General features: G+C 33.9%; 2 protein-coding genes and 1 non-coding gene across 5 annotated transcripts; 1 reads left to right on the top strand and 2 right to left on the bottom strand.

The window, feature by feature from the left end:
* Positions 1-6,794: 6,794 nt before the first annotated feature.
* On the bottom strand, positions 6,795-6,881 carry TRNAS-UGA. The gene has a single exon. It is a non-coding gene; the product is annotated as a tRNA-Ser (tRNA).
* Positions 6,882-21,876: 14,995 nt separating this feature from the next.
* Positions 21,877-25,744, top strand: LOC120070262 (bifunctional aspartate aminotransferase and glutamate/aspartate-prephenate aminotransferase). 3 transcript variants are annotated; one of them, XM_039022157.1, is made up of 11 exons: positions 21,877-22,036; positions 22,144-22,262; positions 22,487-22,706; positions 22,823-22,916; positions 23,024-23,127; positions 23,387-23,635; positions 23,707-23,820; positions 23,936-24,019; positions 24,781-24,951; positions 25,065-25,178; positions 25,418-25,744. In XM_039022157.1, exons 3-11 carry the CDS (start codon positions 22,509-22,511, stop codon positions 25,556-25,558), a joined length of 1,269 nt encoding a protein of 422 aa, XP_038878085.1. In that variant the 5' UTR covers positions 21,877-22,036; positions 22,144-22,262; positions 22,487-22,508; the 3' UTR covers positions 25,559-25,744. The 3 variants fall into 3 exon arrangements, with proteins under 3 accessions (XP_038878085.1, XP_038878086.1, XP_038878084.1); XM_039022158.1 differs by having other exon boundaries at positions 21,880-22,036; positions 22,176-22,262; XM_039022156.1 differs by having other exon boundaries at positions 21,880-22,262.
* Positions 25,745-26,824: 1,080 nt separating this feature from the next.
* LOC120071174 (low affinity sulfate transporter 3-like) lies at positions 26,825-37,372 on the bottom strand. The gene is made up of 11 exons (XM_039023283.1): positions 36,833-37,372; positions 36,709-36,757; positions 36,413-36,620; positions 35,389-35,569; positions 35,222-35,290; positions 32,967-33,197; positions 32,446-32,859; positions 28,840-29,033; positions 28,514-28,587; positions 28,337-28,413; positions 26,825-27,277 (listed from the first exon to the last, which is right to left on the bottom strand). The coding sequence occupies exons 1-11, from the start codon at positions 37,160-37,162 to the stop codon at positions 27,137-27,139; spliced, it is 1,968 nt and encodes a 655-aa protein (XP_038879211.1). The 5' UTR covers positions 37,163-37,372; the 3' UTR covers positions 26,825-27,136.
* Between the last annotated feature and the right edge of the window lie 34,717 nt (positions 37,373-72,089).

Genomic DNA, 72,089 nt, shown 5'->3' on the forward strand with positions numbered 1-72,089 from the left:
GGTTAGACATTTAAAATCCATAACAAAGAATAGCTGCATGCTCACGTAGGTTAACCACTTATTTTAATTAGTTAAAATATGTCTTTAAACTTGTAAAACTAGGGTTACAAACTCGACCGGTATATAATCATGTCGAAGGTTGGGGGTATTTAAGTTGACAGGCTACGGAACACCTCCTACCTGGGGATTATGGTCGAATAATTGAGTGTTGGTAACCAGTTTTATGAGTATCCGTGAGCAATGTAAGGTAATAAAAGAGTTTATCACCTAGACATCGTAGGTTTAAGTCCATTTATAAGAGTTATACATGGATAAACCATATAGACTTAGGGTTATTTTTATTTAGCCGGAAAAGAACCTAAGTAGAAGGTTACCCAAGCATTAGAACACTTCAGTGTTAGTGAATAACTTCTATATGATAGAGTTATTAGAAAACTTCAGTAGGAAATTAATAATATATGCGGTATGTTATTCTTAGCTCTCGCATCGCTAAGAGTTCACAGTCTGGATTTAAGCGGTACTTCCTGTTACCCTGGGAGTGACCTCCCTACGGAGAGTATTTTTTAGCTTAAATTTAGACTCGGGTGAATAAGGGGAAGTTGTTCAAACAGAAATCAAGTGTATGATTTCAACTATCACGTCTCCACATAGTTCACATCGTGAGATTCATATGACGCTTTGTGTCACCTTGGGAGTGACCTCCCTACGGAGAGCGGATGTATGCGTCAGTACCGAGGTGAACGGAGGAAGTAATTCATAGTAAGTGGGTGAAGGAAATGTGTTAACATATCCTACGGTCTCCTCCATTAGTCTGAATCGTGAGATTCTTATGTTGCGCCTGCTGGTTAGCTTTAAGCGGCCCTTTGCTAGTCGTTTAACGATGGCTATCCCCACGGAGGGTTGTAACATAGGATTCAGAACATCCTAGGCTTCAGTAACATGAATAGGATTTTATAGTTCCGTCTTGGGTATTGTTTTCCATTTCGGAGCAACACTCATCCGTTCTATAAGATCCGAAAATGGCGGGTTTACACTTACATAATTATTAAGTGTTAATAATGTCTGACCAAAAGCGGTACCTAAATGACTATCGAAATATGAGTTATTCTGGAGGTAGTATTTAGTCAAGAATGTCTTGATGTAGTATCGTTGCAAAAGAATAATCTTGGGTAAATTATTAAAATTGCAAAAACTTGATTAGATATAAAATTTCAGAATGACAAGTTCATTAATACAAGTGTTGGCGTCAGATAAATTTATTGGGATAATTATGTGAATTAGAAATCAAATTTGAACACGATACTTGTGATAGACAATTTGTGGTTTGTCTTAATTGAGGACTGTCCTCCCATTCCTAGCTTTATAAACAAACCGAAATGTTTAGGATGTATATGATAGATGGGTCAAGGCTAATGATATAGCCTGTGCTTATATCCTTGTCAGCTTATCAGATGTGTTAACAAAAGAAGCATGAGGATATGAGTACTGCCAAAGAGATTATGGAATCTCTGTGAGAGATGCCATTAAGCATGTTTACAATAGTCGTATCAAAGTAGGGACCAATGTTTGTGAACATGTCCTAGACATGATGGTCCACTTTAATATGATAGAAATAAACGGTGCTGTCATGAACGAGAGAAGTCAAGTTGGTTTTATTCTAGAATCTCTTCTGAAGATTTTTCTGCAATTTTGAATGCATTAATGAATACAATTTGACTACTCTGCTGAATGAGCTACAGGCTTACCAGATAATGTTGAAAATGAAGGAAATCGACACTTGAGATTTCCATGAGCAGCGAAACAAGACTATTACAAATTACAATCATAAATTAACATAACATTTACAGTCGACTTCTATACACACGGTTATGCAAATTACAGAGAAATTACAGTATGAAACAAAAAATGTACAGAGGGACAAACTGTACTAACAACGGTGGAAGTGTCTCCATTCTCCGATGCGCACTCTGATCGAACCACAGCAACCACGAGCGCTCGATCTACACGACCGCCCAACAACGCACGACACTTCGCGCGTCATTGAAACGATCTCTCGATCACGATCTCCTCGGAAACACGAATTCCTTCCGCAACACCACGAACAGACTCCTGCCAAGCACCACGAACGGTAGGAAACACCTGAGGCTACACGATCCGATCAACACTCGATCTTCTTTCATTGAGAACTGCATCCCCATGCGCCGAAGCTTCATTACGAACGACTCGACGAACTTGAACTTTTCGAATTACAGACTCGATTGCAAAGTTAATTTTGCCCAAAAAACGCAAGGCCTTTACAAATTAACACTTTTTAATACTGAAAGCTTTAACAAAAGGCAATTTAAACCCGAAACGTTCATCAAATTCATCCATAAATGCAGAAAACGGTTAACTAACAATGCAGAAACCACCGCGACTGTAAAAGCGTTCAATTCAGATCTGTAATTTGGAATATCCGAGAACATGGATCTGATAACAATTAAAAGAAAATCGACACTCAAGATTCATGAGCAGCGGAACAAGACTATTCTAAATTACAATTCTGAATAACATAACATTTACTTCGACTTTCATACAAACGGGTATGCAAATTACAGAGAAATTTACAGCATGAACAACAATGTACAGGAGGGAAAAACTATACTAACAACAAGGCAGAAGCGCTCCACGCTTAAATGCGCACTCTGATCGAACCACAGCAACCATGAGTGCTCATTTAACGACCGCAACACCGCATGAACACAGCACGACAACTTCGCACTCGTCCTCAACGATCTCCTCAGTCATGATCTCCTCGCAATAAACTCCTCCAAACACCATGCACGACTACACAGAGCACTACAAACGACCTTCAGAAAACCACCTACAAAGCACCTCGAGTTAGTCTGCTCGAAACACCAAAAAGGCGGGTACTCGTGGTGAGTCAGATGTCTGTCGGACTTGGTGTGGAGGCAGACGAATGGAAAAACAGATCGTATACACGACTGGGACAAGTAGGAGAAATCAGAGACCTATCGTATAGGTCGATGCCCAATCGTTTAGATGCGATCGTCTAGCAAAAAGTGCGAATCATGTTGCGGTCAACACAGTTTACCTTGGGCCAGCGATCGTTTAGCAAAGCTACGCGATCGTTAGTAAACACTGTATGATCGTTTAGCAAAGCTACGCAATCGTTAGTAATCTGTATTTTACTTGACGACGTCGTTGAATTTCTTTTTCGCTGGAGAGAAAACTCAAAATCTTTTCAAAACTTTTGTGAAAAAAACTCTTTTCTCAAAATAGGAAACCGATTTCTTTATACTCACGGTTACCATGATCAATAACCACCCACCTTCATTTGGTTATTTTAGAAGAAAAAAATATTAATTATCTAATAATATTATTATAATATAAATGAAAAACTAATTTATCATCTATATTATAACCTATAGTTTTAATATTCATCTCTATGAAACATATAAACCATAGTTTTTTCTATTCCATGGTACTTAATGTAAATCTCATTTACATCAATCCTCCACTAGATGTATCTCATACATCATATCGATTATAACATATATAATCAAAATACTCTTGTCAATTTGAACATTTCAAATCAACACCAAGAACTTGATCCTTCAACATGAGCAAGTTACCAAGGGGACCTTATGGACCTGTAGATCCAAAGCTCCAACGGTACGTGAATAACTGACTAAACTCTTTAGTCAGGATCCACCATCTGTTAACTGCCAGGCACTCCACTAAAGACTGACAGCTGAACTCTTCTCACTACAGATATATTATGTGTCCGTCTTAACCAATCAACAGTGCGACAACCCTTCACAGATCGCTCGTAAGTATAGCTGGGCCAATAATCGTTATGCCCCTATAGTTACATCTATCTTCTTAAGTACCACTGATCCTCTAATGAACATAAATCATAGTCCTACTATGACTGAGTCTTCTCTTCCAAAGAGAAGTTGTGGCCACTATGTTCAAGCCCCGGAATCAACCTTTAAGGGAGCAATCTCTCTACTTATCCCTGCTTCGGGTAAGAAGTAAATTCCATATTATAGATTGAGTTTCTAGCTCTCAGATCAGACAAGTCCCCAAAAAGGTGGCCATGTTGAGTTGGCAATCTGACCACTCTCACTCATACTAATCAAAGGACCACCCTCAAAGGCAGAAGTTCACAAAACACTCAGGATTGAGGTGTGTCACCTATGGTCGTTTAGGTGGGATGCAAGTCTCTAGTATCAATGGCGTTATATATATAGTTTAGCCATCTCGTGGTTCAGGTCTTATACAAACTCTTTGTATAGAACACCCCCCACAAGAATGGTCAGGATCAACCATCTGTAGTAGTTTACAATACTTGCAAACCTCTACAAAGTGGGCCGTATCCGTAGTGTCACCAAGATCAGGTATCCCACCTTAATCCTTATACTATAGACCAATTTAGGTTATCATTTAAGGCATGATCTACTTGTATATCACATATACATACTTGAGTTCACATAAGATAACCAAGGAGCTTTGTTTATTGGATATGAGTAAATGCCAGAATTAAATAACACTTATTTTATTCATTGAACAATGTGTATCTTTACAAAACAACGAGATTTCGGGAGAATTAGGACACTAATCCCAACAATCACCTATTTGTCCTAATGACTCGGGAGACTAACGTACAATACAATATAAAAATGTACAATATACAATAAACTAGGGCATACACCAGTATCATCTCCCACTTGCTCTAGACAAGATGGCGCATGTCCCACAGACCCAAACATTCCCGGTGACCCCCAAACACATTAACCGTGAGGGCCTTTGTAAGGAATCAGCAACGTTTTATTCCGTAAGAATCAGATCGTTAGCTCCATACACAAGTATGTAGACCCTCATTCTCTGAAGATACTTTAGGATCGATTGGACCGACATCCAATGATCAAATCCTGGATTGGACTGATACCGATTGACAATCCTTACTGCATAGCAAATGTCGGGTCTGGTACACACATTGCATACATCAAGCTTCCTACAGCAGAAGCATAGGGAAACTGTCTCATCTCCTCAATTTCTTAAGGTGTCTTAGGACATTGATCCTTAGACAGAATGATTGCATGCCTAAAAGGTAACAAACCCCTCTTGGAATCCTGCATCCTGTACCTGATCAACATTTGATCAATGTGCGGTCCCGAATGATCTGGATCTCGAGAACATACTGTGCCTCACCCAAATCTTTCATTTGGAACTGGGCAACTAGCCAACTCTTATAGCAGTCAGATATCCTACATCATTCCCAATGAGTAGGATATCATCCACATACAGTACCGGGAAAGCTACTGAGCTTTTGATGATCTTCTTGTAAAAACAAGCCTCATCAACGTTCTGGTCAAAGCCAAACGACTTAACGACAGTGTCAAATATGATGTTCCATGATCGAGATGCTTGTTTCAGCCCATAAATGGACCTATTAAGCTTGCAAACTCTTTGCTCTTGATTTGGAACTACGAACCCCTCTAGTTGAGTCATATAAATGGTCTGCTCAAGATTACCATTCAGAAAGGCAGTCTTGACGTCCATTTGCCATATTTCATAATCATAAAATGTGGCTATGGACAGGAGAATCCTGATAGACTTAAGCATGACAACATGTGGGAAAGTTTCCTCATAGTCAACTCCCTCAACCTGGGTATAACCCTTTGCCACAAGTCTAGCCTTAAAGGTTTGCACCTTTCCATCTACACCTCTCTTTCGCTTATAGATCCACTTACACCCAATAGGTCTTACCCCATCAGGTGGATCAACAAGCTCCCAGACGTTGTTGAAGTACACAGACTCCATTTCTTGGTTCATGGCCTTAACCCATTCATCTTTGTCAACATCCTCCATTGCTTTCTTAAAAGACAACGGATCCTCGACCCCATCATTCGTAATGACGTTTTGGGCTTTAGTTAAACCCATGTAGCGATTTGGTGGGTTCAAAACCCTCCCACTACATTGAGGTAGTCTCAACTCTTTAGCTGGTTGACTAGACGTCCTGACCTCAACAACTCTTGTTGATCTTTCGGCCTGTTCAACAACTTTTGTTGAACCCTCAGCAGTCTCAGTCTCACTTGAGATCTGATGACATGCAGAAATGCATGTCATCTTAGGCCTTTTACTTAGAATTATGAGGGCTGTTAAGCGGAATATGTGGCAATTATGCTAGGAATTCACGAGAAATTGAGTTTGCAGCGTTCAACATTGAGAATCTCAGCTAACTCGTTATTTTGCGTTATTATGCGTTCAATTGTTTATTTTGTAGCTAACGCAGGAAGTGGATACAAATGCGTAAACTAGACCACCGGATAGACAACTACATGTGGAGAAACTCTCCATCGCAAAGGTGAGCGTGCTTGATCAACGTATGAATGTTGCGGTAATCAGTCGTATGCGTACATCGCATAGGAGTTGTGATCACCAAGCAATTGCGGTCATTGTGTAAAAGATGCGATATTAAGCGAATGCGGTCACTACACGATTGCGGCTACACGATAACGCATAATAATGGGATCAACGCAAGGTGGGTGAAATGAACGCATCAACGCAAATCAAAAGATGATGTTGACATTTCACCTACCATACCATTGGCAGCAGGGATTCAGAAAGGACTAAACGCGCCGAATGTCAGAATCAGAGCAGTCCATTAATGTTGTTGGCAATCCAAGCTCTATATAAAGAAGCTAACCATTCCATCTATCATATCAGTCGAGTCGATTCGATTCGTTCTTATCTCTCGATAACGCAAGAGAGAACTTATGACTTCGCGGATGGAGAGGGATTCGAACCCCCGGTATTCCTATCAATACTTCGGTTTTCAAGACCGACTCTTTCAACCGCTCAGACATCCATCCCCTTCGCGCTTCGCCCACCCTATCTATTCGCGCGCTGGCAGGTAGGGTTTTCGTCTGAGGTTCGCCTAAGGCGAATCCTTGTGATCCAGACAATTGCGTGAGAAGAAGCTTGAGAGTTCTTCACCTCCTTCATCTATTCCGAGTGACGATCGGAACCTTCGACCGAAGTTAAATCTCGGGAGAGTCAGCTTTAGCGCCCATCCATGGCCCACCGGCAGCCTTGACGCACATCCGCTAGAAGCAAGTCTTTGCTTCCAGCCGGTCATTTCATTTTCCTTTCTTTTCTTATATTGTATTGTATACATTTTGTGTTCAATACATTTCTGTGTTTCCTTCGACTCCATCTCCATCTTATTTGCTTAGCATCTTTACTTTCATTGCAAAGCTTAATGAGATTGCTTGGGTATCGCATACTTAGTCATGTGGATTAGGTATACAAAGCATGTAGTAACCCACCAAGAGGTATGCGTTGCATGAGTGTGTGAGTAATCTTATTTGCTTAGTGTGAAGCTGCAGCAACGCTTGTCTATAGGCTAATGCAATGTTTGTCTATGAGTAAAATCAGAAACAACCAACTGCCCAGCACGATCATTCATCATTTAGGCATACTTGGGAGAGTAGTCTAAAGACACAAATCTAAGACTCGAGAGAGTAGATTGGAACGCATAGGCAAGAACGGAGAACTTAGAGATAAGCTCCGTTTGTTAACTTGCATCGCATGCACCCTAGGAATAGAAATGATATTATGTGGTCGCATATTTGTGTGAATGTCATTTTGTCATCGCATAAATAGGGATAGCGGCTTATGTGTAGGCCCTGTAGACTTATCGCATATATCGCATTTGTTCTAGCATTAGAAGCCGTAACATTCGCACCGAGAGGTGGTTTACTATTGTACGTGTGTTGCATGATTGCATGGCTTGCGTTGACTAAGGTTGCCCTTGTAGTCACTCTTAAGTATTGCAATAAAAACATCTCCGCATTTTATCTATTTTTCCCATTCATTTATTTTATGTCAAAAATTGTCGTGTCTTTACCTCTCATGCATATTCTCATTGCGTTGTCTGTTAGCTAGAAGTAGGAGTAGTGTTAGTGTAGAAACCCCTCCATCATTCTTTTATTTAAACGGCTGCATGCACATTACTGTATTCATTTTGCTACAAGTCCCTGAGTTCGACCTCGGATCACCCGAGAAACTTGCGTTCGCGTTATACTTGGCGTGCGCGCAAGAAAACTTGTGACAAGATGCATGGTCATCGCATACATTTGTTGGCACATATTCATTCCAATGCATGACCATCGACGCATGACTATCAACGCATACCTTAAGAACATGCAACACATATTGCGTCCAAGGGATTTTAGTTGTCGAGTAAATTGATATCATCAAGATCTCACGTAAAACAAGCTTACTTCGTGGCTTATGATCCCTCATGTGATCTTCTTCCAAGAAGATAGCATTAGTGGAAACAAACACATTGTTCTTACTTGGATCATAGAAGTATCCTCCTCTCGTTTTCTTAGAGTAGCCCACAAAGAGGCAAACCTTCGAACGCGGTTCCAACTTCTTTGGGTTAGTCACTAGCACATGTGCTGGACAACCTCAAATCCTAAAATGGCATAAACTACTTTTACGGCCTCTCTATAACTCAATAGGTGTTTCAGAAACACTTTTCGAGGGAACGTTGTTCAGGATATAACATGCAGTCTGCACTGCATAACCCCAAAACGAGTCTAGAAGATGAGCATAACTCATCATAGACCGAACGATGTCCAACAAGGTCTTGTTTCTCCTTTCTGATACACCATTCTGCTAAGGTGTACTAAGGGCCTAGAGTTGGGATGCAATCCCCATGTTCTATGATATAGTTCTGGAATTGGAGGTCCATATACTCTCCAGCACGATCAGATCGTAGTGTTTTTATCTTCTTGCCTAATAAGTTTTCAACTTCAGCCTTATATTCCTTGAACTTGTCAAGGGCTTCAGACTTACGTTGCATTAGGAAGAGATACCCAAACCTTGAATAATCATATATGAAAGAGATGAAATATTCATACCCACCTCGAGCTTTAACATTCATCGAACCACAAAGGTCTGAATGTACAAGCTCTAAGGCTTCCTTGGCTCTGTAACCTTTTCCAGTAAAAGGTCGTTTGGTCATCTTGCCTTTGAGGCATGATTCACATACTGGCAAGGAGTTTTCTTTTAAACTCTTTAGAAGTCCACTTTTCACCAACTCCTCAATCCTATTGAGGTTGATGTGACCTAACCTTAGAGGCCAAAGATGGGCGTTTTCCTTTGGAGAAACCTTTGGTCTTTTAGCTGTTGTTGTCGTACTGAACATTTCAGTGTTAAACAACGCTTTTATGACTAACAGCCTTAGTATATATAAGTTATTTTCATCGAACCAGAACCAATCTCCATTCCATTCTTGAAAATAAACACTTTATTCTCAGAAAAAGAGACGGTATAGCCTTATTCAATGAGACAAGAAACCGAGATTAAGTTCCTCTTAATATGAGGAACTACAAAAACATTATCTAGTAACAGATAACGTTTCCTGTCAACAAATAACTTTAGTCTGCCTACAGCAACAGCTGAAACAACCTCACCATTACCGACTCGAAGAGTCATCTCTCCTTGTGGCAACGTTTGCTAGGAACTGAATCCTTGGTAAGATAAACTGACATGATTGGTAGCACCTGAATTAAGAATCCAGGCAGAATCATCATTCTCTACTAGACATGTCTCCAAGACCAATAAATCATATTTACTGTCTTGTCTCCTCTTTTAGAGAGTAGTGGGATGGAGGTCGTTTGCCACAAAATTCGTTTCACACGATTCTTTCCACTGTAATAAATCGGTCATTTTTAAAAGCTTTAAACGGAAATACTAACGAGTTGCTGAAAAGAAAAACACATTGACCTACGTTAGGTTTTAAGCAAATACCCGTTGAAAAACAAAACAACATCCAATAAGGTTTTAGCAAAACTAACATGAACCCCGTGTGACGTCTAGTTTCGCAATGACGCTTCAAAAGTTTAGGACAAAAGCCACCCAAGGGAGGTCAGTTATCCCTCCTCTGAATTGAGAAGTTCTCAACCAGTCATTAATACCAGAACAACTTGTGTTTCTATAATGACTAGCCATCATTGATTTGGCCAAAAGATCATTAACTTATTTAACAATTTCCCGTAAGTATGACCCGCCATTTTAAGCCCTAGAGGTTCGTCCTAAAATGTCAATCCTAAGGGAAAAAATCTGATTGGGGAAAAACCTAAAGCGACCTTATCCATTTCTGGAGTTCATTTTGATATTGACCAACTGCACAAAACCCTTCCTAAGGGGGCCGCTACTAGGGTGACACAAGGGCGTACAGAATGATCTCACGGTGTGAACCAATGACAAAGACCATAGGACGTGTTGACACACACCCTTCACCCACTTACTATAAATCCCTCTCTCCGTCCACTTTGATATTGACTCATGCAAACACCATCCTAAGGGGGATGCATCCTGGGCATTTCGAGGCCAGACATGAATCTTACGGTGGGAACATACAGGGAGAAACGTGAGTGGAATCATAGACATATCTGATACGCCTTCTCCTCCTACTGAGTATTTTTATAACCTAGGGTTTAGCTTACTTAGAAAAAATACAGCTAAGGATTTTAACTAAGTGACTTTTAGGTTTTCCCAAGAGTAACTTTTACCTTGGATAGTTGAACAACTTTTGATCATCATCCATTAAACTCTTTAACAGAGTCTTTGACCAAAACGTCACATGCTTGTTTGAAAATCTATCTAATTCACCTTTTCAGGCAGGTTCCCAAGTAGGGGTGTTTACGTTTCCCGTCAACTTAAGAGCCCCAGCCTAGCCAGAACCCACCTTAGACAAAAGGTCCCTTATAGATAGGTTTACAACAAATTTAATCTTTTATGCTAACTAATTTAATCTTATTAAACCGATTTTAAAAGATTAATCTAGGTTACTAAACTCTTTAGAACCACTGAACTTAGGTCTATCTCAATTCAATTGTAAAACCCTTTTAAAAACATGAGTTCACCCTAAGTCCACATGCAACTCTGAATTATCGATTTTAGGTCTAATTTCCTTTATAACACTTATAAACAGGATTAACCACAATGCGAAGCTAACACATGCAAGACATTCATAATGATTATAAACAGCCTAAGTGTCATGTTCAATGCATTGTCCATTCATTGCTACTTCTTTTATATAACACTTATACAAAACAACAATAAAACAAGCAAAACATGCTTCCATTCACCCTTAGACTATAACATTTATAATAAAAGGATGATGCATGAGAATGCTCACTGCATGCAAAATATAACTCTTATATTTCATGATGCATGTGCATGTTTTCATATAATTTCTTCATGCAAGATTATAACATTTATAGTACAGGTGGGTTTTTGACTATATGACAAACACTTTGGCATATAAGCACCATACATCACATGTATAAGCAATAAAAGTTGATGAACCGGGTAAAATTTCCTTAAAAACACAAAAGGAAAGCTAACTATTACAAAGACAAGGAGTCTTCAGTTCAAACAGGCGAACTGGGTCTTGAACCGCTCGGCAAAGCATCGCTTCTCAAACCATCATGTACTGAGCACCCCGCGATCGTCTACATGATAAAACAAACACTTCGTTATCGCTTACCAACGCTCCCAGAGTTAAACGATAGTTTAGCATGTACTATACGATCGTCTAGAAAAGTCCAAACGATAGTTTAGTTATTACTGCACGATCGTGTACCTTTACTAAGCAATGAAGCTTGAAGTACACGATCGTTTAACGCGCTCCACAGGACGCCTGCCTTCCGTGATCGTTTAAGCGACTACGATGCTGCGAAGCACCATTGCCTAAGCAATCGCATAGCCAGCGTCTTCGTATCGCATACGCACGATCGTATAGGTAGTAACTAAGCGATGAAGCTTGCTAACTACGCGATCGTCTAGCGCGCGCCTTCTACTAAACGACGAGCATACACATGCTCTCACTACGATTGCCACCTCCAGCGCCTACGCGATCGTGCAACCAACACTACACGATATGGTAAACGATTTACCCTATCGCTTAGCATTAGCTAAACGACCGATTAGAAAATACTATACGATCGTCTAGAACAAAAATTCTAAACGATCGCTTAGTGAAATCCCAATGATCGTTTACCTGAAGCTACACGATCCGATCAACACTCGATCTTCTTTTTCATTGAGAACTGCATCCTCATGCGCCGAAGCTTCATTACGAACGACTCGACGAACTCGAACTTTTCGAATTACATACTCGATTGCAAAGTTAATTTTGCCCAAAAAATGCAAGGGCCTTTACAATTAACAGTTTTTAATACCGAAAGCTTTAACAAAAGGCAATTTAAACCCGAAACGTTCATCAAATTCATCCACAAATGCAAAAAACGGTTAACTACAAATGCAGAAATCCACCGCAACTGTAAAAAACGTTCAATTCAGATCTGTAATTTGGAATATCAGAGAACATGGCTCTGATAACAATTAAAGAAAATCGACACTCAATTCATGAGCAGCGGAACAAGACTATTCTAAATTACAATCCTGAATTAACATAACATTTACTGTCGACTTTTATACAAACGGGTATGCAAATTACAGAGAAATTACAGCATGAAACAACAAATGTACAGAGGGACAAACTATACTAACAACGGCAGAAGCGTCTCCACGTCTAATGCGCACTCTGATCGAACCACAGCAACCATGTGTGCTCGATCTAAACGACCGCAACACCGCATGAACACAGCACGAACACTTCGCACTCGTCCTCAACGATCTCCTCCGCAACACTAACTCCTCCACAACACCATGAACAGACTTCTACAAAGCACCACAAACGACCTTCAGAAAACCACCTACAAAGCACCTCAAGTTGAGTCTGACACCACTAAAAAGGTGACCTTGGTGTTCTCGGTGTGAGAATCCAGAGGGTGGGCTCTGTTCGGACTTGGTGTGAGGCAGACAAATGGAGGAAAGACAGATCGTATACACGACTGGGCAAGTGGGAGAAATCAGAGACCTATCGTATAGGTCGATGCCCAATCGTTTAGATAAAACTATGCGATCGTCTAGTAAAAGCTATGCGATCGTTTAGCTCTATCGTTTAGCTCGGTCGATTCTACACGATCGTTTATCTTGGGCCAGCGATCGTTTAGCAAAGCTACGCGATCGTTTAGTAAACACTGCACGATCGTTTAGCTAGTACCTGCATAATCGTTTACTTAGCCCAATCGTCGTTTAGTAAATCTGTATTTACTTGACAACTTCCGTGAATTTCTTTTTCGCCGGAAAGAAAACTCAAAATCTTTTCAAACTCTTATGAAAACCCATTTTTTCAAAATAGGAAACCGATTTCCTTTATACTCACGGTTACCATGATCAATAACCACCCACTTCATTTGGTTATTTAAAAGAAAAAAATATTAATTATCTAATAATTAATATTATTATAAATATAAATGATAACCAACTTATCATACTATATTTATAACCTATAGTTTTAATATTTCATCTCATGAAACATATAAACTATAGTTCTTTTCTATTCCATGGCACTTAACGTAAATCTCATTTACATCAATCCTCCACTAGATGTATCTCATACATCATACCGATTATATCATATATAATCAAAATACCTCTTGTCAATTTGAACATTTCAAATCAACACCAAGAACTTGATCCTTCAACATGTATCTAAGCTACCAAGGAGACCTTATGGACCTGTAGATTCGAAGCTCTAATGGTACGTGAATAACTGACTAAACTCTTTAGTCATGGGATCCACCATCCGTTAACTGCCAGGAACTCCACTAAAGACCGATAGCTGAACTCTCCTCACTACAGATATATTATGTGTTTATCTTAACCAATTAGCAATACGAAAACCCTTCACAGATCGCTCATAAGTACAGTTGAGCCAATAACCGTTGTGCCCCTGTAGTTACATCTGTCTTCTTAAGTACCACTGATGCCTCTAATGAACATAAATTATAGTCCTATTATGACTGAGTCTTCTCTTCCAAAGAGAAGTTGTGACCACTATGTTCAAGCCCCGAAATCAGCACTTAAGGGAGCAATCTCTCTACTTATCCTTGCTTCGGGAAAGGAGTGAATTCCATATTATGGATTGAGTTGCCAGCTCCCAGATCAGACAAGTCCCCAAAAAGGTAGGCGTGTTGAGTTGGCAATCTGGCCACTCTCACCCATAGTAATCAAAGGCCCGCCCTCAAAGGCAGGAGTTCACAAAACACTCAGGATTAAGGTCGTGTCACCTATGGTCATTTAGGTGAGATGCAAGTCTCTAGTATCAACGGTGTTATATACAGAGTCTAGTCATCTCGTGGTCCAGGTCTTATACAAACTTTTTGTATAGGACACCTCCCACACAAATGGTCAGGATCAACCATCTGTAGTAGTTTACAACACTTGCAAACCTCTACAAAGTGGGCCATATCTATAGTGTCACCAGGATCAGGTATCCCACCTTAATCCTTATACTACAGACCGATTTAGGTTATCACTTAAGGCATGATCCACTTGTATATCACATATACATGCTTAAGTTCACATAAGATAACCAAGAAGCTTTATTTATTGGATATGAGTAAATACCAGAATTAAATAACACTTATTTTATTCATTGAACAATGTGTATCTTTACAAAACAACGAGACTCCGGGAGAATTAGGTCACTAATCCCCACAGAGAACAAAGGGTCTGATGCTAGAAGTAAATGTTACTACTGCTGAGAAGTGAAGAATGTCCTCCAAGCCTGAAGTTGCTTCATCTTCAAAGAGTAAGAGTATTCTTGTGAAGAAAGGCAAAGGGAAAAGGAAGGAAAAACCCTACGGGATTGAAAGGCAAGGATAATGCTGCAAAGGGAAATGTTTCCCCTGCAACGATGAAGGGTACTGAAGAAGACACTGCCTTCAATATCTTGTCGAGAAGAGAGCAGAGAAAAGGTAACCAGGCTAACTTGACCGTGGGACCATTTGCTCAGCTCATCCAGTGGGAGAAGTTGCTACTTGTTTTTAATTGTTAAAACTTGTAAAGAACAAATTGTATATATTTTTGTGATAAATGAAATGTTCATTTTCAAAAATTATGTTTGTTCTAGTAACCTCTGTTGAGAATCAAATTGTTAAAAGCCATTTATAGATATTCAGATATCTAAATAACTAGATCAAAGTATAGAAAGTTTAAAGATTTCTAGATCTGACTGTTAACAAAACGTTGTTGAGACAGGTCAGATGCATCTTGCTCAAAGAGTTGAGAATACCTCAATGTAGTGGGAGGAGAATGTGTTTCCTGGCCATTATTAAGATTAAGATGCAATCCCCTTATAGTTTTTTCTAAAGCCTATTGTATACCTAACAATGTTTACAATAATTCTCTTGGTTAAAGTGTTGGAGAATTACCTAGTAGGACTAAGAATACCAGATAACCTAGGGCAAGTGGGAGAAATATCGGGTATAGAGATACCAAATGGTAAAAGATGGGTATGGGATGCCCTAGTTTATTGTATTTCTCTATAAAACTCAAAAACTCAGTCTTATATATCGGATGTATAAGTTACCACTGGATTTTTAGTCCAAGTGGGAGTTTGTTAGGTTTTATGTCCTAAAACTCGTGGTATGTAAACAATGGAACTTATTCTGAAAATTCAATAAAGGTGTTATTGAATAGATCTATTGCTTGAATAGAAATCCAATAAACCTAAAAGTCCCTTGACTATTGGATGAGTACTTGAACTTTATATGGAGACATAAAGGTGGATCAGGTTCGAGTAAATAGTCAAAATGATCTATAGTACATGGATAAAGTTGGGTACCTTATTCTGGTAACACTATTGGATATGGCCTGCTCTGTAGTTGTTACAAGGAGTTGTAAAGTGCTACAAACGAAGTGATCCTAATTCGTTCATGTTGGACATGAGAAATGGGGGTGTCCTTGTGCAAAAGAGTTTGTACAAGATCGGACCACAAAATGAGTCACTCTTACTTTATAACGCTGTTTACTGTTTAGGACTAACTATTTCAAAACGATGAACTAGGTAACTTGACCTTAATTCTGAGCTAACTATGAACTCCTGTTTATCTGGAATTGTTCTTAGATTTGCATAGGTGAGGGTTGGCTCAACAGCGCCGGCCCAATATGACTGCCATTTCAGAGGTAAGACTGGACAGATAGCTAGGGACATAGGGTGCAAGAGGGAATTCCCTCCTACCCGCTTTAGGGATAGTAGAGAGGTCGTTCCCTTAAGTGTTGGTTCTAGGGCTTGAATAAGGGATCCCGCCCTCTCATTTGGAATGAGGGGGACTCGGTTTTGTGATTGAATCACAAAAAAATTGTTCATTAGGGGATCAGTGGGGACTTAAGGAACAAGAGGTAATTTTGGAGATAAAATAGAGATTTGACCCAGCCGTTATTATGAACAACCTGTGAAGGGTTAACTTACTAATCATGGTTATATCGAGTGGACATAATATATCTATAGTAAGGGGAGTTCAACTATAGGCTTTTGTGGAGTGACCCATTAGTTAACGAATGAGGGTTATATCGGTCTAATGAGTTTAGCCGATAAATCTCGGATTGTTGGAGCCCATGATCTATAGGTCCATGGGACCCACTAGCTCGGAAATGGATAGCTCTAGAGTAGCGTGATAAGTTAATTTGAAACGTTCAAATTAGAATCAAACGGAATTGGAGAAAGTATATTTAAATATGATTTAAATATATGAAGATGAATTTGTGTAAAAATTAAGTTAATATTAGATATTAAATTAATTAGAATTATTTAAATTGTTTAAATAATTATTTATTAATTTTATTATAAAATTAATTTTTGAAATTAATTTGTAAAATTAATAAATTTTGATTTTAGAAATAAAATATTATTTTAAAATCAATTTTGGATTTTTGGAAAATGAAAAATCACACAAAACTTGAAAATGGGTTTTCAAGTTCTTCTTCAAAGTAGCTTACAAAGAACCCACCACTCCTCCTTTGCTTTACTCCAAGCATGAGTTGCATCCCATGCAACATATCTCTTTGCATGATAGTCTGTAATATATTGAAGAGATTTGAGTGAAGAAAGGCATGAGAACCGACTGAATTTTTGCTGAAAAATTCGGATGAAGAAGATGTTCTTCAATGAGTTCTGTTCGGTGAGTTTTCTCCATATTCCCTTTGATTCCAACTTATTTTGAGTCCCACAACTCAATCTAGAGCACCAAGAGAATAGTAGGAAAGATCTTGTGGTGGTCTACATAAGGATTCAGAGGATTTTGCAGCTGGAAATGGAGATTTCGTTGGTTCGGCCAAGGTATGTTCATGGAACCCATTATACTCTGCTTTTAGCATGTTTCTTTTCAACCAAATTAATGAATTAGAATGCTTATGGATCCTGATTTCTTCCCTGCGTGATAGTGTTGATCCAACAATTCAAAACCTATTGATTTGCAAATGAGTTGGGAGATAGAGGGCATTCCTCTGTTAAAACAAATTTTAAATCATCATCTGGTAGTGTTGCGTTTATATTTAATGTTGAATGATTAAGACTATTATATTTATTGGAAGCGAGTGATTTTGAAGAATTCAACATGCTGAAAACGTAAACAAATTCTAATTAGTAAATTGCTTTTAAATCCAATTTTAATTTTAGCAAAAGCAATAATGTACCCAAATTTCATTATTTATTTGCAACGATGCTTTAGTGAGTCAAAATAAATGCTACTGAGGGACAGTCAAATACACCTTCACTGAAGCAAGACAATCTTGACTAAATACTATCTTTAGAATAACTCTTATTCCTATAGTCATTTATTTACCGTTTTCGGTCAGGAACTTACTAACACTTAGTAATTCTCGTAAGTTTAACCCTTCATTTACAAACCTTAGAGGTTGGCCCCAACGATGCTACCGAATTGGAGAGTCAAGGTTAGGAATCAACCTAAGAAATCCTATCCACTTTTGGAGTTTGAGTTGTTTCGAATCCCGTGTTACAACCCTCTGAGGGGATAACTGCTGTAAAACGACTAGTATATGTCACATAAAAATGACAATCAGACGCAACATAGGAATCTCACGATCCAAACTAATGGAAGAGACCGCAAGATACGTTGACACATATCCTTCACTCAATTACTATGAACTACTTCCCCTATTCACCTTGCTATTGACCCATGCAAACACTTTCTGAATGAAAGTCACTTCTAAGGTGACACGAAACCAAGCACGGATCTCACGGTGTTAACTCTTAGGGACGCAAAAACTAAGAATAACATACCATATATGTTATTAATCTCCCATTGAAGTGTTCTATTTGTTTTGGGTAAATATTTATTTAGGTATATTTCGGCTAATAAACAACCTAAGTAGAGGTGATCTTCCAAATATAACTTTTATATTTGGCTTTAACCTATAATATCTAGGTGATAAACCAGTTTTAAAATCTCACATCGCTCAAGCATGCTCAAAAAATTGGGTGCTCATAAAATTAGGTTATCAACGTTCAATTATTCAGTTATAATCCTTAGATAGGAGGTGTTCCATAAACCATCAACTTAAATACCTCCAACCTTATATAGGATTATAGACCAGTTGAGTTTGTAACCACAATTTTACAAGAAAATGACCTATTTTAACTATTAAAACAAGTTGTCATGTGTTAACCCTAGATGAGTATGCATCTTATCTTTGTTATGGATTTTAAATGTCTAATTCGGTTTTTATAACAATTATAAAACAATAGACATACTGATCATCCATAACATTCATCACGCATTTCAAGATTTAATATAACACTTTATATTAAATACTTGAAACCCTAAACATGCATACTATATGTTATAATTCTTTATAACATACTTTTAATGCATGCTTCATACTTTTTATGGTGGGATTTTAAATCTACATGGCATGCTATGTGCACATACAAGATTTTTGTAATTATAACATACATTCATAATGCATAAATAATTAAACACATACTGATATGGACCAATTTTGGTATCATAAGCAAACAAATAGTCAAAATTATTACAATAATAATCAAAACCAACTTCCAAAAGGTTTTGGACTTCACGAACCAACCAGAACCGGATCTCCAATGAATTAAAACGAGTTGAACTGAACAAAAAAGGACTGAACCGGACTCTAAGACCCGAACTAGTCGAACCGGTTGACTTGAACCGTCGGTCGAGTCACACACGTTCTCTTTGGGTTGGGATGAGTAGCATTACAACGCTTCATCCCAGCGTTGCGATGCCACGGGCTTTTAAAGAACAACGTTGCAATGCTCTGTAGGTAGAGTTACAACGCTTTGTTGCATTAGCTTCATTTCCAATTTTCTTCAGTTGACCTCTCTTGCTTCTTTCTTCAATTACAGCCTAATTATAACTCTATTGACTCTAACAAATTTACAGACTCTTGATCACACATTAAGGCCCATAAACAAAGAGCCAATTACAACAATTAATATTTAATTGAAGAGAATTTAAATGCCGAAACTGAAATTATTCATATCAGCAACTATTTTCATACAACCTATGAAAATCACCCACCAAGCTAAAATTACCATGAATTGAGTGCTTAAATTATGCCCTGATACCAATTGTTGGTGTTAACAAGCAATTAGCAGAAGAAATCGGGATTATTAAATACTCTAATTCATCAATTTTAGCAACTAAGATAACATGCTCATCAATTAAAAAGAGGGTTTCAAGAAGTTACCTTTGAAGAACTTCTTCAATCTATGAAATTAGCTTGAATTTTCACTCTAAATGGTTGTAGCCATCACTTGATCTTCTCTACTATTCTTTTGGACCTTAGATTGGGTAGTGGAACCCAAAATGAGTAGAATTCTCATAGAATTTTGAGAGGATGTGATTTTGTGTACATGCAAAATGAAGAACTCTTCTTCAATGCCCAATCACTCAGAAAAATAGTGTTCTCCTCATTTCTTAGCTCTATTGAACTGGTTTTGCTCAATTTCAACATGTAACTCCTTTGCATCTGAAATTGACACCTCAATTTGTACAAATTGAAGCAAGAAGGAGGTGGAAAACCATGTGGAGAAAGGGGAAAAACTCACTTTCTTCCAATTTTAAATTAAATATAAAACTAATTTTTAATTTGACATCAAATTTCAAATTTCAAAATTAATTTAATTTAAATAATTACTTTTAACAAAATTAATTCTAATGATTAATTTTGAATAAAATTAATTTTAAATGATTAATTAAACTTTTAAATTAATTTAATATCATATATTAAATTAATTAAACACCAATTCCTCAATCATGAATCTCTATTCATGTAATCAATATTTAAATCAAATTTAAATATTATCCAATTATCTAATTTTGTTTAATTTGAGAATTAAATGTGTAATTATATTGTATATAATTACTAATTCTCTTAATTCGAATTTGAATGTTTTAAATTTACTCATCACCCTATTCTAAGGTTTAATCTATTTGTGAGCTAGTATGAGGATCTAATGAACATACAGATTATGGGCTCCAACGATCCGAGATTAATTGGCTAAACTCTTTAAATCGAATTAATCAACATTCGTTAACTATCGAGTCACTCCACTAAAGCCCAGTAGTTGTACTCCCCTCACTATAGACATATTTTTATCCATTCGATTTAACCGTAATCAGTAAGTCGACCATTTACAGGTTGTTCGTAATAACGACTAGGTTAAAAACTGTTTTATCCTCGAGATTACATCTTGTTCCTTAAGTCTCACTGATCCTCTAATGAACAATTGGTTTGTGATTCAATCACTAAACCGAGTCCCTCTCGGGCCAATAAGAGGGTGGGGCCCCTTGTTCAAGACCTAGAATCAGTACTTAAAGAACAACCTCTCTACTATCCCTAAAAGCGTGTAGGAGTGAATCTCGTCTTGCACCTTATGTTCTTAGCTATCTACCTGGTCTTATCCCTGAAATGGGAGGCTTATTGAGTCGGTACTGTTGAGCCACCCCTCACTTATGCAAATCTAAGGATAATACTGAATAAATAGGAGTTCATAGTTAGCTCAGGATTAAGGTCGAGTTACCTAAGTCATTGCATTGAAATAGTCAGTCTTGAACAGTAAATAGCGTTATAAAGTAAGAGTGACTTGTTTCTTGGTTTGGTCTTACACAAACTCATTGCATAGGACGCCCACACTCGCATGTTTCCACATGAACAATTTAGGATCAAATTGTTTGTACTAAATACAAAGTAGGCCGCATCCAATAGTGTTACCAGAATAAAGTACCCAACCTTATTCGTATACTATAGACCGTTTTGGCTATTTACTTGAGCTTGATTCATTATGTCTCCACATAAAGTCCAAGTATTCATGTAATAACCTGAATCTTAGTTTATTGGATTTAGGCTTTTACAAGTGCAATTTACATATTCAATAACATATTTATTGGATAAACTTCAATAACATCTTTATTTCAAATAGAATATGTTTAAATTTACAAACTGCGAGTTTTAGAATATGCAACCCAACATGTTCATGCACCACGACTTATCCCACGTACTTCGCATTGACATGACGACGTCGTCTTTCCCCTTCAAGTTGTTGATCATTCACATTCTTCTTCTCTTGATTATTACCATCGTCGATCTTTTTCCTGTTGTCTTTTGATTTTTGATTCTTCACCATTTTCGACGTTTCAATTCTATTCTGATTCCATCGTCTCCAAACAACGGTGTTCACCGTCGTTTGCAATCTCATGCTCAATCTCTCCATCTCGTTCACCACCAATAGCAAATCGCTTGATCTCGTTCAATTTTATTTTCATTCTAAAGACCCAATCTGATTAGATTGGGGATTTGACGAATTCGTGAACCGAACCAAACTAAACTGGACCGAATGGAAGAATAAACCTACCTACCATGGACAAAAGAGGTTGGATCCGACGGCTGAGGTCAACTACGGCAACTTCTGAACGTTACCTAACTCGGCCTCTGGATCGAAATTTCCGACAGTCGTCGTTTCCACCAACTCCCCACTCTTTCCTCCCCTTTTTCTACCAACCTATTTTCCTTCTTCATTCCTCATTGCGGTTTCTGGGTAAACACTTTTTTTTCTTTCCAGTTTTTCTTTTACCTGTAGTGTTTTCTTGTTGTCCCTTACAGAATCAGGGCACCTTCCTCTTTGCCATGGCAAATTCCTTGCAGACTTTACCTAATGCTTCTCGTCTTGGATTCAGACATCAATTTTCTGGAGCTGATTCTGCGTTAGAATCTGCTTTTGGATCCGTTTCTTTCCCTTCTCAACTTCTTGCTCCGTCCCTCAAGTATGCTCCATCTCCTTTTACTTTTGTGCTTTCTGATTTTGAGCTTCGGTTGATGATTTCTCTTTTGCTTTTTGGACTATTTTGATGGATCTTTAAGTGAATTTTGTAAGTGGAATTCCTATGTTCCTTTTTGTTGGGTCGTTTCTATCTTCGATTATAATTGCTGGGAATGAGTTGTTATTCCCCCTTTTCTCTGTTCCTTAAACTTTCCATTTTTATGATAGGTCTGTAAAGTATACTAAGAAAATGAAGCCAGTAATGGCTGGGAATATTCCCGACCATATGAGTGTGGACATATCTTTGAGCCCAAGAGTGAATTCTGTAAAACCTTCCAAGACGGTGGCCATAACTGATCAGGCTACGGCTCTTGTGCAAGCCGGTGTGCCAGTGATCCGGTTGGCTGCTGGTGAACCTGATTTTGATACACCTGCCCCAATTACTGAGGTATTATCTTATCTCAAAACTCTCTTTGTTCAATGTCCAAGTTTTCTTTTGATGCTAGTATATGTATATTTTCATATTTCTACATGTGATAGTTGCTCTTTTTGATTGAATGTTAGGCTGGAATTAATGCGATTCGGGATGGCTATACTCGCTACACGCCCAATGCAGGAACATTGGAAGTCCGCCAAGCAATTTGTCATAAGCTGAAAGGTTAGTTTTGGTTTGGGGATCGAAGTTTTAGAAATATGGTTGAGTTGTATACTAGCTCCGTTGAGTGTTTAGAAATGTGGTTGAGTTGTATGCTTTTTCGTCTCTAGAGGAGAATGGGATTTCGTATACACCAGATCAAATATTGGTCAGCAATGGAGCCAAACAGAGTATTCTTCAGGCAGTTGTTGCTGTTTGTTCTCCAGGGGATGAGGTAAAGGTTTCCTTGGTCTTATGATGAATGTAATAGATTCATACTACTCTGACAGTCAGTTGCAAAGAGATATGATTAGGAGGCACAATAGTTCAATTTTGATTCAAGTAGCTTATTCTTGGGGAAATATTAAGGTGATTAGCCATGTAGTACCAATATTATTGTAAAGGAACCTAATCCATTTATAACATAGTTCGTGAATATGATGCTCTTACTTTTGTGGTGTATGTGATGCCTTTACCAATATTTTCCCCTTCAGGTTATAATTCCGGCTCCATTTTGGGTAAGCTACCCAGAAATGGCAAGGCTGGCTGATGCAACTCCTGTGATTCTTCCAACACGTATAGAGGATAACTTTCTGTTGGATCCAAAGCTTCTTGAATCAAAGATCACAGAGAAGTCAAGATTGCTGATTCTTTGTTCTCCATCCAATCCTACGGGATCTGTTTATCCAAAGGAACTACTTGAAAAGATTGCTGAAATTGTTGCAAAACATCCTAGACTTCTGGTGAGGTTTCTTTAACTGTGCTGAAAGTAATGTATTGAACTGTTTGATCCTAAATTATCGATTCTTTGCAGGTGTTGTCTGATGAAATATATGAACACATAATTTATGCTCCAGCAACCCACACAAGCTTTGCTTCTTTGCCAGGCATGTGGGAAAGAACTCTGACTGTTAATGGGTTCTCTAAGGTAATTGAAAATTAGATTTATGATCTTTACTACTACCAGCCATGTGAAAGTTCGTATTTGATCTTCATATTTTAGCAAATACGATTCTTTAACATGTGAAGGTTTAATGTTTTAGGCCTTTGCAATGACTGGTTGGCGACTTGGATATCTTGCTGGTCCCAAACACTTTGTTTCTGCTTGTGGAAAAATTCAGAGTCAGGTATGTATGAACTTTAATATTTCTCACCTCTCTTAGCAGTTTGAGCTTGGTTATGCAATCTTCAATCGTTTTCAACTCACCTTTGCATTGTGTTGATTCATTTTGTCTTCTTTTCTCCCGACTTTGTTTCTTACATACAGCCAAGACAATGGTGAAAATATTTTCTCTAGGGAACTTAATTGTCTATATCTAGTATGAGTAGTGTTTTATATATTTTATCTATCTTATTGTTGAATACTTATTAAAAAGTAAAGGTAGAATAAGGGAAATCTAGGAAGTCCATTTTAAAACCAATGTAGAATGGCTTTTGGAACTATCTTGGATCTCCATCTCTAGAACTTGGGTAAACATAGTTTCTATGTGGTTATCCAGAATTTCAAAATTCCAGGCTTTTGGAACTATCTTGGATCTCCATCTCTATAGGGATACTTTGAATTTCTGTTTCATGTATGAGAATTTTGATGTAAGGTTGATGGTTGAAGCCTATAGGCAACAAAAAGTGTAAAGGGACTGAATGCCTAATGGAAATCCAGAGTTTTAACTTTAACTTGAGACATGGAATTATTCCCCTGACCCACAAAAACCAATACGTTGCGCATCACATGGGGAGTTCTTTTTATTTATGCAATAGTTTCACTCTCTTTCTTGAAAATGTGCTGCAACTGCAGATGGATCAACTTCTTTGATTAAGTTTTCAAATTGTTAATTGCCAGAACATGTTTTTCCTTCTCCAGCTTACTCTGTATATTTGTTGATGATAGTCCACTTCAGGAGCCAGTAGCATATCCCAAAAAGCAGCCGTTGCAGCTCTAGGAATGGGCTATGCTGGTGGGGAAGCAGTTGCAACGATGGTGAAAGCCTTCGGGGAACGTCGTGATTATTTGGTAAAAAGCTTTGGTGAACTTGCAGGTGTCAAGATTTCAGAACCTCAGGTCCCAACTTCAACCTTCCTCACCTTTCGCATGTTTCTTGCTTGACCCTTGGTCTTTATCTTTCATAATTTTGCTGTCAGTGTAATATCTGAAGATTCTGTAACTTGTTGTAGGGAGCTTTCTACCTCTTCCTTGATTTCAGCTCTTACTACGGAGCTGAAGTTGAAGGGTTTGGTGTAATCAACAATTCAGAGTCACTTTGCAGATATCTTCTTGAGAAGGGCCAGGTAATTAAGTTCATTAGGAAGCATCTCATTTTTAACTATTGTTTCTCTCATTGTTCTAAAATTCAAGCTTATCTTAGTTGAAGACTGAATCAATCCAAATTTGCTGCTTTTTTATGAAACTTGTAAAACAGCCTTTTTCCTTGTATCATTTGTTTCTAAAGACGCATATTGAGTAGAATTTCAAAACCAATTCATTATCATCACAAGAGGTGAGGTCAATATGGTTTTCGATTTTTCAGGTTGCTCTAGTTCCGGGAGATGCATTCGGTGATGATAGTTGCATTCGGATTTCGTATGCTGAATCCCTCAGTGTATTGCAAGCTGCTGTGGAGAGAATTAAGGAAGCACTCGAAGCAGCTAGGCCTGTCGTTCCTGTTTAACAACTGCTAATGCATGGAATCAGGAATATAATACAAGCCCTTCAATTGTTAGTTTCTATTTAGATTGATAATTTTAAGCTGCTGAAATTTGTATCCTAGTGTTTGTGTTCAAATAAGTAATACAAAAGACCGATTTTAATTATTTTAAATTTGAAAAAATAAGTATCAAGTCATTGTCATTGTTTTTTGTTTGCCTCCATTCCCCCCATTTTTTCTTGTTGGCATAGAGTCTGCCTTAATTAGTGTAACAGAAAGTTGAAACCCTTCTTTTAGCTACAATTGAGCCATATCTGGATAGGAGAATAGAGAGGGAAGCTTTAACGTATTATACACAAAATTGAAAATTCAGATTTTTTGAATATAAAATAAAAGTTTTAAGAAACTATTAGACATTTTTAAAAGTTCAAAGATCAATTGGACATAGTTAAAAGTTTAAAATTCATAGACACATCTTAAAGTTTAGATATCAACTAGACACAAGCAAAAAATTTAGATACTATACTTAGAATCTAACATATTTTTAGAGGATGACTACATATCTTGTGTGATTGAGTATCGTTAGAATTGTAAATAAATAATTGAGATAATATTGTTGGAAATACAAGCATAGTTTTACATTAGTTAGAAGTGAAAAAAGTTTGTGGTATATATAGAGTTCATATCAACGCATATAAATATCGTCCAAAAAATATTGGTACAACTTTATGAGTAAAGTCAAAAGCAAAATTATACAAACATAATTCTAAAGTGGGCAATACCATAAATGGTTGTGAGAACAAAGCTTGAATGAACAATTTGGGAAAGCATATATCATAGCTAAAACACCCCTAATCAAATTCATGGTAAAGCAGTCATATGAATAAAAGGACAAATAGACAATAGATTTCACAACATTTGTTCCGATCTTGAAGTAAATTCTAGAGAACCATTGAATCTATTTCAATCTAGAAAGGACAAACCCTAGTTTCTCAACTATTATACTTCGTTTAGGAGAGCAAAAACCTCGAGTAAGTAAATTCTAGAAAACCATCCAATTTGTTTCAACCCAGAAAGGATAAATCATTGCTTCCTCATCTATAATATTTCCGTCTAAGAGAGTAACAACCTCAACGAGCTCAATAATACTAATAAACTTTCGAAGCTATTTGCATCGAAATCATAAGTTCCCAATTAGAATTAAGAGCAATGGTGAATGAAGCTTAGTTGATCAATTAATAAGTAAATTTGGGTATACTTTAAAGAGATCAAATTACTAAGCAATGCAAGTTAAAAAGCAACAAGGCAGACATGGGACTTTCCCCCATTATAATAGTTATATTATTATACATATTTTACAAACACATTATTTCAGTACCACATTAAAGGAAAACCAATTGGGTTCAATTGGTGAGAACCTATAATATGTTTGTTTGGTCCCATAGAGAGAAGCAGCACATGGCCAATATTTATAATCCACACATTAAAATAAAGAAAGATAGACAAAACAAAACATAGGTAAAATTGCATAATTTATTACATTTTGGTTTGGTAATGAGAAAAGTTTATTATTTTAATAAATTTAGTTTGATTTTTGGTGCTTTAGATGGCTTCCATTTTAGCTGAAAGACATGCATCCACAGCTTCTCCAACACTCAAGAACACCCTCCCTTTCAGTTTGGCAACAAAATTTGCTACCTTCAGCTTGTGAATCACTTCCCATTTTGGATTTGCAATGACCAACTGTAGAGTAAACAAGTTTAAGTTGTAACAATGATACAAAACCAAAACTACTTAAATTTGTTATTATATAATTTTGATTGGTTCTAGGTAATTGTTTTAAATTGTAAATTCTTGTGAATATTTTCATATATAGCAAAATATCATTGTCTATCAAATGTCTACTCATTTTCCTATATTGAAAACATGGCATATCTAAAATTCAAGAAAGGAAAAAAAAAAAATTCTTTGAAGTTTCATGCTAAAGTTTTTTAATTAGCACTTAATATTTAATTATTATTATTATTCTTTTTTCAAGTTTAATTCTTATTTTGTATACTTTTTCAATTATATATTTCACATCGGTTAAAATTAGAAAAATTATCTTAAATAACAAAATTACTAAAAATATTTATAAATATAGCAAATTATCACAGTCTATTTACAATAGACTGTGATAGATCATGATAGACTGCTATCTGTATCTATCATGACACAGATAAATAGAGATAACACAGATAGACGTAGATAGTAGTCTATCACAGTCTATCGCAGTTGATCATAGATAGACAGTAAAATTTTGCTATATTATGTAAATATTTTAGTTCATTTTGTTATATTTGAAAACAATTTAAACTCTGTCAAACTCTAACTGTGAATTGAAAAAAAAAATAACAAGAAAGGAAAAATTAGTTTATGTTATTGTTTTTCAATGTGAGGAGGAATTAAATATTTTCTTCTTTTTTTAGGTCACTTATGTAATGAGTATCTATTTTTCGTAAGTTTTTCATTAAAAAAATATTAAAATATTAAAACATAAGGACTAAATTCGAGTCATCAAAGACTTGTTTGGATTGACTAATATATATATTTTTTATATTTTTTTAAAAAAGTAATTTTTGTTTAAACTCTTTTGATAAAAATAATTTAAAATACATTTTGAAAGTGTTGATTGCTAAACACTTCAACTTTTCTCAAAATGAATTATTTTTAAAATTAAATACTTGAAAAATTAAATCAAACACATCCTAAAACTCGAGTATGTGAAGGAATAGAAGTGCTTTTTGAAAAAGAGATAACTACCTCTATTCCACTGGCTGCCAAACTATTATGCAGTTCTTCAAGAGAAGCAATTGCTGAAGTGTCAATGTTCATTAAATCTACATAGAAAGAAAATAACTATATAAGTAAATTAGTAATTAACCATATGAAAATATATTTGATATCTTATACTAAAAAAGAAAAAGAAATGAAACTAACTGGAGAGATCAATGACTAAGAAATGAGTGATTCCCTTTCCTGATGCATCTTGGCTGTTGATGAACCTCATAATCCTAAAACACAAATAAACACAGATTTTGAATATAAAGTTGATTGATATTTCGATAATGAGGCTAGATTGTTCGAATTCACATCTAATGATATTTTTACTAGAGTATATAGACATTCGAATTTCACATCTAATTAACGTCACAATATTCTTAATATTTTTCATATTCAACGAAGTAAAACTGTCAGCTATATTGTGGTGACCTTTACGAGTAATTATGTGTAGAAAAGTAGTAATGGAATTGAGTGGTTTTTACCTATCTTTGACGAAGTTGGCATTTGCAAAGCAAAGTAAGCCAGATTTAACACGGATGATGAGGACTTCAGGAGTGTTGAGAGCCATTGGATATTGATGAATATCACAAAAGATATCAGTTCCAGGGAGTTTTCCCAAAATCTCAGTCCCAGGTTTGATTGAGATTAGTATTATCTTTGCAAATGATATCACTAACTGCATACAATATTTTTTAGGTTACAATTTTTTCAATTACAATGTCAATTCATCACTAACAAAAAGCCAAGATTTTTATTTTTTTTAATATTTATATAATATTTCATAATATTTGCTTAAAGAAGTAAAGTAATAACCATAATTTTAGTTCTAGTTTTTAAAAATTATACGTGTTTTTTTTACCCTTTTTTTAACTAGGTTCCTTTTTTTCTTAACTAAACATTTGATTTTTAAGCTAATTTTTTTTAAATATAAGTTTTCAAAAATTAGCTTGGCTTTTTATAACACTAGAAAAAGTAGATAATAAATTAAAACAAAAAATTCATAAGTAGGAAAAAATGTTTATAAGCTTTATTTTCAAAATTAAAAATAAAAAAACTAAGGCTCCGTTTTTTTAATCAATTTGTTTTGGATTTTTAATTTTCGAAAATTAAGTCAATAAATACCTCTTCCGCCTCTAAATTTTTTGGTTTGATATATATTTTGTATCCATATTTTAAAAAACCAAGTCAAAATTTGAAAACTATAAAAAATAGTTTTTAAAAACTTATTTTTCTTTTTAGAATTTGACTAAGAATTTAAATTTTCTACTTAAGATTGACACATATCATGGCAAGCAAATGAGAGGAGATAGTTTTAATTATTTTATTTTTTTTAAAAAACTAAATAATTCCCAAACGTGGAGTAAATGAATGGACTTAAGATTGGACTAAAATTATAAAAACACTTCATAAATAAAGTTATGAGTATATAATTTAATAAAAATATAAAATAAAAAATTCTTCATTTTGTTTGTTTGTTTTTTTGTTCTTTTTGGTGTATGAGTATTTTTTATTTTTTATTTTTTTAAAAATTGATTACGCAGAATAACTTTTAAAAGCTAAAATTATAAATGTGAGTTTAAGGTTGTATATTTAATTTATGAATTTGGAAAAATTGCTAGTTACATCACTAGATTTTTACGGTATCTGAGTAAATTATGTATAGTATTGAGCATGCCAATTAAATTAGTTTGAAAAAATTATAGTGATATATAATAAGATAAATAATTAGGTAAACTAATGAAGCTATCACATCACCAATTCGTTTTAATTTTGTTAATGTCTTGTATTAAAGAGAAGCATAATCCAAACTTATGTTTTAAAAACAATTGAAAACTTTATTAAGTTATTAAAACAAATATATAACTCGGAAATCAAAGACAAAGTTTATACATAGTTGGATCTAAAATCTACGAAAATGTTGCCACTCAGCACGACAACCATATATGTTGTGATGAAGCGTGACGTGGGCAACTCACTATTTTAAAGTCAAACTCACAACTTTACGATAGAATATTTAACAATAATTTTGGCCTATCGATAATTATTTCGGCCTCGTTTCATAATCAATTCGTTTTTTTTTTTGTTTTTAGTTAAAGTTTTTGAAAATTAAGTTATTTTTATTTCCTACAATAATTTGCATATTTCATTTGTATACTGATTGAATTCTTAACCAAATTTTAAAAACAAAAAGCAACTTTTTAAAAGCTACCTTTTTTTTTTTTTTTTTTTTCAAATTTTGGCTTGGTTTTTAAAAAAATTGGTGAAAAGTAGAGCGAAAATGAAGAAATTTGGAGGTGAAAGTAGCTATAAGATTAATGTTAAAAAAAAATGGTTTTCAAATGGACCATTTTTATTTTTGGTTTTTGAAAATTAAGCATATTTTATCATTATTTCTCACAATGATTTACATCTTTCTTAAATACAAGAATTGAATTCTTAGCTAAATTCTAAAAACAAAAATAAGTTTTTAAATTTTTTTTTTTAATTTTCAAAATATGACTTGGTTTTTAAAAATATTGATAAAATGTAGATAATAAAAGAAGAAATTTCAAGATTGAAGTAATATTTATAGTCTTAATTTTTTTAAAAATAAAAAATAAAAAAATAAATAATTATACCTTAATTAATTGATACATTTTTATTAATTTATTTTATTTTTCTTTCTGCCTCTAAAAAAAGCTTATTCTTCTTCTTTAATCTTTAGTAAGAGAAAGGTTAAAAAAAATAATTGATATATGATGACCTAATCTTCAACCAGTCAAATGCACCACTTAATTCTTTTTTCTTCTAATTAATGTGATGCACGATGTTTTAATTCTAATAAATTCAAATGGAATTTATTTATATTTGTATTAAATTATCAGAAAAATCACTCCATTTTTTGATTTGGGTTGGCTTAGTTTCTAACGCTTCGGTAATTATTTTGTTTTTTATTTTTTTAAATTAAGTCTATAGATACTACTTCCACTTTCAAATTTATTCTTTTATTATCTACCTTTTACTAATGATTTAAAAAATAAGTCAAATTTTAAGGACAAATTTTTTTTTTTTTCAAAAAATTGTCTGTATTTTTAGAATTTGACTAAGAATTTAACTATTGTACTTAAGAAAAATGTAAAGTATTGTAAGAAATGTGGATCAAATAGACTTAATTTAAAAAAAAAAAAAAATGATTACTAAACGAGCCTAAATTTTTATGTTTCTATCTATTTGATTCCACCTTAAAAAAAATCAAATAGATCCTCCAAATTTCAAACTTTAAAACACTTTCCAAAGTACAAAAATCTTTTTGATACAAACTAAAAAAAATTAATTTAGAGGTCTTATTTTTTTTTTTTAATTATAGAATCTCAAAGTTTATAAAATTTGTGCCTAAAGAGATTTGTGAGCTTTAAAAAAAAATCAAATTAAGTAAAAGACCTATCAAATACTTATAATTTAATCCTTAAACTTTGATCTCTTAATTTAAAATAATTAATAATTATGTTGGGAAAATTTAAAATGAATTTTAATAGTGAAACTTAATTAATTATTATTATTTAAAAATTCTTTCAAATATTTCATTAGACATTCTAATACACAAATTTATATCTAACGGATGAATTAACTTTTTAAAAATCTCAAATATGTTAGAATTTAGAAACTCTATCAGACATAGAATAAAAAGTTTTAGGCATATATACATTAGACACAAAAATTAAAAGTTTATAAATTTATATCTAAGGTCATAAAAGTTTAAAAATTTTAAGTTGATAGTATAAATTCATGTCAATAGTGAGAAGTTGCTGGGAGTAAGTAGTTATTAGAATGGAGTTATAATTATTAAAAAAAGTATTTAGCACAATGATTAGTTGCGCTCTAGAAAATTTTTAATCAACATCTAATTATTATTATTATTATTATTATTATTTGACAATGATTAGGTGGGCTATACAATCCAATATATCCCATTTTTGTTACCTACTAAAAACAATAAAAACATTTTATTTTCTTAATTTTTTTTTTCACATGAAAAATTTAAGCTGTATAAAGATATGTGTGCTCAGGCAATACCGAAGTAGTAAATGAAAATAAGTAGAGAGATTTACCGAAAGGATGAGGCCGAATTCGACGGAGAGAAAGAGAACCCCAAGAAAAGCTGCAAGACAAGCCAAGAAGTCGAGCTTGTCGATCTTCCATATATTATAAGCTTGGTGAATATCAATGAGGCCTGGAAGTGCAGAGAGAATAATGGAAGCTAGAATCGCATTGGGAGTGTAGTAGAGGAGCTTGGTGAACATCTCCAATGATATCATCACCGTCACCGCCATGACCGCGTTCGACACTGCCGTCTCGCACCCTGCACTGAAATTAACCGCGGACCGTGACAAAGAACCTGTCGCTGCGTAGCAAGAAGTGAGAGATCCGGCTAGGTTCATGAAGCCTAATGCCACCATTTCTCTGTTCCCATCAATGTTGTATCCTTTCATGGATGCCAATGATCTCCCCACAGCAATAGCTTCCTGAAATCACAAAAGTGATTTTAATCATTTTATAATTACTTTGAAATATATCATCTGTTTCATAAGTATAAGCGTGTAAGAAATTATATATTATTAAAGGATCGAACCGTGAGGGCTATGACGGCGATGATGAGAGCGGCATTAAGGATTTGGGAGATGTGAGGGGTGTGGATTTGGATGTGTTGAGCGGAGATGGGGTTGAGGCCGGCGGGGACTCGTTTTACGATCTTGACGCCGTGCTGGTCAGCTCTTGTGAGGAACACCAAAAGCGTTGATAGGATTACACATAACAGTGGGGCCATGGCTGCTAACCAGAATACTTTCTTGTACTTCTTCCCCTGCAAACCAGTTTTCTTTCTATCTAATATTATTGGACATATACACAAACTAATGTGGAAATTATCTACGTTCATTCCATAACTATTTGATTTTATTATTATTATTTTTTGAAATTTAATTAAGAATAAAGATATAAATCATTATAAAAAATAAGAAAGAAATAGACTTCATTTCCAAAAAACCAAAAATAAAAAATCGAAATAGTTACCAAAAGGCCTAATTAATATAGTTTTCTTATGTTTCCTCTTCTAGTTTTTTGAATTTGTGCTTAATTTTATGTTTGGTAAATCTTACTATATTTAGAACTTTTAAAATTAATTCATCACAAGTTTAAAAGTTAAGACAAAAATCTAAAATTTTAGGACTAAACTTATAATTTAACCAAAAATAGTATATTAATGCCTTTAACTATTCAACACATTAGAAATCGCCTTCGGGTGGGGATGAACTGTATACATAATTTCATACTATATATATATATATATATTGCAAACTTTTATTATCATTATTATGTTTTCGAAGAACTAAAGTCAAATTAGAAAAGAAAAAGAAAAAAAAAAGTTTATGTATAACTATAAACCTCTTTTTTGCCTTTTTAAAATTTCTTTCGGTTAAATTGCATTTTTTTTTGTTAGATTAAATTATAAATTTAGTTTATATAGTTTTGACATAATTTCAATTTAATCCTTGTGATTCTGAAAGTTTTAATTTACTTCAATTTAGTTTCCATTATTTAAAAGTATTTCACATACTCAAACAAACCACCTCTTTTCTTCTGTTTTAAACTGAGCCTTAGACCACATAGCCAACTTAACACATTCATCTAAATAGTAAATGTTAGTTTATTGGCATATAAAAATAGTGTCATTGACGTTTTATGAAAGTATAGAGATTAATATTGAAATTTTTAAGAATATATAAACTTTAATATAATTCAACTAGTGAAATATATATCCATCCTTAAGGTTAGTTTTAGAAGTAAAAAAATTACATTATCCCCATCCAGCTTTTGGGGAAGTAAAAAAAGAAAAGAAAAGAAAAGAAAATAGTGAATAAAAACAATCCTAATGCTAAAATATTATGAAAACTAATGACAAAAATTGTTATGAAAATAGGATGATCTTAGAATTTTTCCCATAAAACTGGGTAGGTTCATGTTCATGTTCATCATTTACTTTTATGGTGCGTGTCATAACTTTTTCTTTTTCTTTATTGCTTTACGACAGCAAAACCCACCAATTAATTAAATCACAACTTAAAATCAAAATAAAAACATAATTTATCCACTTAAAAAAAAAAGAAAAAGAAAAGAAAAGTTGACTCTCAAGTGTTTTTTTTTTAATTTTAATTTTTAAAATATTTTTCCCGTTGTTTGACTATTAACGATGCATCATAACACAATAACTTCTTACTCATCTACTTCATAATTATTAGGGGCGTATGACCCCTAACTTAAAGTTGGAGGAGTGGATTATTATAACTCAATAGAGACACCACTTATAATAAATGTGTTTACAACTATTTATAACATATAATTAATTATAGTAATTACTATTTCAAAACCCTATTTGATGTCGTATTTACTATTTCCACATTATTTACTATTTTACGCTCATCTTCTCACCTAATTTTTCAGTAATGTTTACTATTTTTTTAAGACTAAAATAGCCTTCACCCCAAACATAGACAATTATAAACCACAAACTATTACCACAAACTATTATAACCTACTTAGCGCCCTAAACGCCCTCTTAAAGATAATAAACAAGTCCAAAACAAAAAAACAAAACCTTAAATAAAAAATGAAAAAAGCAAAGTTAAATTACAAATTTACTTTCCTAAACTTACATATTTTATTACTAGACATAAAAAGTTTAGCGTTTATTAAATTTGAAATATAAATTTATATTTAATATATCAACTAATTTTTCAAAAGTTACCAATTAGTCATAAAAGATAAAAAGTAAGACAACTAATTATAGAAATAAATTAATGAAATGATATAAGGTTGAGGAAAACTTACCAATAATTTGGTGATGAGGATGAAGGAAAGGAATGAAGAGCCAATGATGAAGTTCAAGGGATTCCATTGCTGAAAAATTAATTAAGAGAAGGACATGAGACTAAATAAAATTAATTTGAAGTAAAATGAGATTAAAGTTGAGTTTAATATGAATTTAATTATATTACATCATTATGATGATGGAATGATCCAAACACAGCTCCCATAACAGAGAGAATATCAGTTTTGTTAGTGAAGTGAGTGATGCCAAGCAATCCTTTGAGCTGTTGAAGCCCAATTACAATGGCAGCTCCACCCATGAACCCAATTATGGCAGCATGTGACAGAAAATCCACCAAAAATCCCAGCCTGAAATATATTTTATTATAATATAGCATTATCTTTTGGTTTAAACTAAAAAATTTGATTCTAATTTTTAAAACATATGGAATAAATTATCACTTTCTCCAAATTATAGTTTAAGTATTCTTTTAGAACTATGTGCTTAAAATCTTAACCATCTTCCCAAATCTTAAAAATTTAAATACTATTTGGTTTATATAATTTAGTATCCATTCTATCTTAGTCTCTATACATACAAATTAAATATGTCTAAATTTTAATTTAATATGTGCTTTCAATCAAGCTTTAAATTAAATACATGTTAGTTTTTTTAGACTAAATTTCAAAGTGCAAAAATTAAAATAAAATATAATTGCACAAAGTATATGAACTATAAAATAATATTTTAATCAAATTGAAGAAATTATTAATTTTCAAATATAGCATAATTTAATAGGCATACATGTATGAATAATCACAAGATCTGGAGTTCGAATTCCCATACCTTTCAATTGTATTTAAAAAAAATCATTAGTTACTATCAAAATCTAATTTCGATAATCATAGAGTTTAACTATAAAGTTTTTTTTTTTAATCTAAATCTGCAAACTCAATTAACATAAAAATATATAGTCGACCTAAAAGTTTGAGGTTTGAATTCCTCCTTCGCGCAGATTGCTATTACTATTCAACTTTTAAAAAAAGAAGTATTTTGTAGGTTTGGAGGTGGAGGGTAAAAAGTAGGGTTTTCGTAGATTTGGGCGAAAAGATGAAAGAAAAAGTAAAAAAAAATTAAAGAAAAAACAAGTTATGAAACTCAAAGGCGAGGAACAATTGGAGGAGGAGGAGGAGGAGGAGAAAGAAAGAGACCGAAAGAATCCAAAGACGGCCTGAAAGATTCCGGCGAAGAAAGTAACGGTGAAGACAAGGTTTCTATAGGCAAGAGGGTCGCCGGCGGGATCTTGAATTTTCTGAATCATGGCCGGCAAAAGCAGAGATACTATGGCCACCGGTCCGATCGCTATTTCCCTCGAACTTCCCAATACTGCATAAATCAACGGTGGCACAATGCTTGTATCTGCCCACAGAATTAACCTCTTTGTTCTTAATTAATTAAACACAAATCAAAACTTTCATCTAATTAATTCATTAGTTACAGCACTTACAGAGCCCATATTGAGGATCAAGCTTCGCCAGATTTGCATATCCAATACTCTGCATCACCGATTAACAACTTTGATTATTATTTTGTAATTAAATTAAACTCAGTAGGATCATAATTTAATTTACCTGAGGAATGCAGAGGCTAGCCAGAGTCAAACCAGCCAAGATATCATTCTTGAACTTGCTAAGATTGTAGCTCTGCCCCCAGCAGAGGATAGGGAAGACACCCTGCAATAGGCTTCCAACCACTGCAGTTCTAGTCTTGTTCTTGAGGGACAAAAGCTTGGTAGGATCGGGAAATATGGTGTCGCGAAGCGAGTCGATTAGCTCTCGCCATATCCCCGGTGGCTCCGGTGGGTTTGCCACCCACTGAGCCCTGTCTGCAGGGCTGCTCTTCTCGATCGTTGAGACGTCGTCCGACATGGTCGGAGACGTGTCGGCGTTAGCGACCGACATGATTTGAAGTGTTTGGGGGAACTAAGGTTGTTGAGAGAGCTGTGTGTCAGTGACACAGCTCGGTGAGGTTCCGGCTAGTCAGATGCGAGGTTATGGGGAGATTATGAAGGTTAATTGCATGAAAAAGCCTGGCCTTGACGCAGGGAATGTGTGTTTTTACAATAATTTAAGCACATATATAAACCACTCAAAATTTTATATTTGGAGATGCCACTTACTCGATTATTATATTTCTTTTAGTTAAACAACTTATAGTGTTTTCGTCAATGATGTATGACGTTGTTAGCTAGAGTATTAACTTTCCACCTACACAAAAAAGTCATTTTCTTTCTAGTTAATATTGAATTTCATCTCTTAAGCTCTCTAACAAAATTTCAAGAACCACAAGTGGAAGGAAATGTTGGAGTGAAATTGATATATATTACTATTAAATTCAAATCCATCACCTTAAGTTTTTTTATTTAATGGTGAAGAATAAGAAAGTCTACCATTCACTAAATGATGTCACACACAAAGTATCCACACTTGTAATAACAACCAGAAAACAAAATAAATGACTTAAAAGAAGGTAAACAAAGTTTGTTAACCCAATTTAATGCTCGTGGAAAGATTCTTTTACTAATATAAAGTTAAGCTTATTATAATGTTGTACTTATCTATAAGAGTATAACAAAGACAATGACCTGAACAATTTAACTCTCAAACTGACACTCAGTCTCCCCTAAGTGCAATACCTCCTCTCAAGATAAAACTTAGGCTCCCACTAAGTTGGAAATTAGCAAGGTACTTTTGGACTCTCCCTGAGAGTGTGGGTTCATCAAAGTCACAACCTTTCCACCTTGGTGTAAAATCCACTTCACATGCAAACTTAGGCTCCCCTAAGTTTGTTAAAAGCCTTAGAAAACACTGAAGAAACTTTTACGACATTCAATTCTCAAGACCAGCTGTCTTGAAAAGAACTGTATCAACCAAAACTCTTCCAGTAGTATGTAGAGTAGAGAGCATTAAACCTAATGGCCATTCAAACAAATTTCACTCTTATGGATTGTAAAGACACAAAAGCAGCAGCCCTAGAGTAAAACAAAACACCCTTTATATAGAAAAGCAGCAGAAGGAAAGAAACCTACTCAGAAAACTAACAACCAAAAAAAGGAAACAATCAAAAGCCACAGATATACGCAGTCGCATAAAAAAGGAAAGAAGAAATCAAGCGAGAAGGCCGATGTTACAATGAATCATAAGAACAACCGCCGAGACAACTGCCAATGGCTACATCACTTTAAAACCTTAAACAATTGAGACCAACCTTCAACTCTAACAAATGGTGATTAGACATATGTCGTCATCTCCAATCCCTACTATATATATATATATATAGCATTTTGAAATTTGTAATAATTTAGTCCACAAAAAACTTTAGTTCCTATACTTTATAAAAAAAATTGGATTTCTTATAATTTTATACCGAACTGAACTAATGCTTTAGAAAAAAAAAACAAAATTTTTGGTTCGATTTTTATGGTTTCGATTTTAGAGTTCATCCTTGAGAAGTGTATGGTTGTATACTTGTTAGGGGCGAATTCTAAATGTGAAATCCGAATCGAACGCTACTTTCCCTATTTAAATATGTTTATTGTTGAGATTAGTAAAATGAGGGGTTTAATATTTAAATTAATGTGGAATTGTAGGGAAATTGGTAAATGATAAGAAAATGAAGAAGGAAAAATGCTTAAGTATTGGAGACTTGGCTCTCAGGTGTTTATATGTTAGCCTAGCAAGAAGAAATTTTGGTTAAGTATTGGCCGTGAAAATGGTGGCCGAGCATCGAGTATGTGTGATCGAGGAAGGATCGTGCATCGAGTATTCGTGAGCAAGGAAGGGATTAGGCATCGAGTAAATGCCATCGTGCAAAGTAAAATGCCATCGAGTATCAAGTTTTGCATGAGCGATCATCTTTAAGCACTGTTTAGGAAGGCCAACTGTGTCGATTTAGTAGAATCAACCCACTAAGTGGGTGTTGTGGCAGTCTATTAAGGATGAATGGCTGGTAGATTCAAGTACAAAAGGGGAGAATTGACTTCAAAAAGTCATTTTTTATTTTTTAAATTTATGCATGGATGTTGCTTGGCTAGTTTTCAGTTTCAGTTTTCAAATACCAGTTTCTAGTTCAAGCATGAGATTTATGTTTTAATTTAGTCACTCACTGGGCTTCTTGAAGCTCATTCTTTTCCTCTATGTTTTTCTTCTCCGGTAGAGAAATAGAGGAGTTCTAGGGTGCTACTAAGGTCAAGATCTGCCACACCACAGCCACACTTCCAAATTTAAGTTGTTGTTGTAAACAGTTGCAGCTAAGAGTCTGTAACTATTGAGTTAAGTCTGGAGATTGTATAAAAGTTATGTTGTTTGTAATAAAATAAGTCAACAACTGTTTGTTATACGTGGCATAAATTTTAGAAAGAGAAAAAGATTCAAATGGGCAGTAGATATCACAAAAGGCTGGTACCTGTCGTCCTCACATCTCCTTCTGGATAAGGGTAACATGGCTCGGGAGGGGGTGTGACACTAAAACCCAAATATTGTCTTTGGCCTTTTGTTTTTTGGCTAAAATTTTGCTCATCTATTTTGTCTAGTTTTTCTCCTATCATTTGTCTACTATATCATGTCAAATCTATCAATATTTGTCCAATAAACATGAAATAAAAAATTACACTATAAAATTAAGAAAATGTATATGCATGTATAATCAATAGACTAAATTATTAAAGCTTACGGGGCTAACTTTGTAATTTAGCTCATATTCTTCATCATACCTACAAGATATATGAAAGTTTTTAAATTTGTGTTATTGGCTATATAATTGTTTAAGGTTTATGGATTTTTCTTCTTAGGTTGTTTTTGGAGTTGTTTAAAATATGTTTTAGTGAGAATATGTCTCGGAGGTTGTTATACACGATGTTTACTCTACAGAATATTTCTTTTCTTATTTCAATTATTATGCATTTTATTTTCTCTGAATGACATTCCTTTTGGATAATTTGTAGAATTTATTTAGGGATATTTTTCATCTTTCAATTGTACTATTTGAGTCCAAGAAGTATGTTTGCTAGGGTTGCCACATGTATTATTGTGTGAGATAATTTATTGAGTAGTGACCGACAACTTTCTGTATGGTCTGTGCTGTTGGGATAAATACTATATTTTTCGGATCAATTATCCCACTTTTGTGTGAATCTAATAGAATACTAATCAACTAGCAACAACAATAATAATCAAGTAAGGACACAATCAATTTTAACGTGGAAAAAACCCCTCAATGTGAGGAGTAAAAAACCACGGACTGAAGTCAAAATCTTCACTAAAATCAATAATGGGTTACAACGAGTTCTCCCTAGCCACAACTAGAGGCATACACAGTAAATATCTCAAAATTAATAATCTTGGCAACAAATGGCAACAAATTGAGAAGAATAAAATTAAAAACGTCTCACTTGAAGTGGTAATCAATTATCCACGATATCTAACTGAAGGTAGCTTCATACGAAATCTTTACTATCTAGATTGAAGACTCTCGTGTGAAGAACACGTCGTTAAAATTTCAGCTTGAAAATGCTGATGTATGGAAGAAGTTTTCTAAAATAATCTCACTGCCATTTTTCTTGGTCTCTCATGGTTTGCGTACATAATCAAATAAAAATCGGGGGCTGCTTGTGTTTTGATTTTAAAGCAAAAGCTAATATTGCCCTAGTGGGCCTTAATTTGGCTTTCACGAAAAAAGGTGAAATAAACCCAACACGTGTTCGAAGAAGAAAGAATTAAAATCTTGGCTTGTGGCGACTTATTCTTTCAATGTTTTTGTTGTGAAAGTTTCAATCTTGCGAAGTTTGATTTCATCTTAGGGGAAGCCTAAGGCAAAGTTGATCGAGAAGAGTCTCTCAACATTAGGGAGATCCTAAGACATTATTCATAGAGAAGGAATTTTCAAACTTAGAGAGAGCCTAAGTTCACAACTCACAAGAAGGAAGAAAGATATCTTCATAATGAGAGAGACTCTCACATTTAGGGAGAGTCTAAGTTCGAGTGGGAAGGAGTCTCATATTTGGAGGAACCTAAGTGATTAAATAAGTTAGGCTCTACATGTGTTGTTATTGTAATAATCATTATTTACAGATAAGTACAATGCTGTGAATGCTTGACTTTTACAAATTAGTGAATTATCTTTTATGGACACTTTGTTCCCAAAGTAGGTGGTTTATCACCTAATTGGGTCACCAATCTCTAAGTATTTATTCTTGATTTATTGTTTGTTATTCTATTTTTGTCTCTGAATTTATTAGAACGTCTAGTATGACATCTCTTTTTCTGGTGTGGATGAATTTTAAAATTCAAAAAGTGACTTATAAATAATTTGTTGATCCAAAAATTTTGTTATTAATTAAAATATATATGTATATTGGAATGGAAGAATGAAGTTGAATAAAAGAATTTTCATGTACTTATTTTCTTTGATTAAAGTATAGGGAAAGATAGGAGAAAAGGGGGAAAACTAGAATAAAAAACATTAAAATAAAAATAGAAAACAAAACAAAACAAAACAAAAATAATGAAACAGTGCACTCAATTGTTGAGTTGGGTCAACGTGATGGGAATTCAATTGAATGGATTGAGTTAATTTGGAATCCAACTTTATATGTATATATAGAATACAAAAGTAAGTGAATTTCCCTATCACATATATTGCCAATCATAATCTAAAATATAGAGAATATCAAACTGATGTTCAAAATCATTTTCTAATAGTTAAACTCAACTAGTTTAATGGTAATTGATATGCAAAAAAATCTTTTTAAATTGAAAATTGATCCATGAGATAACTATTTCGTTTTTGATTTTTGGTTTTTGAAAATTAAGGCTATCTCCTTTTCATCTTTTACCATGGTTTGCATTTTTCTTAAGTGCAAGAGTTGTATTCTTAGTCAAATTTAAAAAGCGAAAACAAAATTTTTCAAAACTACTTTTTTTAGTTTCAAATTTGGCTTGGTTTCTAAAAACAATAATTCAAAGTAGATAACAAAACAAGAGATTCAAGATGTATTTGATTTAACTTTTCAAGTGCTTAGTTTTAGAATTTAGTCATTCTAGAAAAAATTGAAGTGTTTGACAATCCTTCAAAATAACTTTTGAAACACTCTGAAAGTATATTTTAAATAATCTTGATAAAAAAAGTTTAAGTAAAAATGATTTTGAAAAACATTTTTTTCTCTAGTCAATCAAAATAGACTCTTAGAGATGAAATGAGTGTTCATAGACTTAATTTTAAAAAACTAAGGCTTCTTTTGATAACCATTTGATTTTTAATTTTTTGTTTTGAAAATTAAGCTTAAGAACACTACTTCACCTCTTAATTTCTTTGGTTGTTATTTTCCTTTTAACAATGGTTTAAAAAACCAAGCCAAACTTTGAAAACTAGAAAAGTAGCTTTTAAAAACTTTTTTGTTTTTGGAATTTGTTAAGAATTCAACCATTATACTTTAGAAAGATGTAAATCATCGTAAGAAATAAGAAAAAAATATGCTTAATTTTCAAAAATTAAAAATTTAAAACGAAACGATTACCAAATGGAGTCTAAATGATTGCCAAATGAAATCTAAATAATTATTTAGAATATTTTATGTGTAATACATAATTTTTTCATGAGTAGAATGAAATATAATTGAAATTTTGATATTTTAATTAAGGACATAGTTTTGTTATAATATCCTCAATTCAAATTAAATACCTATTAGAGAAGATAATCTTTCCAGAAATAGGCATGGAAGGGATATTATTGTCTTTACATTTCCAATTTTATAAAATATTTTATTTTTTAGTTCAGAATTGCACAAGTAGGCAGATGGACTATACAATTTTATACTACTAATTTTTTTTTTAATTTGATCTTTAATTTCATACCTTGTATTTATAAACATTACATTTTTTACACAATATTTTCCCCTAAGATCATTATTGATTTAATTTATAGATATATTAAGAGTAACGTTAGGGAAGGTGGGGTCGATCATGATAGGAGTGACCATTGAAGCCGTTAAAACCAAACCAAATGCGAAGGTGAACTGGAATTGACCCGAAACCGAATTAATATGGTTCGGTTCTGTTTGATATCTTTTGTAGTTTGGTTTGATTTCAAATTTAAAAACCAATTTGAAACCGAATTGTACCCTGCTTTTTTAATATATATTATATATACATAAAAGTTTGAAAAATAGAGCAACTAAGGATGTTAAATCTTTTATGTTTGTAGTATTTATATTTTTTGACTTTGGAATAATTTTTAAGTTTGTTGTTGAAATAGTAGTGTTATTAGTAATGTAGACTAGTAATACCAAATAATGACTAATTGTAATTTTTATTATTAAACTTTAAACATTTTAATTCTTATTGTTTTAAAATTTCAAAATTAACCATCAAAATTATATTTTTAAATACATTGTTTCAAATCATAGAAATTTAGAAAATATGAAAAAACATAAAAAATTTAAAAAAACAAAAAAAAAAAAAAAAACTGTGAAACTGAACCGAATATGCTCACTTTTTAAAATTCGCGGTTCGGTTCGTTTGAACCCCAAACCGAACCATGAACACCCCTAATCATGAGCAAGAAAAAAACTAGCTGGGGAAGGTTGGCCTCGACTGAAGTGGGCTTGTTGGATCAAATGGCTCAATTGCCTCTAGTTGTGGACGTGCAAAGGGTAGGCTTCAGAAAAGGGACAGATTGATCACCTAGACATGTTTCCTATTCTCGTCTAATATTTAGTCAAGAATACATACACATCTTATCCAATTGAGTACTTTAGATATTCGATTTAATTTAAATTTAATATTATCATTGATGTGACCCATGTATGTTATCTACTATTTTATCGTTTAGACTTATTATTTTATTAGGCGAATTAAAAAAAATAAAGTTCATAATTAAGTAAAAGATAATTTATCATAACTTCACACTCTTATGGGAGGTGCCTATATAAAAATAAAATCCTTTTATCCTAGGGATTGATCTTCTCTCTACCTCATTAAATGGTTATTTTCTCCTCGTCAATTAAGTTCTAAAGGAATATGATCAAGAGAGAGAAATTCAATCCTTTACTAGATCAATATTATGGATCAAGGTATGTTACTCTTAACTTAACATAATCGTAAAAAAATCATCTTGTTCAAAGATCTTGGTAATTATTATAAAGGATTTTATTGTATAATTATGAACTTAAAATAGATTAAATTGACAGATTGATATTGTTGAATGCATGATGCAATCAATATTAAAAGAATATAAAAGATCAAAGTGACCTAAAGACTTTGAATGGTTGAGTAATTTTCCAAAGGCATATAATTCTTGATCAAAATTAATGCCAACTTTTGGGTAAAGGGGAAGAATATTATCAAACAAGATTGTCAAATGCAAATGCTTTAACCCAACATATCAGGTGCCTCCATGGTGCCATGGCTAGCTAATAGCCATATTAAATTAATGCCATATTTGGAACCAAATTTGATTTGGATTACTATTGGATTTTGTTTGAATATATTTATTTTTGTGATCACTAGAGCTCTCTTTACACTTTTTCACATTAAAAATTGAAAACTTCTAAATTTTTATGGGGTGGTTAACATATATATTTTTATAATGACAAACAAAGAAACTAACGGGACATTTGAGGTACTAAATTTCTTATAATAGTCTATAATTATTGTAGTTGCGTTATGATGGTTTGTGTTTAAAGGATAAATTATTTTAATTTGAGTTATAATAGTATGTGTGTAAACTATTCTAGTTTGATGAGAAAATAACAAACATTATAGCAAAGAATGAAAAAAATGATGAATGTAAAATAATAAAAATTGTAACAAATAGTAAATAATGTAGCAGATAAATGATTTTGAAATAGTGTTAGTTGTAGCTGATTGGAGATTACAAAATATTATTCACTGTAGCAATGAGTGGTTTTAAATAATTTATTATTATTTTAGTTACACTTGTCTTTATACTTTTTATTTTAGATTTAATTTAGTTTTTCCAAAAGATATTAATTTTTTTTGACATATAAGGGACGGTGGAGGATCAAACTTTTGACTTCGAAGTTGATAATTTAAGTACTATGTCAATTGAGCTATAATCATTTTGGTAAAAAAAGTTATTCAGTTTTACTTATGATTATCTTAAAATTTCTATTATATTATTTGTTTCATATAATATTTATTTTAAAATGTCCTTATTATTATAAATATCATAAAAATAGATGCCCAATACTTAGTGTCTTGAAACACATGTGTCATTTTTCATGTTGTCCATATGTCTTGTAATAATTCATGAGGTAAGTCCACATCCTACTTGTTACTTTACCTATAAATAGTGGCATTTGGTGGATTTAAAAATTATGCACATTGATGAGAATATAAAGAAAATTTCATATATTTCCTATTTCCACACAATCATATTTTCTATTTCTATTATTCCTATTTTCAAAAATTGTAATTTTAGTTATATTTTATTATTTTATTATTATCATATCATATTATATTTATTTATTATATATATATATATACACTCCATATATATATATATATACTCCATATTCGTTGTGCTCCATTGTTTCCTCAATTTCACAACACGTTATCAGCATGAGCTCCTATTGCTCCCATTACTGAAGGTAGGTCCTAAAGTTAGGTTGATTTTTTCTCTTTATTATAATTAATAAATTAAATGTTATTTTTCGTATTTAGTACATATTAAATTTTTAATAAAAATACAATATTTTGTGATAGTGTTGCTATGACAAACCTTACAAAATTAGAAATTCTCAGCCCTTGACATTAATGATGATAATTATTTATCATGAGTGCTCGATGCTGAAATTCACCTGGATGCTATGACCTTGGGAGAAACATCTAAAGAAGGAAATATGACATCCAGCCAGGAAAAACAAAAACTATGATTTTCCTTCGTCATCATTCCACGAGGGATTAAAAATGGAATATCTTACAATAAAAGGTTTTCGTATCTTGTGAAAAAATTTGAAAGAAAGGAATGATCATAAAAAAACAATTATTCTTCCTAAAGCCCATTATGAGTGGATGCATTTGAGGCTACAAGATTTTAAATCAGTAAATGATTACAATTTCACATGATTTAAAATCAGTTCAAAATTGTTATTATGCGGAGAAAAAATTACTGATGCTGGTATGTTAGAGAATACATTTTCTACATTTCATGTCTTGAATATGCTCTTACAACAACAATATTGGGAGAAAAGTTTTAAGCAGTATTCTGAATTAATTTCATGTATTCTCGTAGCCGAACAAAATAACGAGTTATTGATGAAAAATCATGAATCTCAACCAATCGGAACGACACCATTCTCTGAAGTGAATGCCGTGAATTTTAATAATAATCGTGGTCGAGGTTGTGGTCGTGGTCAAGATCATGACCATGGAAGAGGAGGAAATAATTATTATTTTCTTTGTGGTCATTTTAATCATTCAAATTTCAAAAGAACCATACAAAATGATGATCACAAAGGAAAAACTCCACAAGATAAGAGCTTAAAAAGTGTTGAAATAATTGCTTCCAATGCGGGATGACTGGACATTAGTCACGTATTTGTCGTACATCAAAACACTTAGTTGACCTTTATCAAGCCTCCCTGAAGGAAAAAGAAAAAAATGTGGAAGCAAATTTTGTGTACTAGGATAATGATATATTTGACCCATCCCATATGAAAAATTTGGATGTGGTGGACTTCTTTGGATCTCTTAAAGAGAAGATTGACGTAGTTGATGGAATATCAAGTGTTTCTTTTGATTCTGAGAATATCTAGACTTAATGTTGTTGTTTTCTTTTATCTATCTTCATTTTTTTTTAGGAACTTTTGTATTTTTTTAAGTGTTGTTTTTCTTATTGTAATTATTTTTCTTTGAATGAAGAAACATGGATCATTTTCATATGTTGGGTGTTTACGAAAAGCAAAGAAGATCTATGTCTGGCAGATAGTGCAACTACACATACAATACTTACAAATAAAAAAAAAATACTTTCCAAATCGTCAATGCTTAAAGCAAAAGTAAATACAATATCTATTTCTGCAAACTTGATCAAAGGTTTTGGAAATGTAAATATTATTTTACTTAAAAGAATAAAATTTACAATTGACAATGCATTGTTCTCTAGTCAATCAAAGAGAAATCTTCTAAGTTTTAAAGACATACGTTGCAATAGTTATCATTTTGAAACTGATGTGGAATATCTATATATTATCTCTACTATCTCAAATGAAAAACGTATATTGGAAAAATTTCCTGCTTTATCTTATGGATTGTATTATACTTATATACGAGTAATTAAAACATATGTAACAATGAACCTAAAGTTCATGAATCCAGACATATTCACAATGTGACATGATCGATTGGGTCATCCAGGATATATAATGATGAGAAGAATTATTGAGAATTTAAATAAGAAACCATTGAAGAAACAGACGATTCTTCAATCTAATGAAATATCATGTGATGTTTGCTCTCAAGGTAAATTAATAATTAGACCATCACTAGCCAAAGTGGGGACATAATCACCTGCATTTTTAGAACGAATTCATGGTGATATATGTGGACCTATTAACCCACCAAGTGAACCATTTAGATATTTTATAGTATTAATAGATACATCTAGTAGATTATTACATGTGTGCATATTATCAATTCGAAATCTTGCATTTGCAAGATTACTTGCTCAAATAATTAAGTTAAGAGCACAATTTCCTAATTATACAATTAAGACCATTCGTCTTGATAATGTTGGTGAATTTACATCCCAAGCTTTTGATAGTTATTGTATGTCAATTGTGAACATCTTGTAGCTCATGTTCATACACAAAAGTGTTTAGCAGAATCATTTATAAAACGTTTGCAATTAATTGCAAGACCATTACTTATGAGAGTTAAGCTTCCTTCATCTAGGGACATGCTATTTTGCATGCATCGTTACTTGTACACATTAGACTAGTAGCTTATCATAAGTACTCGCCATTACAATTAGCTTATGGTCACGAGCTAAATATTTTCCATCTGAGAATTTTTTATTATGCAGTATATATTCAATTGCTCCACCACAATGCACTAAGATGGGTCCTTAAATGAGGTTAGGAATATATGTTAGATATGATTTTTCATCAATTATTAAATATCTTGAATACCTGACGGGTGATGTATTTACTGCATGATTTGCTAATTGTCATTTTAATGAGACAAATTTTCCAACAATAGGGGGAGGAATTAAGAAATTGAAAAAAAAATGCATGGAATGCATCGTTATTGTCTCATTTAGATCCTCGTACAGATCAATGTGAACTTGAAGTTAAAAAATTAATTCATTTGCAAAATATAGCAAATCAATTACCATATGCATTTATAGATGCAAAGAAAGTAACTAAGTTACATATACTAGTTGCAAATGTTCCATAAAAAATGATATCCCATCACAACAAGTTGTCAATAATGAGTTTAGAACACGCTAGAAGCATGGTAGACTAGTGGGTTCTAAAGATAAAAATACTCGAACACGAAAAATAATTAATAGTGAAAAAGACATGGTTGATGATGTGAATACCCATGAAGAAATCCTCGACATGACTAGTGAAGAAGGTGAAATACCTAAAGGTAATAATGAGATTTCAATAAACTATGTCATGATGAGATTTCAATAAACTATGTCATGATAGGAAAAAGATGGAATCAAATTAATGTAATTATTGACAACATTTTTGCGTATATTGTTGCTCTTGATATTATATTTGAAAATGAGGATCCTGAACCAAAATCCATTGAAGAATGTCCACTAGAAATGATTGGCTTCAGTAGAAAGAAACAATCAAGGTAGAATTAAACTTACTTTAAAAAACGACAGCTTTTGGACTAAGTGCGAACACTAGAAGGTGTCAAACTTGTGGGATATAATTGGGTTTTTGTGAGAAAAATAAATGAAAATAATGAGGTCACAAGATACAAAGCAAGACTGGTTGCACAAGGTTTTTCACAAAGATCTGGTATTGATTATGAGGAAACATATTCTCTAGCGGTGGATGCAATTACACTGTGATATTTAATTAACTTGACTGTGAATGAAAGTTTGGATATGCATCTTATGGATGTAGTCACAACATATTTATATGGATTTCTTGATAATGATATTTATATGAGAATCCCAAAAGGATTTAAAGTACCTGAAACACAAACATCAAATTCTCATAAATGGTATTCAATAAAGTTACAAAGATCACTATATGGATTGAAACAATCAGGACAGATGTGGTACAATCGTCTGAGTGGATATTTATTGAAAGAAGAATATCAAAATAATTCAATATGTTCATGTATTTTTATAAAAAAATTACAATGAGAATTTGCTATTATAACTGTATATGTTGATGACTTGAATATAACTGGAACTCTTGAAGAGCTTTCAAAGGAAATAGAATATCTTAAGAAAGAATTTGAGATGAAAGATCTCAGAAAAATAAAATTTTGCCTTAGGGTTTGCAAATTGAGCATTTAGCAGATGAAATATTTATACATCAGTTAACTTATATACAGGAAAAAGTTTGAAAAGATTTTATGTGGACAAAGTACATCCATTAAATATTCCAATGGAAGTCCGTTCATTGAATATAAAGAAAGATATATTTCGACCTCGAGAAGATAATGAAGAAATTCTTGGTCCTGAAGTACCACATCTTAGTGCAATTGGTCAACTTATGTAGCTTGCTAATAATACAAGATCAAATATTGCATTTTCAGTAAATCTATTAGCTAGATATAGTTCTTCTACTATAAAAAGACATTGGAATGAAATTAAGCATATACTCCGTTATCTTCGAGTAACAATTGATATGGGTTTGTTTTATTCAAATAAATCAAATTTTGATCTAGTTGGTTATGCAAATTCTGGATATTTATCTGATCCACACAAAGCTAGATCTCAAATAGGTTATCTGTTCATATGTGGAGGAACTGCTATATTATGGCGATCGGTGAAACAGACCATAACGGCCGCTTTCTCAAATCATGCTGAAATTCTTGCAATTCACAAGGCTAGTCAAGAATATGTATGACTAAGGTTAATGATTCAGCACATTTGTGAAACATGTGGCTTATCTTCTAATAAAAATCTTCCAACAATATTATATAAAGACGACACAACTTGCATAACCCAAATCAAGGAGGATATATTAAAGAGATAAAACAAAACATATTTCACCCAAGCTTTTCTACACTCATGATCTTGAAGAAAATGGCGACATCCCTTTACAACAAATTTGTTCGAAGGATAACCTGGCAGACTTATTTACAAAGGCATTACCAACCATAACTTTTGAGAAATTGGTGCACAACATTGGAATGCGGCAACTCAGAAATCTTAAGTGATGTTTTCGTGAGGGAGAGTAAATATATTATATTCTTTTAGAAGTATGTATTATATGAAATATGTACTCTTTTTCCTTCAATAGGTTTTTTTTTTCCATTGTGTTTTTCCTAGTAAGGTTTTAACGAGACATATTTCATATATATATATGGGCATTTAAGGGGGAGTATTATAAATATCATAAAAGTAGATGCCCATCCATGTGTCGTTTTTCATGTTGTCCATATGCCTTGTTAAATTCATGCTTGGTGTCCATATAAAACCACATCTTTCTTGCCTCTTTGGTTATAAATAGTGACATTTGGTGGATCTTAAAATTATGTACATTGGTGAGAATAAAAAGAAATTTTCATATATTTTCTATTTCCATAAAATCATATTTTCTATTTCTATTATTCCTATTTCCTTAAAATTATAATTTTAGTTATTTTTAATTTAGTTATTTATAAGTTTAGTTATATTTTATCTTTTTTTATTATTATATTTTATTAATTATATATATATATGTGTGTATATTTTCTTACCTCAATTTCACAACACTTGTTATAAAGTATAATGTGTACAAGTATTTGGGATTGACAAGATTCATAGTAATCTAATAGTATTTTTTTTTCTCAATAAAAATATAATACTAGCCCTAACCATTTGTTCAAACTTTCATTTCAAAAGAAGTCTTAAAATAAAAATAAAAAATTCATTTTTTTATACACAATGCAAACAACTTGCTAATATCCCAACATAATTAACTAAATTTTAGTCTTTAAGAGACCGAGTTATTTAGAGATATCAAAGTGAACTTCGCTCAACGATAATTTACATGCATTCTCTCATTTTAAGTCAAAATTAGTTTGATCTTCCATTCTCAAGATTAAAAATATCTTTTTACTTAGATTCAAATCTATTTTGTTTTGGTTATGGCTACATATATATAGTATTCAAATTTTGCACAGCTCTTAATTAGTCAACATTTTTCTATGTACAACGAGTGGAGGTATGGTGAAAATTTAAACCTCCGACCTCAAGAGTTGAGTATATATATATTAATTATCAACGAGCTATATTCATTTGGACAATTTACACTTAACTAATCATGCACAACCTTGAGTATTTAAGAAAACTATTTAAACTCTTTGAAAATTTCTCAATCAAATTGATTAAAGTTTTTCAAAGTTGAGATATTATTACCTATGGGTATGATTGCCCAAACAAGAGCCATTACTTTAACTAGAAAAGGAGAAAAGGAGATGGCCAAAAAGAGCCATTACTTGAAGAAAGCGAACGAATGTAGACTTGTTTAGGGGAGAATTGTGTAAGGCTTAAAAAAGGGATTTTTCTTGTTTAGAAAATATGAACTCTCTAGAGAAAGAAAGCACCTCAAAAGCTGCGGTGGCTGACAAAAGCCAAAAAGTGATACACTGTGAAATTCAAATTAGGGTTTCAAAATCGATCTTCTCCCTTGGAAATTTTTAGGAGGTTTGAATATTTGACCTTCTAATCGAAGATTCATGTTTTAATAGTCGATTATATTCTATTAGATCTTAAAATTTAAATTTATATTGTAAAAGTGGTTCATTGAACAAAATCATGAATCTATAAGTCACAAATCTTTATTAAATTAATTATCACTTTTCATTCACTAGACCGACCACCACATTTACAAATCTTTTATACATTGAATCTAGACACTTATTACATTTCTCCCTCTTTTCTCTCCCTATATAATGTTATAATTTCCAATTAACTTCATTTTGACCTATTTGACATAATTAAGTTGATAAATAAAAGAGACAGAGAAACTCTTGAAAGTACCTATTTGACATGGACCAACAATAATATTATCCCAAACATCGCATCAATAGTTAAAACGTTAAGGTTAAAAACTCAGAGACCTAAATACAATCTAAGTAGAAGCTCAGAACAAAAAAATATACGTTTTCTATACCTTTGTTCATAATATTTAAGTTTAAATACTACTTTTGTTCTTTATATTTTCGGCTTTGTTCATTTTTATCCACGTACTTTTCAAATATGTTTATTTTAGTTTATATATTTTTAATATTTGTTCATTTTAGTACCTATACTTTCAAAACTTTTATTTTTTCCTTATTTATTTTCATGAAATTTGATTTATTAAATTTTAGTTAAATACATAAAACTAAAGCCATGAATAATGTTATCTACCATTTTTTTTTATTCATTTTTCATTAAAATTGAGTTATTTTTGAAAAGTGATTAAATACATTTTGTGCATAAGTTTTTATTTACAAATAGTTAATTCTTGATAAGTTAAGAATATAGAAAAAATGGTTAAAAGATATTATAAATTTTTAATAACCAGAAATTCTTTGCCTCCTTTAGTAACCATTTCGTTTTTTCTTTTTGATTTTTGAAAATTATGTCTATTTCCTCCTAATTTCTTACAATAATTTGCGTCCTTCTTGAGTATAATGGTTAAATTCTTAGCTAGATTCCAAAAACAAAAACAAGTTTTTAAAAGTTATTTTTTTAGTTTTTAAACTTTGGCTTGTTTTTTAAACCATTGGCAAAAGTAGATCATAACAAAGGAAGAAATTTAGAGGTGGAAGTATTATTTATAGACTTAATTTTCAAAAACAAAAAATTAAAAACCAAATGGTTACCTAACGTGGCCTTATTTTTGAAATGTTATAGCATAAAAACCAAAATTTAAGTGGGTTTTCCCTAGAAAATAGTCTATAATTCGTAGAGGGTTATTGTTTTTGACAAATAAAACCATAATATTGTTTTCTATCTGTACACTATCTATATTCATGGTTCATAAAAATGTTTTGAAATCAAAAGTTATTGACAAGTGCATGAATAAGAAAGATTTTCAAAGTTCTGTGCAATACTTAATTATTAAAATAAAGGTTATATATATGTATGATGCATAGCTAGATAAACAAACAAACACAAAAGTATGAAAGATATCTTCCACTTCAAACTTAGAAATTTTCATTGCCCTTAATGAAAGAAAAGAATAAAGCACAGAGAAACAAGCCTGGGAGCATGTGAGAGTCATAGGCTAGTGGAAAGAGTACTTTGTGTTGCATATAGACCCCAAAAAATATGGAAAAAAAATGAGTGACTCTCTGATTTTTAAAATAAAACAACAAAAGCAAAAAAATTAAAATAAATAAAAGTAGAAAAATATTGGGTTGCCTCCCAACAAGAAAAATATTGGGTTGCCTCCCAACAAGCGCTTGGTTTAACGTCTCTTAGCTAGATCGAACCCATTAAATCATTCTTTGAAAACTAGGTTCTCTATCTTTCTTTCTTCATCACCACAATAGTGCTTAAGTCTTTGACTATTGACTTTGAATCTCAATCCATTTTCTCCTTCTACTTCCACAGCTCCATGAAGAGAAGCTTTTACTACTACAAATGGTCTTGGCCATCGAGTCTTGAGTTTACCTAGAAACAAGCGTAAATGTAAATTATAAAGAAAAACTATTTGTTCAAGATAAAATGTACAGTGAATGATCTTCTTGTCATGCCATCTAGCAGTTCTTTCTTTATACAACTTGGCATTCTCATAAGCTTGATCACAAAACTCTTCCAACTCAGCAAGTTCCAACAATCTTTTCTCTCCCACTTTCTATAGATCGAAGTTTGAATTCTTATTAGCCCAATAAGCTTTGCTTTCTAGCTCCACCGGTAAGTGACAAGCCTTCCCAAACACAAATCTATACAATGAAGCATTGGAGTCTTGAAAGTTGTATGGTAGGCCCATAATGCATCATCTAACTTGAGAGCCAAATCCTTCCCGTTAATTTGATCTGTCTTTTCAAGATTTTTTTTGATTTCCCTATTTGATACCTCAACAAGACTGTTAGTTTGAGGATGATATGTTGTGGCAATTTTATTTCATACCATATTTAAACATCATGTAATCAAACAATTTCTTACAAAAATGAGACCCCCCATCATTTGTGATAGCCCTAGGTGTACCAAACCTTGTGAAAATATTTTTATGCAAGAATTTCAAAACATTGTGGACATCGTTATTCATAGTAGCTACAACCTCACCCATTTAGACATATAACCAACTGCAACTAAAATATATACATGACCTCTAGAAGACACAGGAAAGGGCCCCATAAACTCAATACCCCAGACATAAAAAAGCTCCATTTCCAAAATAGGAGTCATAGGAAACTCATGTTGTCTAGAGATATTGCCAGTATGTTGGCATCTATCACAAGATTTAACAAAAGTATAACGGTCTTTAAAAAATGAAGGCCAATAAAATCTGATTCAAATACCTTAGCTACAGTTCTAGTTGGTCCAAAATGACCTCCATAAGGTGAAAAATGGCAAGTGTTCAAATTACTTACCACTTCCTTCTGGTGGACTCACTTTCTTATGAGACCATCTGCACACACATTGTAAAGAAGAGGATCCTCTCAATGATAAGATTTGACTTTGTGTAAAAACCTCTTCCTTTGTTGAGTGGTTAAATTAGGAGGCAACACTTTACTTGTAAGATAATTAACAATGTCAGCAAATCAAGGCAACTTTCCCTCTACTTGATATAGACATTCATCAGGGAAGGCCTTAACAATAAATGAGCTAGGTTTTTCATTTTCAAGCTCAAGCCTAGACAGGTGGTTTGCAACCAGATTTTCACATCCTTTTTTTATCGTTGATGGAAAAGTCAATTTCTTGCAAAAACAAAACTTATCAAAAGCAAACACAATAGTTAGCAACTTTTTTTCAGTAGTAGTGTAATTCTAGCAAGTATTATAAAAATGTTATCCTTACGTTGGCCTAAGACAACACCTAATGCCTAATTACTAGCATCACACATAATTTCAAAAGGTTCAAACCACATACGTGTGACAATGATAGGAGCATAAATCAATCTCTTTCAAAAAAGTAAAAGCTTTCAAGCATCATTAAAAAAAAATTTAGCATATTTTTCTAGCAAGTTACTCAAGGGTTTAGAAATTTTTAAAAAATCTTTGATAAATCTCCTGTAAAACCCTACATGTCCTAGAAAGCTTCTAACTTCTTTCACATCTGTAGGAGGTGGCAGTTATTCAACTGCAGAAACTTTTGCCCTTGTGCTCGATATTAATCTTACCCTAAATCTAATCATCTCTTTGGTGATAAGAGAATAATCAAGTATATCAATGGGACAAGTGACTATGGTTTATATTATACCTTTGACACAAGTAGCTCTCTTGTAAGCTATTGTGATGCTGATTGGGCAGGGAGTTCTGATGATAGAAAAAGCACTTAAGAGAGTTGTATCTTTGTTGGAAACAATCTTATATCATAGCAAGAAATACAATTGTGTTTCTCTATCTACTGCAAAAGTTTAATACATTGTTGTAGGTAGTAGTTATACTCAACTGATGTGGATGAAGCAGATGTTGAAGGAATATGATGTTCCACAGGAAGCGATGACTCTTTACTATGACAAACTTAGTGCTATCCATATATAAAAAACTCTTGTTCAGCACAGTCGAAACAAATACATTGATATTCGACATCACTTCATTCATGATCTTGTTGAAAATAAGAAAAATGTTCTTGGACATGTTCTTACTAAAGATCAAGTAGCAGATATATTTACTAAAGCCTTGGATGTAGCTCAGTTTGAAGCCTTAAGGGAAAATTTGAGCCTTTGCAAAATTAATTTATAGCAATTAACTAACATATGTTTCTTTTGCTAGAATTGGCCTTTATAGTAAACAAGCCCATTAATTGTGATATATTGTTGGCCCACGCTTAGTTTAGTGAGGTGATTATTTTGAATTGGAATTTAAGTAGGTGGCAGTTATTATTTGACACGCTAATCCCTTCCAACGTGGTTGTTTATCTTCTTCCCCATGTTGCTTCAACTATCGGAGTGCTATGTTTTGAGTATTCTACTTGCATGATGGTGAATACAAGGAAGAGGACTTATGTTCTTAAGAAAAATATGGTTTGTTTTAAAGAAAAAGCTAATTGAAAGAAGATTGTTGAAGTAGATGTCCTTGCAACTATTACCAATGCTTATGGGGTTTGAACGCGGGGGTTACATTCTCCCTCAATCGAATGTTGGTTCTCCCGTTTCTACAAAGAGGAAGAATTACCTATTGTCAACAATCGCCTTGACTATGACTAATTTTGTGGGAGTAGGTAAGACAATCTTAACCAACTCTAACCAATCATCTTCCAACGATTCCTCTAAATCTGGATAAGACTAGCGTGTGGTGAGTCGTGGTTCTGAGCAAAATATATGTTCTGATCTTGGTGAACCTTCTAGCAAAGACGTTAGGGTTTCTGAACCATCTGTTTCTAATAGACCAAATGTTGACTTTTTTATTGAAAATTTTCCTGTTGCTTCGAATGTTAATATCTCTGGAACTAGCCCTGTCGTTTCGTCAAATGTTGATGTTCACCCTATGATTTTGATTCTAAATGTGCTTATGGTGATGAATGTAAGTTGAGATAAATGAGTATGATAAATGAAAATGGATGAAGGATTGATCTCACTTGTTATGCGCACAAGTTCTTCTGAGTTAGATCCAAGTATAAATCTAAACTAAGTTTCCTGGTAAGACAAGGGTCAAACACAAGGACTCTAAAATGTACTAACGTAGGGTTTATTTTCAGATCTAATGCAAATTTGTCCTAATTAACTGAGATGAATTAGTTATTTACACTAATCTACAACATGCATGCAAGAAGAAATAGAAGTTCAGAGGGGGAAACGGGTTTGTGGATGAATGATTTAAAGTTAAATGGTACGCGTTTATTTCCTAGAAAGAATAGCAAGCCTAGATGAGCACAATGAAGATGAAATGAAGATGGTGTATATGCTTGTTTACAATCTAAATGTATATGCCATGCGTTGGAAATTCTATTCTTTAAATCATGCTAAGTTCAACATCTCTCGTTGTGAAAGCCACATATAGTTCTATCTCTAGAATGGATGCGTTGCTCACAAAGAACAGGAAAAAGACGTGAGCAACTCTATCTCTAGATTTACTTCACGCTCCAACTTAATGCGTTCAATAGTTAAATTGCTCTCTCGAGTAACTTAACTACTTAATCACTTTAATTCACTGATCATGAATATTTAAGCAATAGATTTCGTGCTCTCATTAAGTCAGAAAATTCACAAACACACACAATTTTGAAGGTAAACAGATGGAGAAGTGGTAAATGGCCAAAGATAAGATTAAATTAAAGATAACAAGTGTTTATACAAACAATCTTAGCATAATGAAATGAAATGGTGAATGGAAAAGAAAGATAGAAAGGAAGAAGTCAAGCCATAGAGTTCAATCTCTTGTCCCATTTGGCTTGTTTTTAATGCTTGCTACAACCAACTTGGTGAAGGAGTTGAAGAAGATATCTTTCTCAAGTTTCTCTTCGACAACTCCTCTTGATCAACAGTGAAAACGGTGTCTTCCCTCCTACTTCTTACCTGCATCGACAGAGGACTCTAACTACTGGTTCTTAAAATAATTTCTAATGCTTGGGCTAAAAAATGTTTAACTCTTGATTTTGCAGGTGGCTTCTCCTTTTATAGGTAAATCTCACCAACTTGGTGATTTGACCACATTAATTTTCATACTCTGGAAGAGCTGCCTACCACTTTCGTTTTGTTTAGATGCCGATAGTTAGATGCCTATGTCTGGAAGTGGTGATTTGACACGAACTGCACAAGGCAAGTTTATCTTTCATCTGTCGAACATTCTCGGATGCATACCCTCTTGCATTGGACTTAACTGGCAACACTCAATAAATTTCTTTGATTGTTAATTGAAGTGCATTAGTGAAGCAACTTTGAGTGCATATATATGGAATTTCATGCATTTTCCTTCATAATGAGTGCGTTTTTATCACTAAAGATCCTAATCCAACTTTGAGAGAAAAATAATTTGTATTTCTACAAGTTATCAGTTGATAGTCCCTTTAAATTGATTGATTAGATTGTGCATGAGTCTAAGGTGTGTAGTAGTTGTGATGTTATTATGAATTTTGTTGCTTCTAATGAGCCTACTGTTGTTTTACTTGTTTGTGAGAAACGAAGTGTTGTTGGCGAGTCTATTGAACCCACTAGTGTTGTTAATGGTGGGTTTGATAAAAATGTCATTTCAAATGATCAAGTTGTTGACGAATCCTAATTTTTTGCCTACAAGTGTGAATGTTTAAAAGGTGCAAGATGTGAGTGTTAACTTTGAAATAATTAATGATGATCATGTTCAGTTTGAAAAAGGGGAGAATTCTGCAAAGCCTTCAGATTCGTCCAGTCTGGATAATATTCCCCTTAGTCAAATGTTATCCAAGTTGAAAGATGTTGCAAAGGATGTAAAGGCAACTTCTAATTCTTCAAAAGAAAATCCCGATGAAGAATATGGTGAAGAAGTATTTGAGTATTCCAGAGATTGAAGGCTGAGCAGTTCTGACGATGAATCTGAAAAAGTTCAAGGCAAAGTCACTCGTGCTTCTGCAAGGGGTCAAAAGAAAAAGGCAGATCCTGTCTCTATCCCTCCCATGCCTCTTGATGGTGTCTCCTTTAACTTTGAGGAAAGTGCCTTCTTTTGAGAGTTTGTCATCAAGGGGAAGATTTTTGTTGAAAAGGAGTTGTCAGAAAAGGCATAAGAATGTCTTGATATCAAGAAACTGATTGTTAAAGTTGACCTAATGAAGACTATTATGAATCTTGGTTCTTATTATCCTAAACTTGTTAGAGAATTTCTTGTGAATCTTTTGCTGGCTTTTAATGATGCGAATTTTCCTGACTTTGAAAGCGTTCATGTTAGAGGCCATAGTTTTGTTTTTACTACCAGTGTGATTAAATATTTTCTTGACAGGAATGTTCCCTTTAACACTCATGATTTGCGTCCTTCTGTGAAGATTTGGTTTTTGAATTAATTGGAGGTTTAAAGAATGCTTGATAGGAATGTTCCCTCTAACACTCATGAAGTGCTAAATATGTTGTATTGTTTCAAATTAGAAATGCCAATTGGTGCCCTTTCTCTCACCACTCCGATCTTTTGATTGTTATGGCTACTTTGTTGTATCAAATTGGAAAATTTTCTACTTTTGACTATGGGGTTTTTACCATTGGTGAACTTCAACGACATATTGGTTCTCAGGCTTTGCATTTACCTATTCCCTATCCACGCCGGATTTATGGAATTTTGTTGTCTCAGAAGACCAATTTACTCTCAAATTAGTGCCAATCCAGGTCTGCTAATTTTTAACTACAAGTTTTTTCAAGACCATCATGTTTCAGATATTTCCCTACCTTCTCCTAGTACTGTTGAGGAATCTCCCAGTGCAAAACTTTATTGCTTCCTCCTTTATAGTCATCGTCTTCTACACTCCTTGTTTGAGGAGATTATAATGCTTAATGATGTTATTGATCGTGCTTCTAATCGGAAGTGGGAAATTATATCGTTGATATCTCTGATGAGGCAAGCTGAGAAGATCCTGATTGTGTTGGCCCCTCTTCATGAATACTTTCTTTGAAGTAGAGGGAGAGTTGGTTGCTAATGATTTTGTTTTTCTACTTGATCTGATTGTTGGATAACGGTAGTTGCAAACATTTGGTTTGCTGTTTGAGCTATTGTTTATGTTGGACTATTGTTGTTCTTTTGTCGTTATCTTTTGTCTTTAGATCTCAGACTAATTCTTATTTCTGCATGGACCTTTATTATTTTTTGTCTACCTTTGTTAATTATTGATATAGGTTGGAATTGTTAAATTTGTACTATCTTAAAAATAATATCTTAGCCAAGGGAAAATTTGTTAAAAATAATGATGTTGGCTAAATATATTTGTTTTAGACTTCTAGCATCATTTTTTCTTGGGCTTTCTAGAGTTGTCTCTACTCGTCTTTGATGGATCTTGTCTCAGAGGTTGCTCGTTTAGTTGCTAAATTTGCAGAATATTTTTTCCTTATTTATTGTATTTTGTAGAATATTTTATTTGGAATATTTTTCTTTCCGATGTGCTAACGGTTTTGTGTGGGAATATTTTCCATCATTTCGTTGTGCTATTTAAGCTCGAGAAGTTCTACATTGTTTTCAAGAAGAAGTTTTTTGAGCTATTTGAACTATTTGTAGCGGTGTTATTCACTTGTTCTTGCTTCAACTCACAAAGGTTGATAGGTCTTAGAAGGAGCCTAAGACTTTGTTTATCGAGAAGGATTTCTCAAGACTTAGGTGAACCTAAGTTCTCATGTGAAGAGAGTTCACAAGTTAAAGGAAAGATATCAACAAGTGAGAGGGAGTCTCACACACTTAGGGGGAGCCTAAATGTTTCAACATTAATATTCATATACTTAGGGGAGATTAAGTTCGAGAGAGAGGGAGTCCCACAACGAGGGAGAGCCTAGATGATCAACTACGTCTGGTAGTACGAGTGTCACTGTAATTGTTGTTATTTATAGGTAAGTAAAATGGTGTAATTGTGTGACTATTATATATTAGTGGAATATCTTTCCTGGGCACATTGCTCCCCAGACGTAGGTGGTTTACCATTGAACTAGGTTACCAATATTGGAGTGTTTATTTGGATTCTTCTTCTGTTGTCTTACTGTTGTTTCTAAAATTACTAGGACGTCTGATGAAACAAGTGTATAGAGTGCAAGTGGCTTGTGGGAGCTTCAAGCGATTCTTCCGTCAAGATGTTCTGAATACCATCACTCATGTATCTCTGCTATTCTCCGGTAGAATCGTGGCTTGTGGGAGCTTTTTTGGAAGTATGGGGAAAGAAAGAATTTCTTAAGAGAATGAGAGAGTTAGGATTAGAAACGAATAAGAAGATGCAAGAAAAAAAATCAAATTTTCTTTCCCTTTCTTCATTTCACGTTGAGTTAAGGGAGAAGGAGTTACCTCTCCCACTAACTCCGTGGGGAGTTATTTTTGTTTATTATTATTAATATAAATTAAGTTAAAATTTAATTTGAAAATAAATAATAATATTTAATAAATCTAATTTATTAAATTTAATTAATTAAATATCTTATATTTAATTAATATTATATTTAAATCATATTTAAATATATTTTTCTCTTATAACCTATAGTTTTAGTATGAATTTTATTCATATTAATTTTTAACCTATAGTTTGAATATAAATCTAATTTTTATTATTTGGTATTTGAATTTTATTCAAATATTTTTTCTCATATAATAAAATTTAACTTTGAATCTAATTCAAAATTAATTGTAATATAATGTATCCATTTACATCATATTAATTGTATCATATACAATTATGTTTCCCAAATAATTTGAATAATTCAAATTCATCCAAAACTTTAACAATTCTATTTTTACCCTTGGTGAGCTAGCGGAAAGACCTAATAAATGTACAGATTAGAAGCTCAAATGATACGAGATTAATTAATTAAACTCTTTAATTAAATTAATCAACATTCATTAATTGCATGTCATTCCACTAAAGACCTACAACGGCACTCTTCGTACTATAGATATATTTATGTGTCCATGGATATAACCATTACCGGTAAGTCAATCCTTCACGAGTCATTCATAATTATAGTTAGGTCAACTTACCATTTTACCCCTATAATTGCTTCTAGTTTCTTAAGACTTGAAGACCCTCTATTGAACAACTTGTTTATGGTCTTACTATAAACAAAGTCTGTCTCGAGCCAAAGAGGGAAGGGACCCTATTGTTCAAGATTCGTAGTTAACACTTAAGGGAACAACTCCTTTACTATCCTAAAGCGAGAAGGAATAAATTTCATCTCATGTAGTTATGTTTCTAGGTCTCTACTTGATCTTGTCCCCAAAATGGTAGACATATTGAGTTGGAGACTTGGACCACTCTCGCACATATAGATCAAAGGACAATCCTATCGGAAATCGGACATGAGGATTTCCATGAGTAACGGAATGATTGTACCAAATTCCATACATATTTGAACAACAACAATTACAGTACACAAATGAAAACTAATTGGTCATGCAACATACAAAATTATAGCATGCTTTTCTATAAGATTAAGGGATAAAATTATACATATCTTTGAAGATTCATCTTCAAACTCCCTCGATCACGAACGCTCGTTCAGACTCCAAGCCCGTAACACACGAAAGCTCGAGCTCAACGATCGCAACACAACACGATCACAGCGACCACCACACAAACACCGTGAACGCAACGAACGACCTCCACAAACCTCGAACTATGTCGAGCTGAGTACAACACCACCACAATGGCTATCTTGGTATTCTCGGTGTGAGAATCCAGAAGTGTGGGCTCTTTGTGGACATGGTTAGAGGATGGGACCAGACGAAGAGCAATCATGTAAACGATTGAGCAAGTGGGAGATGACAAAGTCTATCGTATAAATGATGCCCAATCGTTTAACAAAAGCTCTGCGATCGTTTAGCAAAAGCAACGCGATTGTTTAGCTAAAGGCCAGCTGAATGAACTATCGTAGTGTCACTCCACGATCATCTACTCTCTCTTCAGATATCGTTTAGTGAATCTAACCACTTGATAGCCAATCGTGAGAACTTTTCGAGAATAGAAAATCTCTTTTCAACAACCACTAAATTTAGGAAAACTTTTTTCCTTTTATCTCACAGAGATCCTTGTAGCTTTGCCTGCCACCATTTGGTGGTATAGTAGTCTCGATAGCAAAGCCGCCTTCGGCTCTTCGCTTAGTAAGCCCCTCTTCGAGCCTCTACAAAATTCCGCTTGCCCCAATCCTTAGTAGCGTTGACAAAGGAGAACAACCCCCCCTGTGATAGATAGAGAGCTTACCATGAAATTACGAATGACCTCCCACTCAATTGGTTATTAGAAAAAAAGATATAATTATCCAATAATTAATATTATTATAAATAAATATGATAACAACTTACCATATTATATTTATAACATATAGTTTTAATATTTTATCTCATGAAATATATTATCCATAGTTCTTTTTCTATTTCATGGTACTTAATATAAATCTCATTTACATTAATCCTCCACTTAATGTATCTCATACATCACACCGATCATATCATCTATAATCAAATTTCCTCTTGTCCATCTGAACATTTCAAATCAACACCAAGAACTGATTCTCAACTTGAATCCATTGAGCTACCAAGGGGACCTTATGGACCTATAGCTCAAAACTCTAACAGTACGTGAATAACTGACTAAACTCTTTAGTCATAGGATCCACCATCCGTTAACTGCCAGGCACTCCACTAAAGATTGACAGTTGAACTCTCTTTACTACAGATATATTATGTGTTCATATCAACCAATCAACAGTGCGATAACTCTTCACAGATCGCTCGTAAGTATATCTGGGACAATAATCGTTATGCCCCTGTAGTTACATCTAACTCCTTACGTACTACTGATCCGTCTAATGAACATAAGTCATAGTCCTACTATGACTGAGTCCTCTGTTCCAAAGAGAAGCTGTGGCCACTATGTTCAAGATCTGGAATCAGCCCTTAAAGGAGCAATCTATCTACTTACCCCTACTTAGGGGAAGGAGTGAATTCCATCTTGTGTAACTGAGTTCTCAGCTCCCAAATCAGACAAATCTCCAAAAAGGTAGGTATGTTGAGTTGGCAATCTGGCCACTCTAATCCATACTAATCAAAGGAATGCCCTCAAAGGTAGGAGTTCCCAAAATACTCAGGATTAAGGTTATGTCACCTATGGTCGTTTAGGTGAGATGTAAGTCTCCAGTATCAACGGTGTTATATATAGAGACTAGTCATCTCGTGGTCTGGTCTTATACAAACTCATTGTATAGGACACCCTCACTCGCATGTCTCACAACAGTTGCAAACCTCTACAAAGTAGGCCGTATACGTAGTGTCACTAGGATCAGGTATCCCTCCTTAATCATTATACTACAGACCTTTTTAGGTTATTGCTTAAGGCATTATCCACTTGTATATCTCATATAAATTCTTAAGTTTACATATAATAACCATGGAGCTTTATTTATTGGACATGAATAAATGCCAAAATAAAATAACTCTTATTTTATTCATAACAATGTGTATATATTATAACTACGAGACTTTGGGAGAACTAGAACACCAACCCCAACAATCTCCGACTTGTTCTAATGCCTTGGGAGATTAATGTACAATACAAGATAAAGATAAGTACAATATATAATAAACTAGGGCATACTCTATACCCCAGTATCATCTCTCACTTGCCTTAGAGAAGATGTCGCATGTCCCACAGACCCAGACTCTCCAGGTAACCCTTGAACACTATAGCCGTGAGAGCCTTTGTAAATGGATCAGCAATGTTGTGCTCCAATGCGATCTTCGTGACTATCACATCACCGCATGCACAATCTCCCTGATCAAGTGATATTTCCATTCTATATGCTTGCCTCGACGATGACTCCAAGGCTCCTTCAAATTTTCCATAACCCGCTATTATCACAATAAATAGTGATCGGGTAATTCATATTTGGAGCAACTTCCAAATCTGTAAGGAATTTTCTCAGCCAAACAGCCTTCTTAGCTGCTTCACAAGCGGCTACGTATTCGAATATCATAGTGAAGTCTGCGATACATCCTTGCTTGATGCTTCGCCACATTACAACCCTTCCATTCAGAGTGAACACTGACCTCGATATCGATTTATAAAATTCTCTATCGGTTTGAAAATTAGAGTCTGTGTATCTTGTAAGGATCAGATCCTTATCTCCATACACGAGCACATAGTCCCTCATTCTCTGAAGATACTTGAGGATCATCTTGACCGCTGTCCAGTGATCAAATCCTAGATTGGACTGATAGCGACTAACACTCCCTACCGCATAGCAAATATCAGGTTTGGTACACAACATTGCATACATTAAGCTTCCAACAGTTGAAGCATAGGAAATCCTTCTCATCTCCTCAACCTCTTGAGGTGTCTTAGGACATTGATCCTTAGACAAAACGATTCCATGTCTGAAGGGTAATAAACCCTCTTGGAATCTTGTATCCTATACCTAATCAACATTTGGAACTAGGCAGCTAGCCACTTTAATGTCAGTTAGAAACCCTACATCATTCCCAATGAGTAGGATATCATCCACAAACAGCAGCATGAAAGTTACTGAGTTGTCGATGATCTTCTTGTAAACACAAGGCTCATCAACGTTCTGATCAAAGCCAAACGATTTAACCGCACTATCAAACCTAATGTTCCACGATCTAGAAGCTTGTTTCAACCCATAAATGGACCTATTAAGCTTGCAAACTTTTTGTTGCTCTTGATCTGGAACTACGAACCCTTCTGGTTGAGCCATGTAAATGGTCTCCTCGAGATTAACATTAAGAAAGACAGTCTTGACGTCCATTTGCCATATCTCATAATCATAAATTGTGGCTATGGATAGAAGTATCCTGATAGATTTGAGCATGACAACAAGTGAGAAAGTTTCCTCATAGTCCACTCCCTCAACCTGGGTATAACCCTTTGCCACGAGTCTAGTTTTAAAGGTTTGCAATTTTCTATCTACACCTCGCTTTCGCTTATAGATCCACTTACACCTTATAGGTCTTACCCCATCAGGCTGATCTATAAGCTCCCAGACGTTATTAAAGTACATAGACTCCATTTCCTGGTTCATGGCTTCAATCCACTCATCCTTGTCAACATCCTCAATTGCTTTCTTAAAAAACAATGGACCCCCGGCCCCATCATTAGAAATGAAATTCTAGGCTTCAGTTAAACCCATGTAGCGATGCGGTGGGTTCATAACCCTCCTACTATGTCGAGGCAGTCTCAACTGTTAAGCTGGTTGACTAGATGTACCAACCTCAACAACTCTTGTTGATCTATCGACTTGTTCAGCAACTCTTGTTGAACCCTCAGTAGTCTCTGTCTCACTAGAAATCTCACGTAAAACAAGCTTACTTCGTGGTTTATGATCCTTGATGTGGTCTTCTTCCAAGAAGATAACATTTATAGAAACAACCACTCTGTTCTCACTCGGATCATAGAAGTATCCAACCCTCGTTTCCCTGGGGTAGCCTACAAAGAGGAAAACTTACGAACACTATTCCAACTTCTTCGGGTTAGTCACAAGCACGTGGGCCGGACACCCTCAAATCCTGAAGTGGCATAAACTACTTTTACAGCCTCTCCATAACTCAAAATTTGTTTCAGAAATACTCTTTGAAGGAATGTTATTTAAAATGTAGCATGCAGTCTCCACTGCAAAACCCCAAAATGAGTCTGGAAGATTAACATAATTCATTATAGACCGAACAATGTCCAACAAGGTTCTGTTTCTCCTTTCTAGTACACCATTCTGCTGAGGTGTACCTAGGGTCGAGAGTTGGGACGCAATCCCATGTTCTATCATATAGTTCTGAAATTGGAGATCCATATACTTTCCACCATGATCAGATCGTAGTATTTTTATCTTCTTACCTAACAAGTTTTCAACTTCAACCTTATACTTCTTAAACTTGTCAAGGGCTTCAGACTTGCGTTGCATTAGGTAGAGATACCCATACTTTGATTAATAATATATGAAATAGATGAAATATTCATACCCACCTCGAGCTCTAACATTCATCAGACCACAGAGGTCAGAGTATACAAGCTCCAAGGCTTCCTTGGCTTTATAACCTTTTCTAATAAAAGGTCGTTTGGTCATATTGCCTTGGAGGTATGATTCACACACCGACAATGAGTTTTCTTCTAAACTCTTTAGAAGTCCACTTTTTACCAACTGCTCAATCGTATTGAGGCTGATGTGACCTAACCTTAGATGCCAAAGATGGGAGTTTTCCTTAGGAGAAACCTTTGGTCTTTTAGCTGTTGTCGCTGTAATGAACATTTCAGTATTAAACAAGGCTTTTATGACTAACGACCTTAGTACATATAAGTTACTTTCCATTGAACCAAAACCAATCTCCATCCCATTCTTGAAAATAAACACTTTATTCTCAGAAAAGAAGATGGTATAACCTTGTTTAAAGAGACAAGAAACCAAGATTAAGTTCCTCTTGATATGAGGAATTACAAAAACATTATTCAGTAACAGATAATGTTTCTTGTCTAGAAATAATTTTAGACTGCTTACAGCAACAGTTGGAACAACCTCACCAGTATCGACTCGAAGAGTCATTTCTCCCTATGGCAACGTTTGTCAGGAACAAAATCCTAGCACCTAAATCAAGGATCTAGGTAGAATCATCATTCTCTACCAAACACGTCTCCAAGACTAATAAATCACATTTATTGTCTTTAGACATCCTCCTCTTTTGGATAGTAGTGGGATCAGTATCAGAATCTAAATAAGCTTCAAGTTCCATTTTAGAGAATACCACTCTTCTATGAACTTTAACAGAGTCAACAACACTTGCTTTCTCGTCCTTGAGTTTAACTTGGGAACTGACACTACTGGTTTTGTCATCCATCCCTTTGTGCTTGGAAAGTAAGAATTAACGTTCAAAAAATTCTTGCAACGAATCCGTGATCTCACGTGTAATGACCATGTTCTCAACCCTTTTGGCCAAAACATTAGGTATACTAGCCAATATGTGAAGTCGGGCCAATACATTAGCCTTCATCCGTACCACATATGCATTACGAACACTTCGCGGTGCATCAAGTGTCAAGACTTAAGGATACTTCTCAACCATGAAAAACTCGAGGTCGTTTACCACGAAATACGTTTTACAAGACTCTTTCCACTATCTGTAACCAGTCAAATTAGAGGCATTAAACGAAAATAAAAACATGTTACTGGAAACAAAAACCACATTGACCTATGTTAAGTTTTAAGCAAATACTCGTTGAAAAAACAAACAACATCCAATAAGATTTAGCAAAACTAACATGAACCCCGTGTGACATCTAGTTTCGCAATGACGCTTCAAAGATTTTGGACAAAAGCCACTGAAGGGTGGTCAATTCATCCCTTCTTTGAATTGAGACATTCTCAACCAGCCATTAATACGAGAACAACTCTTGCTCCTGTAATGACTAGCCATCATGGATTTGGTCAAGAAATCATTAACTTGCTTAACAATTTCCAGTAAGTGTGACCTGCCATTTTAGGCCCTAAAGTTTTGCCCCAAGTAGCCAATCCGAAGAGAAAAAATTCAACTGGGGCAAAAACTAAAGCGACACTATCCAATTCGGGAGTTTACCTTGATATTGACCAACTGCACAAAACCAATTCCAAGGGGGTGAACATGAATCTCACGGCGTGAACATTCAGGGAGAAATGTGAGTGAAATCATTGATATATCAGATATATCTCTTTCTCCGACTGAGTATTTTATAACCTAGGGTTTAATTTACTTAGAAAAAACACGACTAAGAATTTTAACTAAGTGACTTTTTAGGTTTGCCCAAGAGTAACTTTTACCTTGGATAGTTAAAAAACTTTTGATCATCATCCATTAAACTCTTTAATGGAGTCTTTGACCAATTATTGCATGCTTGTAGAAAATCTATCTAATTCACCTTTTCAGGTAGGTTCCCAGGTAGTGGTGTTCCGTTTCCGTCAGCTTAAGTATCCCAGCTTAGACAGAACCCGCCTTAGACAAAAGGTCCCTTATAGATAGATTTAATACAATTTTAATTGCCAATCAATTGAATCCTATTAAACCGATTTACAAAGATTAAACTAGGTTGATAATCCCATTAGAACCTTGAACTTAGGTCTATCTCAATCCAATTTTAAAACCCTTGTAAAACATGAGTTTGCTTATGTCCATATGCAACTGAGTTTGCTTATGTCCATATGCAACTCTTTCTTATCGATTTTAGTTCTAATTTCTATTATAATGCTTATATCAGAAACAACCAAAACCATTCACAATGCGAAACAAACACATACAAGGCATTCATAACGCTTATAAACAGCGTAAGTGTCATGCTCCATGCATTGTTCATTCATTACTACTTTTTATATAACTCTTATACAAAATAGCAAGGAACCAAGCAAACATGCTTCCATTCACCCTTATATTATAACACTTATAATATAAAGATGATGCATGAATATGCTTACTGCATGCATAAATATAACTCTTATATTTCCATGATGCATGCACATGCTTTCTTGTAACTTAATCCAATATAACACTTATAATACATGATACATGATGCATGAACAATTGCACAACCTAAGGTGGGTTTCAAATATATATGTCATACACTATGCCATATAAACCACATACATCTCATGTATATTAAACAAAAGTTGATGAATTGGGATAAATTGTCTCAAATCCTCAAAATAAAAGCTAACTATTACAAAAGCAAAGAGTCACCGGTTCAAACAGGCGAGTCGAGTCTTGAACCATCTGGGAGAAGTCTACGTCTCTACTGATTGTGTACCTATAACCCGTGCGATCGTCTACACAAAAAAGCAAACACTTTATTCAATCGTTTACCTATGCTTCTAGAGCTAAACGATCGTTTAGCAATGATCTTGTACCTTTTACTATGAGATGAAGCATGAGGGACACAATCGTGCAACGCGCAATGCCTTACGCAAGCCTTATACGATCGTCTAAACGAAAATTATGCGGTGAAGTACTATCGTCTTAATGATCGCTGAGCGAGCACCTTTGTATCGTATACCATGTGATCGTGTAGGTAGTGACTATGCGATGAGCATGCTAACTACATGATCGTTTAGCGCACACCTTTTATTAAACAATGGGCATCAAATGCTCCCACTCGATCGTTTGCCTATAGCGTCCATGCGATTAGGCAACCAACGCTACGCGATAGAGTAAACACTTTACCCCAACGATTGTTTAATAAATACTACGCGATCGTATAGAAAAATCTACACAATCATTTAGCCAAATCCCAACGATTGTTTGCCTGAGGCTACACGACATGACTAACTCTTGGTCTTCTTCTTCGCTGAGAACCGCATCTCCATGCTTCAAAACTTCATCACGAACGACTTGACAAACTCAAACACTTTGAATTACAGACTCGATTGCATGTTAACTATGCCCAAAAACACAGGGGCCCTTACAAATTAACACTGTAATTTAAAGAAGGATTTAAACAGAGGCAATTAAACCTATAAACATTCATCAACGCCATCCACAAATACATTTAAGAATTAAAAGCAATGAGCAGTGGAATAATCGTTCGAAATTCCATCCGTATTTGAACAACAACAATTACATTACATAAATGGAAACTAACTAGTCATGAAACACACGAAATTACAACATGCCTTTTTATGAGATGAAGGGATAAAATTATACATACCTTTGAAGATTCATCTTCAAACTCCCTCGATCACGAACCCTCTTTCAGACTCGAAGCCCACAACACACGAACACTCGATCTCAGCGTTTGCAACACAGTACGATCACAGCGACCACCACACGAACACCGCGAACAACCTCCACAAACCTCGAACTATGTCGAGTTGAGTACGAAACCATTACATTGGCTACTTTGGTATTCTCGGTGTGAGAATCCAGAAGTGTAGGCTTTGTGTGGACTTGGTTAAAGAACGAGACCAGAGGAAGAACAATCGTGTAAACGATTGAGCAAGTGGGAGATGATAAAGTCTATCGTATAGACGATGCTCAATTGGTTAACAAAAGCTCTGCGATCGTTTAGCAAAAGCTCCACGATCGTTTAGCAAAAGCTCCACGATCGTTTAGCTAAAGTCCAACTGAGTGAACTATCGTATAGTGTCACTCTACAATCGTTTAGTCTCTCTTCAGCTATCGTTTAGTGAATCTAATCCACTTGACAATCAACTGAGAACTTTCCGAGATAGAAAATCTCTTTTTCAATAACCACTAAATTTAGGAAAACATTTTTCCTTTTATCTCACGGTTACCATGAAACTACTAATAACCTCCCACTCAATTGGTTATTAGAGAAAAGATATAATTATCAAATAATTAATATTACTATAAATAAATATGATAACCAACTTACCATATTATATTTATAATATATAGTTTTAATATTTACTCTCATAAAACATATAAATCATAATTCTTTTTCTATTTCATGGTAATATAAATCTCACTTACATTAATCCTCCATTTGATGTATCTCATACATCACACCGATCATATCATATATAATCAAATTTCCTCTCATCCATTTGAACATTTCAAATCAACACCAAGAACTGATTCTCAACTTGAATCCATTGAGCTACCAAGGGGACCTTATGGACCTGTAGCTCAAAGCTCCAATGATACATGAATAACTAACTAAACTTTTTAGTTATGGGATCCACCATCCGTTAACTGCCAAACACTTCACTAAAGACCGTTAGCTGAACTCTCCTTACTACATATATATTATATGTCCATATCAACCAATTAACAGTGTGATAATCCTTCATAGATCGCTCATAAGTACAGCTGAGCCAATAACCGTTATGCCTCATTAGTTACATCTAACTCCTTACGTACCACTGATCCCTCTAATGAACATAAGTCATAGGAGTCCTCTCTTCCA

The sequence above is a fragment of the Benincasa hispida genome, chromosome 1 (assembly GCF_009727055.1).
Source record: "Benincasa hispida cultivar B227 chromosome 1, ASM972705v1, whole genome shotgun sequence".
NCBI classification, from domain to species: Eukaryota; Viridiplantae; Streptophyta; class Magnoliopsida; order Cucurbitales; family Cucurbitaceae; genus Benincasa; species Benincasa hispida.

What these genes read in the sequence shown, in the direction of transcription:
- LOC120070262 (XM_039022156.1), top strand. Translation starts at nt 22,126, where the DNA reads ATGGCAAATTCCTTGCAGACTTTACCTAATGCTTCTCGTCTTGGATTC. An exon ending in AATTTGTCATAAGCTGAAAG is followed by an intron (nt 22,917 to 23,023) that starts GTTAGTTTTGGT and finishes TTTCGTCTCTAG; the next exon opens with AGGAGAATGGGATTTCGTAT. An exon ending in CAAAACATCCTAGACTTCTG is followed by an intron (nt 23,636 to 23,706) that starts GTGAGGTTTCTT and finishes GATTCTTTGCAG; the next exon opens with GTGTTGTCTGATGAAATATA.
- LOC120071174 (XM_039023283.1), bottom strand. Translation starts at nt 37,162, where the DNA reads ATGTCGGTCGCTAACGCCGACACGTCTCCGACCATGTCGGACGACGTC. An exon ending in AATTCGGCCTCATCCTTTCG is followed by an intron (nt 29,034 to 32,445) that starts GTAAATCTCTCT and finishes TATTGTATGCAG; the next exon opens with TTAGTGATATCATTTGCAAA. An exon ending in CTTAGTCATTGATCTCTCCA is followed by an intron (nt 28,414 to 28,513) that starts GTTAGTTTCATT and finishes CTTTCTATGTAG; the next exon opens with ATTTAATGAACATTGACACT.